Here is a 71,071-nt window from a genome sequence, read left to right as displayed (position 1 = left end):
TAGCCATCTCCTGCCCCCCCCCCCATTCGGCTCCTAGTGCCCCCACCATGACATGAAGCTTGGAACCACCCGCAGACACCCGCACCTCCCAGGTCTGGTTGGGAGCAGCCAGCTGGCCACCAAGGTGTTTTTCCCCATGGCCTGGGGTTGGGGGGGCCCTCCTGGCTGGGTGGTGACTCACAGCTGGCAGGCCTCTGGCCCCGCGTTATTTTGAGATCCGGCTCCACGATGGGCTGATGTGACAGCTTTGTCCTCTCAGACCCCTTTGATTTGTGAATCTCCCTTTGTGGCTTGTGGGGGACGTTCAGGCCCTGCTGTCTCTGGGCTCCGGCACCCCCCCGGTGCTGGGCAGGCTGGGCCAGCTGCAGAGGGGGTGGCGGACAGAGGCAAGACGGCAGAGCCCAGGGCTGAGCAGCCGCCGGTCTGGGCAGCTCGGCCATCATTTCCAGGCAGCGTGGGGCTGACTGGGTGGTCGCGGAAGAATGATAAGTGCCTGCTCAGAGCCAGTTTTGAAAGGCCAGATCACAAACCGCAGGGCTGGACAAGGGCTGCCCTGCTGTGCTTGGGACCAGGCCCAGAGCTCTCTATAGTGTCTGGGAGGCTCGGGGGCGGATCCACGAGAAGCTGCCCGGGGACTCGTGGGCCAGCCAGCCCTTGGGAAAGAGTACTTGGGGCCCGGGAGGGCTCTGCTCGCCAGGAAAGGCTCCAGGCCTGTCAGGCAAGGTCTGTGGGACCCCGTTTGTGGCACTTCACTTCAAGCCAATTACGGAGGAGAAAGAGCACCAGAGACAAGGACGACTGGGTTCAAATCCCAGCTCTGCTCTGAGCCGGTGCTAAGACCTTGCTCTGGTTGCTTAACCCCCAATCTCCCATATAAAATGGAATTATAAGACCCATCTCAATTGTAAAAGATCTAACTGGGTTATAACACATACAGATGAGCTCTGCATTGTATCTGCTTAGCAAATGTAGTAGCACATTCACGCATGCGCCCCTTGGCTGCCTACCTCCTCCTCCCTCTGTGGGGTGGGGGATGGGCCGGTTCTCGGGTGCTGCCTGGCCAAGTGTCCCCTCCATTCATGACTCTCTATGAATTCTTCCCAAAATAGATGTATTCTCAGGTCGCTGAAGGGCAGTTTCCAGCCACCTGACTGGTGGCAGCTGAATAGAGCACACACACCACTCCCTCCGCTCACTGCTAACTCTCGACTCCAACTCAGTAGACACTTGTCAACAGGGCCTTGTTTGGCTGCTGAAAATCACGTGGTTCCTTCCAGCTAGACCCTTAGCTGCCACTGGGTAAAGCTGCCTACAGAAGAGGGGAAATGAAGACTCCCAAATCAAGGCTTGCTGAATGAAAGAAGGAGGCAGCACGGAGAAGGTTTGCAGATCCAGCAAGAGGCAGCACTGGATTTCAGGGTCTCGCCCCAGTGCTTCTACCACCCGGAGGCGACAGCATAAGAGTCAATTCTTATGATGCAACTATGTGAGTGGGAAGAGGTCTTACGTGTCGCCCGCCTGAGCTCCGCGTGGTGATGCACATCCGCACTGAGAGCTGAAGAAGCTTCCAGGGGGCCCCACTGGAAGCAGGCGTTAGCCCGGCTTAGGCAGCTCACTGTCTCAGCAGGGCCTCGGTGGAGAGAAACCCTGCCTCAGGTAGCTCTCAGTAGTTGAATTCAATTTACTATCTGGGGCCACACAGCAAATATCAGCTCCTCGTGCCTCAACTCGTGCGTCCTCTGAGGCAGCTTCTGTGGGTTTTCTAATTCCCAGAAAACTCCACAAACCATCAACCCACCCTTCCTTTCAGGGAATGGCTTCAAAAGCCCCATTCTCTTGTGTGGTCACTTGCAAAGAACAAAGGCTCCAACTTCCCACTGGAATGAGAGGGCCTGGAGGGGGCCTCCGGGGAGCCAGGGCTGATAGCCTTCCCCCGGGGCCACCTCTCTTTGAGGGCCTCTTGAAAGGCCTAGCCCCCCACTTCTCCCCAGGGGTCAAGGTGCTCTCTCTTTGGTCCTACATGCGCTGGGGCCTGGTCAGGTTGTCTGGGAGCCTCACCTTCCATCCCCAGCTGTGGCAGCTTTGATCCTGTAACTCTCAGCTTTTCCATCGGAATTCAGAGGGCAATAATAGTAACTGTTTGCTTGTAAAATGCTTGGAGCTCAGAAGAGAAAAGGTGTCAGACAAGTGTGAAATGTTATTACTGGCACAGGCCAGAGACTGGGATGGAAAATCACCAGCAAAAAGTGGGAACTCAGAGGAAGCCAGTTGTCAGCTCCTCTGGACAAATGGATACGGGAAAAGGGGTGTCCCCTCTGCAGTCGGGCACACCCCAGGTCAGCCAGAGGAGCTGGAGGAGAGGCAGGTGAGTCTAGAGGAAGTTTCCTGCTTTCTGACTTCAACACTACTGAACTCATTCAGTAGCCATGTGTTCAGCCTGAACTACTGAACACATTCAGTAGCCATGTGTTCAGCCTGAACACGTACTTGCCCTTGCTCACTTGGGGAGGCTGCTGGCCTGGCCCAGGTGCCCAGATCCCTGAAGCAGCCAGTTCAACCAGAGAAGAAGCCTCCTGAGCAAGGGGCCACCATGCCCACATTGGATGAACCAACCTAGTTTTCATACAGGGATGCACCAGGGAAATAAAGCAGGTTAGCATCTACAACGTGAAGACTAAAGAGGCCGACAGTAGAATAGACACCATGGGCTTACAGATAATTCAGGGAACAAAACAGTCTTTAAAAAACTCTAATGAGTACTCTCAAAAATGCAGAAAGATGGTACATTTATAAAAAAAATACTCTGTGATAAATATTTATTTTATTTTATTTTATTTTATTTTTTAATAGTTTATTGTCAAATTGGTTTCCATATAACACCCAGTGCTTCTCCCCACAAAAAGAATACTCTGGAACAAAACATCTTCTTAGACCTTTTAAATGAGCTCCACCATGCCACATGCCCAAAATAATCATCACACAATGAACGAAAAGATAAAATCAAGGCAATCTGGCAGAACATAGAGCAGAAAGTCAAGGAAAAGGAACTTCATATTAAAACGACCCTTATTAGGATGAAGGAAAAACATATCAGATAACATTTTAAAACACAAAGGATAAAGAGGAAACAGAAACACCTAGAAATGAATAAAAATCAAACTGACATTTCAGATGAACAAAAATTGTTGGAAATGTGGCAGATCTTAACACATACCATGTTTCTAGATGGGAAGGCTTAATAAGGATATCGATCTTCCCCAATCAATTCAATTGTTAGATATTTCTCCCTGACCCCTGAAAGCTAAAACTTGTGTGTGGACAAGATTCCCTTTGAGAGCACTGTGTCTGAAAGCAAGCAGTGCTGCACAGAGTCAGGACAGCTCAGAATTCCCTCCAGCGGCGGTGGTGATGGAGATGGTGGTGGTGGGTGCTGGTAGCAGTGGGAGTGATGTGTTGGGGGTGGTATTGGTGTGAGAGCAGCATCCAGTAGCCAGGGTATGGTGTAGACAATGGCAACAGAATCAAGAGAACAGACTCTTGGCAGCAAGTGTCCAGGAATAAGCGCCCGCATGTCACCACACTGTCCCCATGGTATCATTTTGCTGTGTTCTTGGTTCTCTGACTTCTCTCTGCTCCTTTCCCCCTAAAACTTGCTTCCAAACACACCATCCTTTCACTAAGATGCGCAGCATCCTTCTAATAAATCTGTTTTCTGAGTTAAATAAAGTCGGTTGCCATTCCTCGCAACTAAGAACATGGACTGGCACAAAGAATTTTCTGATCTTGAGTAAAAGACAGGCTTTTGGAAGCCCGACATGAACAAGACATATTATTTTGAAAACAAAGGCTGGCTGAGTGAACCACCAAAACGTGAAACAATCTAATAACAAAAGGCAGGGCCATGCTATTAAGTAGCACTTCATAGAAGAAGGAAGATGTAGAAGATGCTCAATTTCCCTAAAATCAAATAACTTCACATTAAAACAACATAATGTCAGCTTTGCCCTTCAGGCTAGCAAAAAAATGTAAATGATACATAATCTCCAAGATGTAACAGGGTGGAAAGATAGGTTCTCTTAGAGTGCATTGGAAAACAAAGAAGTATGGCTTCGATTGGAAAGTGGGTGACATCTCCCAATACTTGAAGTGGAAATTTCTTCTACTCAAATATGTTAATACTAGGAGTGCTTAGGTAGGTCAGTCAGTTAAGCATCTGACTGTTGATCAGGTCATGATCTCATGGTTCATGAGCTCGAGCCCAGCATCAGGCTGTGTGCAACAGCCTGTTTGGGATTCTCTCTCTTCTCCCTCTCTCTCTGCCCCTCCCCTGCTCATGCTCTTCTTGCACACGCTCTCTCTTTCTCTTTCTCTCTCTCTCTCTCTGTCTCTCAAAATAAATAAACATTTAAAAATAGTTAATTCTAGGGGTGCTTGGGTGGCTCAGTCGGTTAAGTGGCCAACTTCCACTCAGGTCATGATCTCACATGGGTTGTGCTGACAACTCAGAGCCTGGAGCCTGCTTCAGATTCTGTGTCTCCCTCTCTGTATGCCCCTCTGCTTGTGTTCTTTCTCTCTCTCAAAATTAAGAGTTAAAATTTTTTTAAGTTAATTCTAAGTATGTATCCTATAGAAATACTTGAACAAAACACACAGATGTTAATAGATGGATTATTTATGAGAGTCAAAAATTATAGACAATTAAATATCACCACCAGGGAAATGGTTAAACAAAATATGGAAAACACAGAAGGAATTCTAATGAGTTGATAATCTCTACTGATATAGAAGATTCTTTTCAAAAATTTTGTAATGTTTTTCTTTATTTTTGAGAAAGAGAGAGAGAGAGAGAGAGAGAGAGAGAGAGAGAGAGAGAGACTGAGTACAAGAGGGGGAGAGGCAGAGAGAGAGAGGGAGACACAAAATCCGAGGCAGGTTCTAGGCTCTGAGCTGACAGCAGAGAGCTGTATGTGGGGCTTGAACTCATTAACCAAAATATCATGACCTGAGCTGAAGTCAGAAACTTCACTGACTGAGCCACCCATTCTAGAGGATTCTTTAGTTTATTGTTCAGTAAAAAAAAAGCAATTGCAAAACGTTCTATATGGTATGATTTGTTTTCTCATCAAAATAATGCTCATGTTTTACTCATACACCTCAGTAAACAAGTAATATTACAAAATAAGGGTGTTTTACTTTTGTAATTTTTCAGAAAAACTGAAAATAGAAAGGAATTGAAGTTGACAGGAATACCAACCTAAGGATAAGTCGCCAGGAGTACTTCGATGTCGTCATGTGTCATTGTGAACCTGCTCAGTATTATGTTGAGCATGGGTCAGACCTTCCACACTGTCTTATGCCTTCCTGCAGGGGTAAGTGGAGAAGGTTGAAGGGGTAACTGGTTTTATCCTCTGGCCTCTGGAAAATTGCTTTTGAGTCTAGGTCCAGCTAATGGGAGAAACATTGAAAAGAGTAATCGTTATCTTGCTTAAGAACTGCCTAGGTCCCTTAATGTGCTACCAGAGGAGTGAAATTAACTGGAAAGAAAGCCCCCACGCAGCACCCGAAGACAGATGAAAAGGTGTTTGTTTGACCCAGTAAGTACAATATACAGTGCCCACAGCACATCCTGATGGAATATTACTAGGGGGCTGCCTGTATTTTGCAGCCTGACATCTCTCTGATTTACGAAGCCAAAGTAAATGACAGGCAGGGCCAATAAAAATTCTTTAGAGATTTAGCCTCACTTTCCACTGCATTTTGTAGAGAAGATGAAAAGGCATGCATGCCTGGTAGGGGACCGAGTGAATGAAACTCATGAACCACGCACGATCTGGGTATCCATTCATCTGTGTCAGAGGGAGACTTCCATCCAGGGCGGGTGAGACAGGAGCACAGCTCCATCTGGGGGAGGCCTGAACTAGATAAACATTTTGTCCACTTCTGAGATCTACTGCCTGACTTGGGGACACCAGTGGAGCTAGTCTCTTGGAAAGTGATCCACAGCTCCTATTCCCAGTGGGTCATTTTGCCTTGCAGACAAATCTTGAGAAGGTATCTTAGAGAAGGTAGTGTTTTCACGAGGGATTGGTCTGACCCTTCCCTGAGTTGGACAGTCACACAAAGCCTGAGAGGAAATAACCACTAACGTTGAAGGATGGGGTGTGGCACCTTTGAGTAACTTTGGGTAAGTCACCTCTCTGAACCTTACTTTCATCTTGTGTTAAGTGGGCAAGGAACCATCTTTTTCACAGGACCAGCATACCTGTGAAATGACATGATTTGTTAGTTTGCCAGGGCTGCCATAAGACAGCCCACAAACTGGGGGCTTGACAAACAGAAATTCATTGTTTCACAGTTACACCAGAGGAGGCCTGAGCCAGATAGAGACCTGAGGTTTGAAATCTGAAGGCCGGTTCAAGAGCAAGGTGTCAGCACATTGGGTTCCTTCCAAAGTCTATAAGGAAGAATGTGTGGTGTACCAGTCCTGTGGTTTTTGGCGGTTTGCTTTCAGTCTCTTATATTTGTTGGCTTGTAGAAGTATAACCCCAGTTTCTGCCTTCATTTTCATGTGCTGTTCTCCCTATGTGTGTATAATGTCCCCAGATTTCCCCTTTTTTATAAGGACAGTCTATCGGATTAGGGGCCAATAACCTTGTCTTTACTAAGTCCATCTGCAGTGACTATTTCCAGGTATGGCACTAAGGGTTAGGACTCCAACATAGGAATTTTGGGAGGACACAATTCAACCCATAACAAGTGACCTATGGAAAATGGCTGGCATGTCATATATCCTCTTGCTATCATCTAAGCTTAAAGAGGTGATGATTCTGAGAACGAGACCCCCCTGTCTGAGGTGGCTTCTGCAGGTGGAGTGAGACCCACCCTACTCTTCTTCTGTCCTGTGCGCCCCCCCACATTGAGGCTGTCCTGGCGTTTTACCTGCTGGGCGGCCAGCACCATCTACCCTGAGCCCCAGGGGCTTCAGTCTGCTGTCATCTTCTGGTAGAACAACACCCTTGCTGACACAAGTTCTGTCTATGAGTGTGTCTGCCTTGGTCCTCATAATATCCCTGTGCTGTGACTGCTGAAAACTATGATCTGCCAAAGCATCACTATGTACCCCAAGTTGAGCCAGGCTCTGGCAGTTTGGGGTGAGGGATTAAAAGGTACAAGAATGGACCAGCAGCTTCAATAACAAGGTGAAACCAGTTCAAATGCCTGTTCCCCAGGCATCCCTCCCCAGAAGCTCCCCCAGTCACATACAAAGAAATCTTGTCTTTCTGGACACCATCACAGATGCCTACTGGCCAAGCCACCAAGCATTTGGCACAGATAATGATCCAACACCTGTTAAAGGTCTTCGCTGCTCAGAAAGGACACAGAGACAAGAGAATGGGGTCCAGGACAGCCCCAGTTTCCTTGGGCAATAGCCACAGGTCATCAACAAGTCTTCACAGAGCAGACTGTAGGAGAGAACCCTGTACTCAGAAGGCCAGAGGTTAAGCCCTGGTTCCCATTCTATTTACCCACTCAACTTCCAACGTATCACCAAACCTCCAAGTCTCCAGGTCTAACTTGCAAACACTAGTATAAGGATACTGCCCCTTGCTGTAAAGACTCAGTGGAGTGGGAAGGGCCAAGGGCTGTGAAGAATAGGGCTTAAATGCAAGTATTTACTTTTTTAGGGGCATTTCTGCAACATGCAGTTCTCACAATACACACCGATAGTTTCCGAGTTGTCCTCCAAGGTAACTGCAAGGACACTGAGAACTGAGAAATTGTCTCATCCTGCCTTTTATTCAGTGATGCTATGGACTGAAGGTTTGTATTTCCTTAGATTCATAAGCTGAAGCCCTAACCCCCAATATCATGGTATATGGAGACGGGACTTTGGGTCATAGTTAGGATTATATGAAGGCACAAGAGGAGAGCATCATGGTAGGGTAAGTGCCCTTATAAAAAGTGACATCAGAGCTAATTCTCTCTGTCCCCCTATCTGCCCGATATGTGAGGGCAGAGAGTAGGTCCCCATGTACAAGCCAAGATGGTTCTCACTGGAACCCATCCATCGCATCCCCTTGATCTCAGACTTCTGTCCACCAGTTCCGGGAGAAAACAGTGTCTGTTACTGAGGCTACCCAGTCTGTGGTGTTTTGTTATGACAGCCTGAGCCGACTGAGACAAGTAAGAAACCATTCCATTTTCACTCTTATTAGGAATTCATTGTCTACTTTGAAAAAAAAACTCAGTGTTTATTTATTTGTGGGAGGGAGGAAGGGCAGAGAGAAAGAGACACAGAATCTGAAACAGGCTCCAGGCTCTGAGCTGTCAGCACAGAGTCCAATGTGGAGTTCAAACCCACTAACCATGAGATCATGACCTGAGCTGAAGTCAATGCTTAACCAACTGAGCCACCCAGGAGCCCCATTCATTGTCTATTTCTTATAAAAAATTGCAAATATATTCAAAAGCATTAAGAAAAAAATGTAATTCTCTAGAAGGAATGGCTAAAGGATAAAAGGGAGCAGTAATTTTGTAGGTAATAGCTGAGCTTCTAGAACGGTAGCCACTCACCACGTGTGGTGATTGCACACTTTGAGGTACAGCTGCTGCGCCCAACTTGAGATGGGCAGTGAGTGGGAATTACACAGTGGGCATCAAAGAGATACTCAAAAAATAGAAGGTAAAATTAATAATTTTATATCGATTACCATGTTCAAGTACCAACATTTTGGATCTACGGAGTTTAAAAAAGAAATGTCACTGGAATGAGTCACCTGGTTTTCCTTTTTTTAATGTGGCTATGAGAAAATATAACATTACATATTTGGCCCATATTTGTGGCTCACATTCTATTTCTATTGGATGGCACCAGTGTAGGGTCTGAGGCTATGGACAAAGCATGGGCCTTTGAGTCAACAGCTCAGTGCTCCAATCCAAACTGTCATTACCAGCTTTGTCAACAAGGGTGAATGATTTAACCTCCATGACCTTCCATGTTCCCATATGTGGAGTGGAGATAAGAATGCGTTTCCCCATGTTGTGGTGGGGATCAGGAGGAATCTGGCACTCAGACCGCCTACCAGGAGGTTGCTACCTAGGAGAAACCCCACAAATGTCTGTTTCCAACCCCCCAGTCAGCAGGAAGGGAAAAACAGGCTGTCCTCGCTCTCCTAACTGGCACAAGTGCAGGGCTGGTCGCTTCGCAGAGATGGGCTTCTTGGGCAAGCACAGTGAGTGAGCAGAGGTGAAACCACATAAAGAAAGTCCTCGGTGTTGTTCAGTGTGAAAAGTTTCAAGTTTTGCGGGAAGTTTCTGTCTTATTTAATCTGCTTGTATTTCTTTAACATGTGCTCTGAAACGTGTAATTTGTCTTTGATGAGTAGAACGTTGTGATAGATCAATGCTATTGCTGTCGCTGTGCGTTGTAGAGTCGTGGCTGTGCAGAGCACGTTCCTCCATCCTGCACCCCACACACAGAGCTCAGGAGCCTTTGGGACTCTCACCTGCAGGCTCTCACCTCCTGGTCACAGGGGCCTCAAAGCAGCTCCAGGATTTACATGTGATGACACTCCTCAGGATCCTGAGATAAACAGTCTCATACAGCCAGTCTGCAAAATATAACTGAGATGAAACACTGTTGCAATACACTGAATATCTTGTTATTTCTTATCTTGGCTCCATTGCCTGGCTGTTCATATTAAGGGCAGTGACTTGAAGCTGGGTCTAAGACCACGCTGGGCTGTGGCTGCCCACACTCAATGTGGCAGATGGAGTCTGGAGGCATGGGGTGCCCAGAACATAGGCACCAACAGCTCCTGTGCATATGGGCTCCACTGAAGGACGGTTTCATTCTCCATACTATGTTCCAAGAGGGAAATTGAAATGCAGAGCTCATCCCAAGGAAGATAAACAGGTAGGAGCCATGCCTCAGGGAAACAATTGGAGGAATGGAGTGTTTCATTGGAAAGAGTCAATAAATGTTGGAGTCACAGCATGTGAAGAAAGTTCTAGCCTCACTCTGCTGGCTCCTTTGGATGGGAGAGTGACCAGTAGATGGGCTCTCTGAGAGAGAGGGGATTTGCTCCAATAAGGGGGAATGTACTTATTTACATATGCCCTCCTTATTCCTACAAAAATAGAAATTACATGAAAGGAACAGGGTGGTTGCCCAATGCAGCAAGCTGTTTTGTGAGGCTGTAGGTGGGCTCTGTGTCACTCTGTGTGCTCCAGAGTGCAGGCCTTTGTTCAGTGATGGCCTCCAGACCTCAGCTTGGAAGCGTAGACACAACTCCTGACAGCAGCTGGGGTGTCTCCATACAGCTCAGAGGGCCCATTTGCTATCTCCCCTCGGTATCCTAAGTATTTGGGGGCCCTTCGTCAGCTACACGTGCACATTTGTGAAGTGAGAGAGAGAGTTTATTTGGAAACTTCTCTCCTGACAAATGCATTTCCCTTTAGTAAAGTTCATTTTTTTTTGTACCTTCCCAGATCCCAGTGACCTCAGGGTCCTGGTCCCCCCCATCAGGCTGATAGAGACTCACAGACCAGCCTTTCTTCCAGGAAACTGGGGCCACGAGTGCCTGCCCTGGCCTGGATGCTGGTTTTGCCAGCCCTGCCTGGACCCAGGACTAAGTGAGCCCCAGGAATGGGCTTCTGTTTGGGTAGAGTAGGAGGTGCTTTCAGTGTTTTCAAACTGCACTTGCTTTGGGGGAATGGGGAAAACTGAATCAGACACAGTTCTTTGAATCCAGGATCCCTGGTCTGAGCTTTGAGGAGATAGGAAGGCATGCTGGTTGGTCACTCCGTTTCTGTGAGGCCACGCTGGGGGTCAATGCCTGCTCACATGTGTGAGCACTATAGGCCCTTCCACAGGCAGGTACCAGCATGCTCGGGAACAATGACTTCTGGTGGAATTGTCCAACACTAGCCAAGCACCCCAGCCCAGAATGCTCCTCAAGGCTGCTGAAGACCATGGTTACCCACAGTTATGGACAACAGAGGAGAATGGGAGGAATTGGGAGAGATCGTAGGGGGGATCATGGAGTCCTTTGTGGTCAGACTCAGGCCAATTGGCTGGTCTAGGACAAAGGGTCAAGAGTTTAGTCAACAGAGCACTCTCCCTGCTCCTTCTGGACACATGACAGGTGGAATCTGATGGTCAGCCTTTCCCATAGGAAATGAAGAACCTAAAAGTGTTCATACCCTTTGGTGGAATAGCTCAGCCCTAGAAACTGACCCTCAAGAAGTGATCCCAGGTTTAAAAATTAAAATACCCAGAGATGACCACTGCACTGTTATGTACAACAGCCAAAGCTTGAAATGGACTAATTAACCAACAATTAGGATGGACTAAACTTGTGATATTTAGGGAACATTTGTAAAAAGCATAACATTATGATATGAAAGTGTACAGTTGTCTAATAGTAGCTGCACAAAAGGACAGAAACGCAAGTAGGAAAAGTCAAGGATGGAATGGTCTCACAACGGTAGTCAACTCTGTGTGATGGGCATGATGATTAGAAATAGTTTTCTTTTGGGTATATTCCAAAGGGCCTCCAATGAGTGGATATGTCTGATAATTATTTTGATGTTTTACAAAGTAACTTCGGGGCTAAAGCAAATCAGCAGACCTTCTATGCCTCTGTAAGTGGGCCCATGGGTGGGAACAGAGAAGCTTTCCGATGCAGGAGGCTTCTGTGTGGACAGGGTTTGATGGAACCTGAAGACTTATAATCCATAAAAAGTAGCCTGAGGACAAAGGTGCTAGCTAGTTCCATTGGTCAGAGTTTCACCCTACCTTCCTGACAAGAGTCTCCACATGGCCCCCAGAGAAACCTGAGGATTCTCCAGGGGTGATGCTCAGCCCTATGCAGCTATAGGGGAGGTGACAGTTACCCTCCTGGGTGCCTCTGGACACAGCCTGTGGATGGACATACCCAGACAGTGGACTGACTGTGTGCTCTTAGTCCATTACATCTCACCTCTGTCCCCTCATATTGGTGGTCACACAATAAAAGATTTCCTCACTCTTCGCATGGGTCTGGCCCCAGGACAGAGAGACACAATTGCCACATGGGTCCCATTTACCAGCCCCAGAGGCCCTGACCATTGTGCCAGCAGAGTAGTGAGGTGACTCATATGTGACAGGGCTTAGTACGCCTCTTTGGTTTCTTCATCACCACTGGTATTTTCCTGTTATCCCCACCAAAGGAGGATGTTTTTGTCCTTCAGTTACATGTGCTTCCGGACCCTGCAGACTTGTGCAAAAATAATATTATAGTCCCCCAGAGAGCATCTGTCTCTTAAGGGATTAAGAGACATCAGCAAAGTGATTAGCTAGAAAATCTCCTACTGATCAACACAGAGACTCATGTCCAACTAGGACAGCTGGAGACTTTGGCAGAGGGTGGGGGCCCTCGGGCCAGAGATTATTAGAGTTGTGTCCTCGAGGTGTCTTCATGCTGTGCACATGCTTCTCTTACAGGTGGGGAAACCGAGGCTTGGGGAGATGGGGATTGGCTGAATCACATTCCTTATAGAACTAGGACAGGGTCTAAGGTGTATCCTACCGTTGGCATCCTGGTGAGCAAAGGGCCACTGTTCCCAGGAATGTAGTCAAGCAGGAAAATAACCCAAGAAAGAGATATCTGGAACTTCATGTATCACTTGTGGAATGTGGAGTCATTCTAGAATCACTGGGCTCTTCAGAGCTCAAAGAACTCTTACTTGCTCCCTGCAAGCTCTGTCATCAGTTGCCCGCTAGTGGGCCACTTAGTCCCTACCATCCTCTACATAAAGACACATAAAGGAAAGATGTTCCTTATTCCTCCATCCTGTTCTGATGCTCAGACCTATGCATTCCTGCATGGAAACTAGCCCACCTTCTGCCTGAAGATCCCAGAGTTCAGATGGTGGGTCTGGAATCTGCCTTTGCCCCTGAGGCTGGGAGAGACATCTCCAGAGGCAACCCCACCAGATTCTGCCCTGATGTGGACACTCAGTGCAATGGTCACAATCCCATGGGTTTCAGGAAATCTCATGTGCTCCTTCCTTCTCTCCCCATGGTCCAACTCAGTGGTCCTGGTGGCTGCAATTGTTTGAAAAGTCTACGAGGGTCAAGGGCATCCTTGCCTCTCATCTTACCCAGTTGCCTTTCCTGGGAAGACCATGCTTATTCCTTCTCTCTCTCTGCCTCCCTGTATCCTGAGACACGAAATACTTTTTATTCCTCTCCCTCTATGCCTGCTTCTCAGCCAGCCACCAATTCCTCCAGGAAGACCTACTAGATTTTACCCTGGCTCAGGTAGGTTGTCCAGTGATATATCTATGCTTCCTTCTTGCCCCATGCCACCTTTCTAGCCTCATCAGTGCCCCCTCTCACCATGCTTTTAGTTCCTAGAAGTTGCTGCAGGTGAAACAATCTGTAATAATAAAAATGAAATAAAGTCAACAACACAGGAAGAAAATAAATCTCAATATTTAACCCCTGCGGGGGGGAGGTTGTGACAAGCCTAGAAGCATCAATGATACATATAAAATATGTAAAACTTGGTACATTTAAAAAACTAATCTTAGTGATATCACCTATGGGGATAACAGTTTAAAATGTGTACAAAATCTGTATAATAGTTTACCCTTTGATCATATAATTCCACTACCATAAATCTGTTATTTGGCATTATTTAGCAGAGTATTTCCTAAAGCCACAATACATCTAAACATGGGGAATATTTGTAGCACAAAGATGTTCCTTTTGGTATTGTTTACAATAAGAAAACCTGGAATAGTCAATAAGGGAAGATTGGTTAGCTGAACCATGATACAGCTAAGCAGTGAAATATGCAGTCAGTTAATGCATGCTTTTGAAAAGTTTTTGGTGATATAAAGAAACACATACATTCCAATGTCTGGTAACAAAAGGAAAAGCCAAACATGTGAACACAGAATGATCTCAACTGTGTGAACAGGAAGAAGACATTCACAGAGTAAGGATGGAAGAGAATTGAACAGCCTGTCAGCAATGACTTTGGGTGGTTTGAAAATAGGGAATCCCTTTTATCTTTGCTTTTTATAGTCTCCATATGCTCTTCAATGAGTTTTAAGTATATGTATAATAAATAAGCAAATACCTTTTCTCAGCAAAACTAAAAGGATTCTGCCTATGTCAGCATTTCTACTTTACAGTCTGATGATGTGCTGAGTTGGAACCAATACAGCCATGGGCCCAGGGTCCCTGGTCACCAAGATGCCCCCAGGACTAGGGACAGACACCCCAATCTGCATCATGCACAAAAGCAAGAAAGAGTAAGCATTATACCACACAAAGGAACACATATTGAAAAACACTCCATCTGATGAGGTTTACCTGAAGTAGGCAAATGTAATAAATACTAGAGTTCTGGTATGCTCATAAAGCAGAAATCAGGAGAAAATTCTAAGAGATAATCGCTAATCTAATATGGGTTGATCTTCTCACATTCAAAATGTTATCTTGGTTAATATGAATTTTAGGCAAGGGCACCTCTGGGCAAACTGGCATTAGAATGGCCTGTGAATCCAGTTTACTTTGAAGGGAACTGACTTTACCTCTGCTAAACTCAGCCCTGGCAATAGACTTCCTGGTGTGACGTGCTGCATCCACAGCTCTCCGAAGGCACTGGGAACTTGAGAGGAGAGAAGGTTTACTGGGGTCTGAGTCCTTTCCGGGGAGCAGGTGTGGGGTGGAGAGTCCCTCATTATTCGGGGGCCTGCTAAGCCCAGGCTCTCCCCAGTCAGTCCTCCAAGCCCCTCCTGGTCAGCCCTTCCCTGTGGACAAGCCCCCCAGGGTTCCCACATCCACAGAAGCTGTAGCCTGGCACCTAGCTGCCTTCTTAGTCCAGCCCTTCCCACTCTGTTTCCCTCAGTGCTCCCCACATTGAGTGCATCAAACTATTTGCTCTTTTCTGAAAATAGCGAGGGGTCATAAAAGAGCCCAAATATGTATCATCATGAGCAGATGCCTAAGAAGCGGCATCTTGCATCCAGGGGAAGCAGGGAGAGCAGACAGAGCTTGGCTATGTAGATGGGTTACTCAATGCCCTGAGAGTACAGCGGGATGCTGGGGAGGACAGAGTGGTGGCAGGGAGGTGGCAGTTTCCATCAGAACATTCGCCCTGTCTCTAGCAGGCCGGCCTGAGTAAGCATCAGCATGAGCACAGGGGGAGCCCAGACTTAGGCTTGGTGGCAGTAAGGCATGGCCTCAGCCCTTCCAGCAGGACCCAGAGTGTCCTGAGATAGGCCAGGCTGGAAGGAAGGCTAAGGCAGAGTCCAGCACACAGAGGGCATCAGACTGGGACTGTGCCTGGGGTCTTAACACTGCAACCCAGGAGTCATGGGATGGCCTGAGGATGTCTTGAAGCTTGAGATAGAAGTGTATGAAGACATTGGTTCCCATGGAAGGGCCATGGTGGGAGAGGAAGAAACTAGAATTGATGGCCCTGTAGCATTTACTGCAGTGTTCATTTGTCCCAGACTGAGAGTTCCCTGGGTGGGACAGGACTTTCAGTGCTAAAACGGGGAAGGTCCCTGGCAAAGCAACATGGCACCCTAGTCCTGTGATGGGTCCAAAACAGTACATATTTTCTCAGTTGTTATCTCTTCACAACCACCCTATGAGGTAAGTTCACTATTATCTACACTTTACAGAAGAGGAAACAGAGCTTGCCAAGGTGCCACACCTGCTCCAGGATGAAGCCAGCAGCCAGACCCTGGTCCACAGATCCCAATATGGTCTCTTTCCAAAAGGTCATAGTGCTTTCCAGGGGCCCAGAATTTAAATAACACACACTGAGGTCTAAACTGGGGCAGGACGTGAGTGGGAGCCAAGGAAGGGAGAGCAGTCAGCCAGACCAGACAGACAGACCTAAGAGGAAACTGTGCACAGGTGGGCCAACCCCAGAGGTAAGCCGGGCATGAAGACCTTGGGCAGCCAGGGAAGGAGAGAGAGGAGAGGGTCTCCCCCTGGGTCTCTAAGGTGCCAAAGGGCTCAACAAACATCCTGAATCCACAACACTTCTTGCCTTGGCTCAGAAAGATGCCCAAATTTGTGTTGGGCTGCACTGGGTCCACTGGATGGGGACTGAGGGGCTCTACAACCAGGGGCAGATGCAGGAAGGTCACAGAGGCAGTTTTGGCCATTGTAGGGTCTGACTGGATATGAATCTGCTCATGCCTCCTAAAATCTGACCTATTAAAGGCAGGAAGTGAGACTGGGTGAAGGGCTGTGGGGAAAGGAGGAAATGTCAATAAGAAACCAAGTAGGTCCCAGGAGACCAAAATTATAAGTCCATCTGGATGGAAGAATACCAATTGGGAGAAACATACTACAGCCTGAAGTGCATTTACAAAGGTGAAAAGTGGTCAGGGGACCCAGTAAACCCTTAGCAAGAAAACACAGATGATGGAATATGATATGTGGAAAAATATCTGGGTTTTTTAAATCATGTCATAGTAATACTCAAGACTGCTTTCACAAAAGCTGAGCTATGTTCAAGGGATATGGAATGTACTGAACATTGATGGTTTTATATATCTTGAACAGCATTTTATATACCTCCATCTAAGAAATGGGACATTGCTCCACCACCAAGAAGCAGTCAGATTACCCTTCTACAGTTCTCTCTCAAGATTGCTCCAGAATTGGGCATCTGACTTGAGCCAGGCCAAAGTCCTCCACCAATATTTTCAAACTGGGCTGGTAGGGAGTCATGCCTTTCCTCATTGGCCATCAGCAATGGAGGAGAAAACAGAGAGTTGCTGAATCTATGACCCACCACCTCTACCCCCAATTATTCTGGCATAGGAGAGAATGAAGCTAATAGCTAAGGCAGAAAGAAAATGTCTACACCAGACAGTGGCAAAAGACAGCTTCTTGGCCCAATTCAGCCTATCACTAATTTTTGTAGACAAAGTTGTATTGGCACACAGCCATGCCCTTTCATTTATATATTGTCTACAATTGCTTTCATAGGCAGAGTTGAGATCATATGGCCCACAAAGCCTTAAATATGTATTAACCGGCCTTTTATAGAAAAAAAATGTGCCTACCCTTGGTCCAGATGGTAACCAGAAGGTTAATAGGGGTACCTTATGCATCATTCTGATTTTTTTTTTACAATAGCCAAGTAGTAATTGTATAACCAGTTAACATTAAAGCTGTTTTCATTTTCAGGCGGAAGGAAGGAAGGAAGCGGGGGCAGGGTGCTAGCAGTGTGGAGGTCTGGGGTTTGAGTTTTCCCAAAGGCTGGCTATACTGCTTGCTCTAGACGGTCTGGTTATCTGAGGCAGTCAGTGTCTCCTTCTTAGTCATGCTAGCTTAATTTTGGTTTCTATCAATCCTCAGTAAGTCACAGAGAACCAGCAACCTTCTAGAACCAGAGGAAACTACCAACATGCTCAGAGCTGATCATTTCTCTTCTTCCCTCTTGCCTTGTGTTCAAGGGCTCAAAGAGGAGGCAAGAGGGAAGCGGGGAGCTGTGAGTGACTGGAGAAGCATCACTCCCAGGACTCTGAGTCTCCCTCTCCCCTCCTGAAGCCCTGGCAGCCTTGTTTTCACTCCCTGAGCACCTCCACATGACGGACTCTCAGCAGCCACAGTCTTCCCAGGAGCCCCCAGTGTACAGGGATGGGCCATATGCAGGAAACCCTCTACACAGGCCTGTCTGGACCAAGTCCCATTTTGAAGGTGGAGAAAGAGCTTTGGAGGCTTGGGGGGCTGTATAGGGGGCTTCTGGGACAACACAGAGCTTGACCCTAAACCTTGAATTTGGGATAAGATTACAAGGGTGGGCCTAAGATAGAGGGGTGTTTTATGCTAAAGGAAGTCTTGCTTGGGAGAATGATGGGCATAAGCAAGAGGGACAGAGCAAGACCAGGGTGCCAAGAGGAAAAGGGACGGAGGAAAGTGGTGGGGGGGCAGGACTAGCCCAAGACGATCTGTTGCACCAGGGGTGGGAACAAGTAATGCTTTATAAATAGGAGAGCAATGAAGTCAACTCTGACATGAGAAAGATTACTGTGTTGTCCAGGAGAAGGGGAATAAGAGGAAAGGCCAGGATGGGGACAGGAAACAAGAGATGACAAAGACCTGGAGAAGGGGATGGCCATGTGCATGGTTTAGGTGTGTGGTTAAAGAGGGGAGAAGCCAGCAGTGAACCTGGAGCTTCAGGTCTGCGCACAACCATCACAGGAGAAACAGGTGTGGAGGGAAAAGTCTGAGATCCAAGAAAGTGGCTTGATATCCAGCAGCTGATGGGACACACTGGTTGAGATCCAGACGTAGGTCTGAGTAAACATTCAGGACTGGAGATGGTTGGAGGCATCCAGAAAGAGGAGTAGAGGAACAGCGGAGAAATGTGAGCTCAGAATCTAGCAAGAAACTGAGGCTCTGGGCCCAGTAGCCCATGAGGAATGGAGTCCTGACAAGAGCCTCATGAGGGACTGTTGAAGCAGATCCTGCCCTACTTGAACCTTAAGATGACTGTGGTCCCTAGATGACACTTTGACTGCACCTTGAGAAAGATTCTGATCTAAGCCACATTCAGATGACCAACCCATAGAAACTATGAAGTAAGTGTGTATTATTTCAAGCCACTGTAAGTTTGGGGGTGATTTCTTACATAGCCATAGATAACTACCCTCCCCTTCCCTCCTGTCTTAATCTCTGCCTGCTCCCTCTCCTCCTCCCTCAACTGGCACAGGTATCTTCTGTTAGAGATGGGCATCTCTGTGTTACAGAGAACATGGCAGGAACAGCCTTATGTCATTCCATCTGAGCAACCTCATGAATAGGGCTTATTTATCCCATCCAATCCACTTGGAAACATCCTATCAGTAATGACTGAGCCAGCTAGGGAGTCCTCCCTGGGATCCACTGTGACCAGGACAGCTATTGGACTGGCTCAATATGAACTGGACCCACTGACACAGACGGAGGGCAGCCTCTCATACAGGCAGCCCCACTGAGCCCATGTGTGGTTTGGGGGCCACTCTCCTGCACGAGAAGCAGAGTGCTATGTCAGAAAGAAAGAGAGAAGCCATGTGGCAGTCAAAACAAAAGCTGGTTGGAAACAGGGTAGATGGTGGAGGGTGGGACCATCCCAGAGAGGCCAGGCCACCCAGGGTGCTCAAACTGAAGGTCAAGGATGAAGGATCAGCTGGAGCAGTGAGGGAGAGGTGCTCTGTCCTCAGAGGGTCCATGAGGGAGAGGTGCTCTGTCCTCAGAGGGTCCATAAGAGCAGAGGCGGGCACATTCCACTCCTAGCCCAGACCTTATGGGGAGAGGGGCAGGCCAGGGGGACTGACTGGCAGCGCCAGCAGAAAGCATAGATGAGGTTCAGATGTCTTCCAGGGAATGACCCATGGAGTGGGCATACAGGCCAGCACCCAAAGGTGTGGTTAGGCCCCTTCCTAAATGATGGAGGGCAACGTTCGGGCCTGTTTGTCATCTGCACCAAGTGAGGAAAGGAGGCAATTCACAAGATACTGCAGACAGTAACCTTTGCTTCTCGCTTACCCAGTTCCCCTGGCGGAAAAACGCCACCAATCTGAAGACAGACTGGCGGCTGGCAAGCAGAGACTTGCCCAGCTCCTTTGCTCATTCAGCCACTGTTTGCCAAGGTTGCTTGCAATGCTGGTTTGCTATTGCTGCCTTTCCACAAATGCAGTGGCTTAAAGCAACACACATTTATTGTCACAGCTTCCACGGGTCCAGAGTTTGCATGGCTTAGCTGGGTCCCCCAGTCAGGCCCTCATAGGCAGCCACATAGGTGCTGGCCAGGCTGTGGTCCTTTCCAGAGCTTAAGGTCCTCTTTGTGTCCTCTTGTGGTTGGAGACTGAATTCCTGCTCTCTTGAGGGCTCTCAGCAAGGCTGTGCCTAGCACCTTGAGGCTCCCCTTGGTTCCTTCCCAGCACTTCTCAAAACATGGCATCTTGCTTCCTGAAGGCCAGCAGAAGGTGCTTTCTCTCCAGGAAGGACCCAGGCCTTTTTTCAAAGGGTTTTCACCTGATTAAGGCAGGCCCACTCAGGATAATCTCCCTCTCAATGATCTCAAAACCAAGGGATTTGGGGCCTTCACTACATATGCAACATCCTTTTACCTTTGACATACAACGAAAGCTAATTATAGGAGTTATGCTCATTATCCAAAGGCCCTAATCCCACTCAAAGGGTAAGATTATAAAAGACATGCACGCTGGAGATAAAATTCTGGGATGATCTTAGAATTCAGACCACCACACATACCCTGTGTCTTGGCCCACGCTGGGTGCTGGAGTTACAACAAGGAATAAGAGAAAGACCCGCGTTCAAGGCCCTCGTTGAACAGCTGCAGAATCAGAAATGGAGGTAGATCATTCCACATGGTCAGACACATGTTATGGAAGGGAATGGACATCTCTGCTTAATGCAAGGCCCGAGGACTTCACAAAGAATGGAGTCGTAGGGCTGGCTATTGTAGGGTGCTTACTCACTTGATGCAGAGGGGTGGCCCTCCACACAGAAGACATCGTAGGGGTGGGTGTTTCCCCTGTTCCCATCAATAAACTAACGTTCCCAGCTCTTGCCACAACTATCATCTACTTAGGATTTTTTTTCTTTAAGCCAACTCACTCTCTTTGACTCAAATATATGTTACACAGAACCCTTATATCTCAAATATCAATAGAAAATCAGCACTCCTTGTTATAAATAGAAGTTAGAGATAAAATATTTTAAAGATACTGGGGCTCTGAGTTCTCAGATCTGAACCTCTGGCCTGTTCTTCTTTGTTAAAAAGAGGAATTAGTAAGTAGGAGAGAGGTGTGAAGAAAGTAAGAGAAGAAAAGTGTTTTCCTCTGAGGGCTGGAAGGGAATCCAGAGTGAGCGATTGTTAGGCACAAGGACCCACCATATGGCTATGGGTGACTGAGGACGGCCGTCTCTCATCCAGCCACCCAGGAACCAGGCTTGAGATGGATTCTAGGGCAGCAGGTGTATGGGGAAGGCACGTGGAACATCACCCATGAGGGGAGAAGAGGCAGACTGGGCAGAGCAGGAGGGTGAGGGAGCAGTGTTTACAGTGGGGGCTGTGGCTGCTCCCACGGGGGCCTCTGGAGTGAGACGGCCCTCCAAAGGGTCCCAAATTAAGACAAGGGAACAGGCCTTTGTACCATCACATGCACCAGCCAAAGGACACAGGTGGCTCTGGAGGAGAAGAGCATGATGACCATGGGCAGTCGGCTGGGGCAATTCCCAGGAAGGGTCTCAGCAGTGAGTCATCTGCAGACAAATCTGCAGACATGGGAGGGATAAGGGGCTGGGTCCTCAAGGGGAAGCTGGATGGCACTACAGCACAGTCTGCCTTCTCCTTAGCTTGAGTCCATCTGCTTCCTATCATAATCCCACACTATCTGGGAACCATGATTCAAAGATTTTGCTTGGTCTCTTATCCTGGGAAAACATATAAGAGGAAGGTTAGGGGGATAAAGGTTAGCTGGGTTTAGGACCACCAATGCTCATCATCTTTCTCCGCTACGAAACATTCTAGATTCTTTTCCATCTGGGCTAGCACTTCTGCTGGGCTAAGGGGCTTGCCTGGTGAGGTGACCCAGACTGTCACCCTTGGAGGCCACCATGCCCTTCTCAAGCTCCTGCCAGTGTCAATTTGTTGTTGGAATTGGGCAGAGAGGACCAAGAAATGTCCCATTGTGCCACCTGGATGCTAACCATAGCCTCTCTGCCCCATTGTGTGACAGCACAGGACCAATTACCTGTGTAGGATGGTGACTCTTGTCCTTCCCCACTGGCCTCTAAGTGCAGGAGCTGGGAGGGATTGGCCAGTGCCTGTCACTGAACATGGAAAGGAAATCCTACTATGTGGCCCAGTAGAAGCCTTCCTCCCCTGGGTGCCAAAAGTTCAGGATTCAGGAGCACAGTTTGCCCTAGTGGGCCACTGACCGTGATGGTGACAGTGCCACCCCTACTTCTACAGCCGGGTTCCTGGACCATGAATTTTACCAGATGAGGGTGTGGAATAACATATTTGTCATTGATTCAGGCTATGTATTATGCTCTGAAGGATGGCACCCCATTTTCTGGGTATCATCTCAAGATGTGGTGCCTCAGCCATGTTTTCCAATGCTAGACCAGGCAGACAACTGATGAGTTGTGACAGAACCAAAAGACCCATGGTCCTGTATCCACTGGCATGCCCCTTTTGCTGTAAAATTAGTCTGTCAGTGCAATACAATGTTATGTGCACCAAACCCTCTGAAAATCTGGGGGTGTTGGCTGTGGCTCTGAAGAGTGGAGTGAATTCAACTAAATTATCCATCCACCAAGTAACTGAAGCTCACCCAGGGATGGTGGCATAGCACAGACTCAGCATTGGTGTCCCTTGCTGGGAGGCTGGACACTGAGAGTGGCAGCAGGTGGATTGGCTGTGGGCAGCGGCCACTAATTCTGTTGTGGTATGCATGGCTTCCACTGCTGCTCCTGCCAGCACTGGGGTGGCTGATGATAGAGGCTGGCTGATGTCAGCTGACCAAACCATTCTATCTCCTTGGGTGTTTAGTGCCTCTTCTGCAGTGAGTTTTCTCTGGTGGACACTGACATACAACACAAAGATCTTCTCACTCCCTGCCCACTTCCTGTATGTTATCCACATGTCTGCTCCATGGGCTTCTTTATCTCTGATATTTCAGTCTGTTTTCTTTGGGTCCCCAACTGACCAAGCAAGCCATTTGGCATTGCCCACAAATCTACCTATATTCTTACCTTAGGTCACTTCACTTTCTGCACAAGGGGATAACCAGGTATGCCCCATGAAGCTCTGTCCATAAGGAGGATCTCCTCTCGTGACTGGCTTTCAGGGCCATTTCTGAGTGAGGTTGCAATGCAATAGAAATCTATTTTCAGTTAGTGCCCACATACCGAGCCTACTCATCCACGAAGGAAACCCATACATTTTCCTTCTTCATCAGTTGATCATAGGGGATACTCCAAGTGGTCATAGGTGTAAGCAGGAAGAGAGAGACAGGTGCAATGGTCTCTCTCTCTCTCTCTTTGTGGTCATCTGTGGGTGGCATGGAGGTCTGAAACACCTGCTCATGCAGCTTCATTGCACCCTTGGCACTACTCAAGCCCAATCTCAGATGGACTGCTTCTATCTATGAAGAATTAACATAGCACCCACCCAAACACATGACTTGGTGGGTATAAGAGAACATTGCTCATGATGGACACTTCTAGTGATCACCTGATGTCCCACAGTTAGGCATTCTATGCCTACAAGTACCCATTTGATCTATTGTGACAGAGACAGTAGAGTTAACATGGCCCTAGGGAAAGGAATACACATACTAGTAAATGTATATGGGAACCTTCCCCGCATAAATGCAAACTGTTTCTAAGTCCTTCTTGAAAGAGAAGGAAAAGAGCAAACTCACCAAATCAAAGGTTGCACACCATGTGCCCAAGGCCATGTCAATCTATTCTACTGAGATACTGCTGAGGCGCCAATGCTGCAATTGGGGTGATTGACACTACACTTGACTGAGTTTGTGGTTGTCCACTGTCATTCTCCAGCATCTGTCTGGTTTCTGCAGGGACCAGTCTTGTGAAGCATCCTCTATGTTTTTAAGGATGGTGTTACTCTTTGCCATCCCCTTGGGACACAATACTGATGTTGATTTCTTAATATGGCTAGAGCAGGAGTGAAGGAATAATTTCAGAGGCTTCTACCTAGACTTTCCTACTGTAAGCTTCCACTTGCCTTCCCCACTGCCATGGCTTTTACCCTACAGGCTAAGAAACCATTGTGGAAATTCTGGTGGCTACCATTTGAGATTTAGGAAAGTGGCTACTGCATGAGACTGTGGGTCCAGTGAGCTGGGATGGACCAGCATCCATTTACTAACTAACCTCCAACCCCAAACTCTGCTTTAACAGAGGCCTAATTTTCTTTGGGCACCCAGTATCAATGTCAAGTTGGACCCTGTGTCTATCCATCCTTGACAGGTCTGGATGCTGCCTGACCACGTATATAGTTGCTCCATGCGCAAATGGCCGAGGTCCCTTTGGGGAAAGATGAGGATTCATCACCAATATCCTTGCTGTGCTGCTGCAGACTCCTTCCTCCCAGAGATCTAGCCTCTCTAGACAAGATGACCCAGGCCTAAAAACTGGTCTAGATCCAGAAATTGGGCAAGAGAGTGTGACTTTTATTAGGGTATCTTCCCTCAGCCTCATTCATTCATCCTTGATTTAGTTTTGATTGTACAAATTGATGGAATGAAGTAAGCAGTACTGTTGTTGGCTGCCTATCTATTGACCCCCTCGCCCCAGGTCTCCGTGTTCTAGTAATATCCTCCTTAGCTCTGTGTGAGTTAGGTACTCTGGCTATTCTCCAACCATGCCCTCTGTTTTGAAAGTCATGTTCGCTTTGATTTGAACAGTTCAGCACTCCATTATTTGGGGATCCTTTTGTCTCCCTTCTGCTGATGTCCCAATTCATCAATAACAACTGCTAACCTGAGCCCTAGCCCACAGAGAACAGCCATCATGGAGCTTTTCATGATTTGGTGCTCCTCTCACCACTGAATTCCTTGTCACTCTGGTAAATGGCGAGTGTTCTGAGACCTTCCAGGGAACACAGAGGCTTATGGTTTTCTGCCCTTAGATACTCTCTCCACTGCCACATGTCCACTTCTCTGAGCCTTTATTCTGTTCCTCCAGTGCTTACCATGGCAATTTGTCATTGATACTTCACTTAGTGAGTGCCATTGCTTTTCCCAAGCATCCAAGAGTCAACCCATAAGCATATTAGCCTCATCTACTGGGGTCTTGCCATGGTATAAGTCCTATAGTATTGAGAAACACTCCTTTATCCAACTCTATATCCTTGCCCCCCTTGCTCCAGCACCACCAGGATCCAGTCCCAATCATGTTCTGCTGGTGCATGTTGACTCTGTATTAAAACACTGCAGTCTAAATCAATAAGCATTGATTTAGCAAGGGGAGGCAAGGATATAGAGTTGGATAAAGGAGTGTTTCTCAATACAGAGCTCCGTCTCATGCTACAGGACTTATACCATGGCAAGGACCCCAGTAGATGAGGCTAACATGCTTATGGGTTGACTCTTGGATGCTTGGGAAAAGCAATGGCACTCACTAAGTGAAGTATCATGATGTGGTTTCATCTTAGCTTGGGCAAACCATGCAGTATTTAACACATAGTAGCAAAATATTTACTATTGAAGCTTGAAAAGATGTGAGTTCTTTGTGTGCAATCTTTCATTTATGCATGTGAGAGGGTTGTCTTTTTTTTCAATGTTTTTACATTGTAGTACTTGTTTTGCTTGTTGGTGGTGTTTGCTTATTTAATACATTCCGCTAAGGACAGAAATTACATGCTGTGTTTTTTGTTTGTTTGTTTGTTTGTTTGTTTGTTTTTCCCCTAGGAAGTGTGTCTTGGGTTTTTCCCTTATTATTTTCGTTACTTTTTTTTTCCTCTTCTTTTTTTGGTGGTGGGGGTGGTTATATTTAAATGAAGTTGCTTTTACAACACCAAAGACTTAATCATCCATTTCCTATATAAAAGGTAGCTACTTTTTTTGCATGGACCTCAAGTATATTGTAGTATAGAGGTGGAATTTAAGGAAAGGTATTAAGCAGGCTGTGTTTTAGCTTATGGGCAAGTAACAAATTGTATCATTTATCTTGAATGTATCATAGATAAGCTGCTATATAATGATTGCCACTTCAGATAGCTGTGAAATTAGGTGATTAACTAGTTGTTACTTAACCTTCTAATTTCTGTATAAGTCTAATTACATGAAATAGAAGTTGGGGTTTTGATTTTTTACTTTGCTTTTCTGTTTGGAGTGTAATTGTAACTACTGTAGTGTAAATGATGGAAAATAATTGCATATGTTAAAAAATAAATAAATAAACAGAAAAAAAGAAAAAGAAAAAAATTTTTACAAAAAACACTGCAGTCTATAGTACCTTTCCCTGTTGGTGGGCCCCGCCCTCTCCTGGTTGATTTATGTGGTGACATGACCCTGGTATATTCATCTGGCAGCCAGGAAGCGGGGGATGGGTAGATTACGAGAGAGACGTGTGTTATATCTGCATCATCTTCAAGCAAGGGGAGCGTGAGCTACTTCCTTGGGCCCTGAGCATGCAGGCAGGTAAAGAGTTTTCACGTTCTTGAGTGCATCAACCAAGATGCCCCCATCCCAAGTCTCAGGGTCCCACTCCTTTCCAACTAGGACCTTGACTTTGGCATAACGAACTTGCTGGGATTGAGAAATTCAACCATCACTTGAGCGCTGCTACGTTTGTATGGAAGGAAGTCCTGGGGCTGCACGAGCTGTTCCAGCTGCAGGAGTTCTTCATATGCTACTGGGAAGCCTCTCTGATTTGCACACTTTGGCTTAAATCAGTGACTAATCACCCTCAACCTTTCATTATCTATCTCCCAGGAATCCATCTCACTCAGCAGGACCCAACCTCTTCCATTGTCTTTATAATGATCGCTTTCCCTGAATCTTTAATATGTGAGACATTGACCACTACATATGCTTAGCTGCACCAGAGTCCTCTTCCCTTTCGGCAGTAGATGTAGCCCCCAGATCCCATCCTATAGCCCACTTCTCCACTTCTCTCCCAGCACCAACTATCATAGGCCAGGTGTCTCAGGAAACAGACTTCCGTGATGGAAACAGACATGCAGAGGTTTATGGGAACATGCTCATGGAAAACAGGATTCATTAGACCGAGAAGGTGATATGGCTGTGATGGGAGCCCCAGCAGAGTCCACAGCGAGTCCTGGAGCCAATGGCCCTTCAAAGCTGTCCTGCCTTGGGGTAAGGGGGTCAGACCTTTGCAAGCTTCAGCCTAATAGCTACATCTGGGCTGTCCCAGGGAAGTGGACAGCTTTGGGTAAGGCCATTCTTGGGGAGGTTCTCAGCTGAGAACCATCAGGAGACCGCCATCCTGGCTGCTGGGGGGACGAGCACCTGGGTTCTGAAAGGGGCGCTGGGTGGTGTGGCACAGCATGATTCTAGAAAAGCGCTGCTGGAGGAGGCTGGCAGCAGTACTGAGAGAATGCGAGGCCTTCTGAATCCAGGGCTCGAGAGAACAAGCAGGACTGCAGAGAGGCTCACTAAGACAGACAGGGGACAGTCAGGCCAGACATTAAGGGCTCAAATGCCAGGCCAAGGATGTAAGGCTTTGTCCTTCCTGCAAAGGTTCTAAGAAGGATTATTTGGGGGTTGTAAGGAGCCCATGCAGCTCCGAAGGGGGGGTCCTAATTCCCAAGTGTCTCTTTGGCTGCCTCCCCCGCAGAAGTCTCCTAACTGCCTTGCTCTGGCCAACTCACACACACCCCCGTCCGTTCCCTCCCCCAAATCGGCCCCCTTCAGATTGTCACTCCCCACAGTGCCGCATTCATGCGTCAGTTCTAAATAGTCCCACTGTTCAGCTTTAACGAGAAGTAATACCAATTCCCATGTTTGCTCAGAGAGCACCATATTTCATCAAACCAGAGCCCATGCCGGCTCAGATTACTGACCGAGACAATGTTCTGTAATCCTGGTTTATTCACATGTCACGGGTATTTTAGCAAAACAGAAATGAATGGCCCAAGCCACCCTAGGAAGTAACGGGAGGGTTGGGTTCCCGCCCAGGGGAAGTCATGCTTTCTCCTGCCACAGTTCTCTGAGGAGGTGACTTTGATTCTCAGAGGTTTTCCCGACTTTAAGAAAGAGAATCTGGGCTGAGGAGGAGTCACAAAGTGGGTAGCTGTTTCCCTATAAAATGTTAACTCCACGGATGGATTTTGCTGGAGCAAAAATAAAATCTGTCATTGATTATAAAGTCCCTTGTGCCTGTTACTTCACAGATTTACTGCACTCGGGCCCGGCAGCCTGGGGAGGCCCTGGGATTCTTGTCTCCAGCGCCCCTGCAAACTAGCCGGCTGCTTTTTCACAGCTCCAACCCAAAATGGGAAAAGGGACTCGCTTACATCTCTTTTGTCCATGAGGGCCCAGAGTTTTGGAAGTCTAGAAGAAGGGCTGTCGGTCACCTCCCCCACCACAATCTCTGGACAGGGACCCACAGATACCGCCGGTAGAGGTCTATGACTTCCTAATCACGGTAACATTCTCCTTCTTTTCCCTTTCTTTATGCTCTTGGCACCGAGCACTAAGAAATGCATTTCCTCTAAAGAGCAAGGCTAAGCGGAACCTCTCACCAAATCTCTTCCAGTCTGCCTCCTCTTTACATAGGCTACAATCTCTTTCGAACACACAAGAAAGAAAAAGAGTGGTAACAAGGATCAAGGCTATTTAGTTCTATCTCATGCTGAAAACCTTACTAATGATCCTCAGAATACCTTGCTCCTGTCCTCATTTTAGAGTTGAAGAAACTGAGGCCCAGAAAGCTCAAACAACTTGCTGGAGGCCATACAGCTGGGTAGTGGGGAAAACAGGCACACAAACCTAGTCCCAGTTGACTCTCAGGGTCACACTGGCTCTTTCACTTCCATGGATGGGTTGACTTTGAGGCCTCATGCATACAGTGTTGGAGCTGAAACAGAGCTCAGGGGTCAGCCTTCTCATGTAAATGGGATGTTACTGGGGTTCCAAGGGGCAATGGGCCCAGTGGCAGAGCTAGTGAGAGCCAAAAACGGACCCTCCCACAAGTTAACTGGACAAGATCATGGAAACCGTTGCTCGGGAACTTTCCCCAGGTGTTTATTTGGGGAAGGGTTCTGGAGGAAACCAAATGAGCCCGCCTCTCAGAACTGTCCCTTTGGCTTCTCCTTTACTCAGACACAGAGCGTCTTAACTATTTGAGCTTCTTCACTTCTTCCACAGGGTTTTCTGAGCCTAAGGAAACCAGAGTATGTGGCAGAGAGAGCTGGAAGACTGAGGGCCCCCAAACAACTTCTCACCTCTCTGAAGAGAGTCCTCCACCCCATCCTAGTCATCAAGTCCAAGACCCTGGGGCTCCCGGTAAGACCAGTGTATGATGACGCTCCCAGGACCCTGATTCTTTTAGGAGGAAGCTGTCAGAAATCACAGCTCTCGGGACTTGAATCCACAGTCTGCCATCTCAACTCTTATTTTGAGCTACAGCCTGAGCTATTAAAAACAAAACCTTCTCATTGGCAAGCTCCACAATTAGCCTTATTTCCACGCTAGGAACACTGTTCTGCATGAGCTGAAATTGCACAGCGATTGTTTCCCGTCTTAGCGATGCTGTTTGCAGGCCGTGCTGGGAGCCAGCGAGGATGTGACCCGGTGGTAATCTGAATTGCTTCACCAAACACATTTTTATCCCATCATCTCGGCTACATGAAAGGGGGCCATAGTGCTCCAGTGTTCAAGACTTTACAGTCCCGCTGTTCAGCAATAAAATGAGGCAAGAAATATTAGCCGTCCCTGGCTGATGCCTTAATTCTTTCCCAACAATTCAGAGAATCTGTACCCTACAGGTTTTAGTGCTGGCTAAAGCCTGACCCTCGGGCTGGCTTGAATGCAGGGGGAATGAGTTAAGGAGAGCAAGAAGGCTTTAATGGACACAAATCCCGAATAGCCCAGCTTGTCCCGGCCTCCTGCAGACTAACCCTCCTTTTCACAGGCCTCGATTGTGTATGGCTCCAGCAGAGACAAAACTACCCATGAGCAGAGGTTACCCCCAGCCGGTACAGGTCAGAGGCATTCTGGGGGAGAAGAGGAGAGGAGGGGAGAGGGGAAGTGAGGGGCACATGGAGAAGGAGGAAAGATGGGGTGGGGGTGGGGGGAAAGGAGCTATAAAAGTCTGTGTGGATCATTTATAAGGACAGATTCATCAAGTCTAAGGCTGTGACTTGATCATCTTACCTCCAGCCAAGCAGTTTTGAAAGCTATTTCACAGAACAAGTGGGAGCTACATTAACGCAAAGTTGAATGTGATCTGAGATAATTATCAAAATAAATAAAATGCTCCTCTATAGTCTTCCAAAAGCTACAGGCCTAAGGGTCAAAGGCTTTCAATGGGATAGCCTCTAATCGGACACTGCAAGATTTAAAAGAATTACAAATAGGTTGTGTTTTACACACCAACAGAAGCTTTTTCCAGCAATTTTTCAATTATTGCATTGTGAGCCCTCCAAGAAAAGTAACGAATCTGGCTCACGGAACCCAAAGTTACCAAGTAAAGGGAACAGGGTGTTCGCAAGTTTGCAAGCAGTCCTTTGATGTACCATAGGCAGCATCCTAGATAGTTCTGGAAGAACATGGGTTTGAAGAGGTCCTTTCCTTTCTTCACAAAAATTTGTAAACTTTCTGTAAGGGCCTTGGACCACCTTCTCAGTCTGATGAAACCTGTGGACCCTTTTTCGAAAGGGTTTTTTTTTTATATATACAAGGAAGCAAATTACATTAAAATATAGTTATCCAAATATTTTTAAAAACAACTTTTCAACATAGTAATATAACTCCCTTTTTATTAATTAATGGAAGTCACAGGTTTGTCTAATGCCACTGTGATTGGTTGCCTACATTTGCAATATCAGGAAACGCTAAACTTCACTTACAGATTATTGAAAATAAAAATGTAAATTTTCCCCATCCAAGTTCACAGAACCTATGAAATTCTATCCATAAACAAGAAACCACACTAAAGGCAGTATGAAGTTCAGGACCTTCTGACCCCGGGGCTAAGCTGAGGGGCAGTGGGACCGAGATTCTCTACATCCTCACGTTATTGTGGAACCTTGGAAAAGCTACTGCTCTCTCTCCTCCTATCCTGACGCCGTGGAAACGTTTTGTAAAGCAATTTGAAACCACATCCTTTTCCAAGACAATCCTGATGGCTACATGTCCAAAGATTAATAAAGACCTTTGATGTACTTCTTCAACAACTAGAATCATTGTTACCAAACACAGAGTCAGTTAATGGACTAATTCTGAATTTTAATGAGGATCTGGTTCAGTTGCCCTGGGTTGGTTCGAGCTTCGGAGTTAGGATGTCTCTTTTCAGAGGCTGCCCAGGGAGGGTACGTGTTCCCCTCACTCTTACATTTTGGATACACACTGACTCAGAAGTGACCTGGCGCGCGCACACACACACACACACACACACACACACACGCATCCCATTTCGGGTCCTCATGGGGGAGCTGTCATCTTGCAACCACATAGTCATCACATGCCATTACAGGGGCAACCCGGCAGGCGGGCCCCTCTCCCAAGGCCGCCCAGCCCCCCGCGCAACCCTGGCCAGACTGTGGCGCCGACACACAGGAGCCGACCTGGTCCTGGTCTCCGTCTCTCTGCAGGGGAGCAGGGAGCGAGCTCGCCCACGCCCACACCCACGCCCACGCCCCCCACACTCCCGGGCGCACACTCGGGCGCACACCCCTGCGCGCGCACGCAGCCACACACGAGCGCACGCACACCGCAGCCGGGCCAGGGACAGCCGTGTCGGCGGCAGCCCCGCGTGGTCCCGGGCTTAAAGCCGGTCCCCCAGAGGGTGCTGCCGGCCGCCCCGCCCCGCCCCCCGAACCCGCGAAGCAGGGCGCCCAGTGGGCTGCAAAGTTTCGCCGCGCGAGTCCGCTGGGGCATCGCGTCGGCTCAGGTTTGCCTCGGCTCCACGGGGCTCCGGACGGCCGTGACCGCCGGCCCGCTGCTCGGGCGGCGCAGACGGAACCTGCGCGCTCGCCTCCGGTGCCGCTCTACCCAGCGCCCGCGCGGATCTCCGCACCCAGCGCCCCGCTCGTCCTCCCTCCACAGGGTCGGTCCGGAGTCGCCGGTGCGCCCGCGAGTTCTCTCCTCCTACCCGGCTTCGACCCTCCTTCGCCACCGCCACCCACCATGGCCCGTGGCCCTGCTGGGACAAGCCCGGGACGGCTGCCCCAACTGCTGCCGCTGCTGCCTCTGCTGCTGCTGCTGCTCCGGGATGCAGGCGGCAGCCACCGGGCCCCCGCCCTGCTCGCCTCTCCTGTAGCCTCGGATGGCCTGGCTGGGATCAAAGACCCCTGGCGGTTCCTGGGGGACGCGGCCACCACTCTGGGCCCGGGCGCCCAAGACATGGTCGCTGTCCACATGCTCCGGCTTTATGAGAAATACAGTCGGAGGGGCGCGAGGCCAGGAGGCGGCAACACGGTTCGCAGCTTCCGGGCCCGGCTGGGTAAGTAGAGGGGGCCCCAGACACCCCCTCTTCTTATACTCCTCCTTCCTCACTTATTCATGCTGCCCTGCCACTGCACCCGCTTTGCCTCTTCCTTCTAGTATTAGACTCATTCATTCATTCATTCACTATTCAGCAGGCACTCTATGCCAGGCCCTGAGTCTCCAATGGAGGCACTACAGTGGCAGTGACACAGAGCTTCTGCCTTTAGGGTGCCGCTAAGGCTGGGAGGGTGTAACACTTGTATAGACATAGGCCATCCCATACACAGAGCTTTAAGCATAGGATGGGCTGGGGAAGCTCATGGAGGGTTGGATCCATGTCATAGGGGTGAGTCGAGTTGGCTTTTGACAGATGAGAAGGCTTTTGACACTGAGTGGGTCTGGTCAGGTGGGCATAAGGCAGTCCTGATACTGTCAGACACTGGGCTCAGGCAGAGGACGTGAAGCTCTAGCTGGGGCACATGGTGGCTCCGGTGGCTGGGCAAACAGAGTACACTGAGAATCAGGGCCTTAGGTGCCTTGTCTTGGGTACACACAACTGAAGCCTGCATGAAATGCAGCCTAACATAAAATGTTCAGACCACAGGGCTTTGAGGAAGGGTCTAGAAGCTTGGGCAGCGGGGGCATCCTACTGCCCTCCCACCCTTGCCCCATGTGGGCAGATCCTTTCTCCTCTCCTCCTGCCTTGGATGGAGCTGGACAGAGGCCACTTACAGAGCCCTCCCTGCCCTGCGCTGTGAGCGTTTCCGGGCTTTGGCCTCAGCTGTCTGCCATCGTGGGATGGGCTACCACTCCAGGCCCTGGGCAAGCTGAGAGGGGGTGCAGCCCCGGGACAGGGGTGGCGGGAAAACCCTGGTTGTCATGGAGACCACTCATGGTCACAGAATGCCATTCCAGAAAACGTGGGTAAGGGTACCTGCAACCCTTGTCGAGGAGAAGACCATTTATCAGGAGAAAGACTGTTGGTCTCTAGGGTCCCCTCCTGAGGTGGAGGGGAGGAAGCCCAGCACTGGGGCCAGACAGTCTGGATCAGGTCGGCCACCTGTTGATTGCTGGTTATGTGACTCAAGGTAACACCTGTGGGTTCAAAGCAGACCTGGGAAGCTCAGCCTTGTGTGTAACTGTGTACTGGGGAGTACCTGCCAAAGAGAGCCCTGTCCCCTCATCCTCCACTAAGCAGACCGCTTGGTCAGTGTTGCTGGGCTCATGCCAATGGGATCTAACTCCATCCTCCCCCGCACTTTGTATTCATCACATGGAGTCCATTTCTGGAACATCATTATTAAATTAAGCCACTTAAGAATTAGCCAGCATAAACATAACCTCGGGCGAATCACTAAAGCTCTGTGGGCTTTAGTGTACTCATCTACAAAATGGGCAGGTCATGCCAGTATCTTTCCCATGGGGTTGCCCAGAACCCAGCACAGGCCAGATGAGGGATTGGCGCGCGTTCTTTTCATGGGAATACAAAGCATTTGTGTTCATGTAGGTGAAGACTTGACCTTGCATCCAATGACTCAGTCCTCAAAGCCTTGTAGGTGAGGAGAGCAAGGCCAGCAAGGTCACTGCTGCAACAGGGGTGAGGGGGTCCCCTGAGCACACCCACTGCGGCAGCTCGGGCAGTACATGGTCTTGTCTTTCCTCTTTCACAGAAAGGGGGCAGTAGAAGTAACAGTGAAGCATTGGATGTTAGCACAGAGCAGGACCTGGAGATAGTACTTCAAATCCAGCCCTCCCATTTTACAGATAAGGAAACTGAGGCTGAGGTAGGGGGCTGTTCACAGTGGCACCTCCCATCTGCTATCCCCACTGCTAGCACCCTCTTCCCAACTTCAGCAGATCTAAACCCAGGAGTTGGGAGACAGACAACTCTCTGGGAGATCAGAATTATTCTGGACCAGTGTGCGACTGTCTGACAAATCCAGCACGCTTATTCGGAACCATGTGACAGCCATGAATATACCAGCCCCCGCCAGCTCCACCAGCCTTACCTCTCCGGGCACACAGTTGGGGAGCTGAAGATTCTGTGGGACGAGATGGGTGTGTGCCTGACCTAGCAGTTTGGTTTCTCATCCCCCTCCCTCGATTCACACCCAGCCCCTCGCCAGCCCTCAGAGATGGCTGCTTTGTGACCCAGCCATCCAGCTGTGAGCCTGGGCAGGGGCCCTCATCTTTGGGTGGGGCACAAATATGGGAGCTTTAGCTCCAGCCCTGGAACATACCAGTTCCAGTGGCCTGACAGTGGCCTCTGCAACCCCAGTGGTCTAGTCCCTCCAGGCATATTCCTCGTTGCAATGGAACCACGTCCCTTGTTTGCCCCGAGGCCACACAGCTCAGGTTCTGAGTGTGGGCTGAGCCAGACTGATAAGGTCTAAATCCTGAGTCTGTGACCAGGGTAAGGGACTAAACTTATCCACAATTCGGGTTTTGTTTTTCATTTCTAAAATGGGGCTAGTAATGCTCCCTTCCTTATAGGGTTTTTAAAAATGAACTCAGGTATGCCAAGTGCTTAAGACAGTGCCTGGCATGTGGTCAGTAATTTATTAGATGCTATATTATTACTTCAGCCACCCCTTCCTCCCTCCCGTCCGTGGCTCCCCGAAGTGTGTTTTGTTCCCTATTAAGTTTACAGCAGTGGAGAGTGTTTCTGAGCCTGATGCTAAGGGTCAAGGTTAGCTGTTCCCCACCTCCACCGCCCCAAACAACTTGTGTTTAAATCTGAGCTTTTCCACTGACCTGTGTGAAATTGGGCAAGTTACCTAACCTCTCCGAGCTTGATTCTTCATCTTTAAATGAGAGGAATAATACATACCTATCCACCAACAATGTCAAAAGTCACATTCATTTCAGTTCTCCTAAGCACTTCATTAAGTGGCAGATGCTGTAAGTTCAGAGGATACAAAGATGCAGACACTCTTGGTCCTGCCCAGAAAAATACAGCAGCTGGTGGGTCAGGGCGAAGTCAGGGCTGTGCAGTGAGAAGGGGCTGTGGGCATGTTTTGGGGGCCAAGAGACCTGACCACACTGACCCAGCAGGGAGAGGGCCAGTGAGGAGGGGTCAGGGAAGACAAGGGAAGAGGGGGGAAGAGGGAAGGAGAGATGCACGTCAGGGGAGAAGAGAGAGAGAGAGCATGAAATAAATTTGTACTTACCTGGAAATCATAGAAAAATCACAGTAAAGAAAAGAATTTATTCCTAATCACAAACCAGAGTTAATATTTTAGTGGAATATATATAAAATATATATATTATAATACACACACACACACACACACACAGTTTTTACCTTAATAGGATCATATCTTTAACATGCAGGTAAAAGATGCTATATCCTCATTTGAAGTTACTGTTTTCCCATTACTGGTCATCCCGAATTGTTTTTCATGCCTATTGGCCATTTATAATTTTTCCAATGGAAATAGCTTCCTCCTTGGTGGGGTTCTTGACTTTTGCTTACTGCCTTGTAGAAGCTTTTTTGTGTCATAACAATATTGACTCTTCATCTATAATAGATGATTTCCTTGCAAAGCAATGAGCGTGACACAAGGGATGACAGCGATCTGGGAGCAACAGAAGCAGTTGAGGAGGGGCCACTGGTAAGGACAGAGGTGGAGGGCTGCAGAGTTCAGGATGGATGTGGAGAAACAGGACACAAAGCCAGTAGGAACTGCAGTTGGTTAGACACAGGAGGAGAGAGGCTGTGAGCCTCTCTGGCTGCTTCTAGAGGTGTGGACAGGAGGACGGTGTGGGGGGGTAGGGGGGTGGAACAAGGACATGGTGCTCTGAGCATAGCAGTAGTTGGTGACACAGCATGGCCAGTATGTTCTGAGCGTGTGGGGGGCAGGCACCATGCCATGTGCTCTACAGAGAGGATCTTACAACTTTGGGAATTGCCTACAAATACTCTGCCCAACTTACAGGTGTTGAAGCTGAGGCACAGAGAGGCTCCATGTTTTGCCTAAGACTCCACAGCCAGTAAGTGAGGCAAGCAGGATTTCCTCTGAGCCTGCCCGAAAAGAGATGCTTGCTACATGTTCCTTCTTTTCCCTCTGTGCCATGCCTCTAGCTGGCCCATGGCTCCCTTCCCCAGCTTCCATTGGTGCTTCGGCCCCACGTTCTCACTCTGGTTTCCCCAATGGCTATTTCCAGGACAGTGGATGAAGGGACAGATCTCCATGTGGCTTGGCTTCTCTTCTTATAGGGCAGAGCAGTCTGAAGTTCCTCTTGTCCTGGAGGTTGGGCAGCAGGGTGCCTGGGGGAACCCTTGGGCTAGAACCACCTCTTCCCCCCACTCCAGTCCCATCCCCAGTACCCTCAGGAAGGAGGCTGAGCACCCACAAAGTGCACCCAGTTAGGGTTCTGAGATTTCAGAAACTCCAAGGAGAGGTTGGCTTGTCTAAATAAAGTCAGCCTTTTCTTTCTCAGAGAGGCAGAACTCCAAAACACCCAAGTAATGACTTGTGTTTGCAAAACATTTTGCAGTTCACAGCACATGGTGTTTGTTACATTTGCTGTTAGGTAGATCACCATTCTATCTAGAGTGCACAGCGAGGCATGGCCTTGGGGTCAGACAGCCTCAGGTGCGTGCCCCGGCTCTGCCCCTTACCAGCTGTGTGACTTTAGGCAAGTGACATACCCTTTCTGAAGCTCCATCATCTTCCAGAGAGAGAGTGACCCATCTGCTTTCCTCTTTGTGAAAATGTGGAATCAAAGAGACATACATGCTTGGAGCTGGGACCTCCGTAACTGGTAAACATGATTATTCTTATTTCAAAGATGAAAAAACTGAGGCTCAAGCAGAAGTAACTGGACAAAGATCCTGCTGCATCAGATCTGTCTTCCCAGAGAATGAGGTTTTCTGGACTTCTTTCAGGATGTGTTTGCTGAACCCCAGGGCAACAGGCAAGGAATCACCATTTGTTAGCATAAGCAGACAGATCTAGCAAAGACCCCACTCTCCCCTTGTCGTTCAGCATGTACTTCTGATCAGAAGTTTGAGCGGAGACCAAAAGGGGAGAGGGGGCGGTGCCTGATGCAGGAGCCGTGATAGCCAAAGCCACAGTTGAGGCAAAGCCCGGAGAGGGGAAGCTTCATGTTGGAAGGGTCAGAAGCCAGCATGACTGGGGCAGAGATGGGGGTGGGTAGGGACGCAGGCCAGGTCAAGCAGGGCCTCTACAAGGGGTTCAGTGTTTCTTTAGGGGCAATGCAGGGCTCTGAGCAGGACAGTGACCTGTGAGTGAATGCCTGGGGCCTCCCCTGGACAGTACTCTGAAAAGCTGTGACAGGGCAACAGATGGCATCATCACAGTGGCCTATCTCATCCCTAGGCTTAGACCTTCTGACCACCTTTTCCAGGACCCCGCCAACCCAGAGTAGGAGTTTCCCAAATGTTTACTGAGAAAGGGAGGGAGACAGGAAGGGAAGGAAGAAAGAGAAAGGAAAAGAAGGACATTAAAAAAAAAAGAGAGGCAGGAAAGAGGAAGGGAGGGGGAAGGGAGGAACTTTCCTTTCTGACCATGAGATATGGCACCAACGAGGGTCACAGAAACAGGAAGTTCTCTTGGGGGGTTCGCCCTTGAGGCCCGGGCTCATCCAAGCTGGGAGGCGTCACATAGGTTCCCCTTCTCTGAGCCACAGCCCAGAGCCCGCCACACTACATGCACCCAGGCACGGAGACCAGAGCCAGCCTGCAGCCCTTCACAGGCACCCTGTCCCCACCCCACGGTTCCCAGCAGAGCAGGTCTTCAGGCAGCAGGCTGCCTCATGAGGGACAGGCTCCCAGTGGCCAAAGGTGCTCAAGCCAAATGGAGGAACAACTCCTGTCCTGAGTGGGATTGGTCAGGCTGTGTGACCTCAAAGGTCCCTCCCACTCTCTGTGGTTCTGGGCCCTACGAGAGGGGCAGCATTTGCTGTCCCTCTCCTGCATCCTGGGCAGAAATACCAACCCTCCTCTGAGGCACTTCTTGCTCCTTGGGGACAGGCCTCCCAGCACCTTCCATGAGCCACACCTGTCACAGGCCAACTGGCCCTGCCGCAGTGGTCAGAGTAGACCTTCTTCATAGACCCTGCAGTCCTTTAGCTCACCTCTGGGAGGGAGGCTGAGGTGCTGTTCTCTGGGGGAGGCCAATCTCTGTTCTCGAAGTCTGCTATGTTCTTCCTCCCCAAAGGTTGTACATTCCTAGGCCAGAGATGCTCACTTTCTGCTGTGACGGACAGACTCCTTGGAAAGAGTCCGAAATGTCTGTCCTTGAACCTCTTCAGTGTTTTCTAGCAAAAAAATCTGTGGCAGAACAAGATTCAAATTGGATAAAAGAAAAATGCTTTCTCTGCCTTGTGAGCTGGGTTACAACTCAGATAATTTGGATCATTGAGGGGATGCTGAGTTGGTGTAGGAGGAGCTGATTTGCTCTGCCAGCCTTGCTGTTTAGATGGAAGTGGGAGGGGACCATATTTAGGGGCTCCTCCTTCGTGCCTGCCATGCTGCATATGCTCTTTATTTAATCACGCAGAGAATTATGTGAGATAGAGATCCCGCTGTCTGTCTGAGGCAGATGAGCTTGGGGTGGTCCTGACGCAGCCTGGGGGCCTGGTTCCTGTGGCCCTTTCAAGGCTGGGGGGCAGGGGGAGCTGCATTGTTGGTGAGCTTGCTCCCCACCCACACATCAATCCTAGAGTCACAAACTTGCCCGATGGTTAGAATCCCCGGGGATGCGGGTTATAGCAAAGATTCCTTGGCCCCGCTTTCCCGCACCCTCTGCATCAGCATCTGCAGGGGAGGAAAGCAGAGATCAGGAAGTCGGGGAAATGCAGAACTTGAGCCCCTAACACTCACAGCTGCAGTGTCTGGAGAAGCCGAGTTTAAATGGCCATCAAGGACCCCTGCACAGCTCCTTATGTGTGGAGCATGTTGAAAGGCTGCCGCTCTTCTGTAGGTTTGCTCTGAGGGACTGATAAGGCAGGGCCTTTAGAGTGTCATCTAAATCTTAATTGACATCTGTCAGGCCCTCCATGGATATGCTTTCCCCTTTCTTCCTCTTTCTCTCATCGTCCCTTAAGAGTGTGTGACAATTCCCAATCAACTTATACCTTCTTCCTAGTAGAAGGGAATAACCTTAGACTGAAGATTTGGATTAAAAAAAATCCAAGCTGATCCTGTGGGTGCAGGTGTTAGAGAAGCTAAGGACCTGACACATGCCCTTTGGGCCCAGTGTCCTTGCACACAGACACACTCCCATGCTTGGGAGCTCTGTCCTTCCAGAAACTTTACCCAGAAGTCTTAACAAGCAGACAGGAATCCAACATCAGGAAGTAGAGCAGTTGCAGGGAGGCAGCCAACCCGGCAGCTCTGGTGTCCCGCCAGCCTGCAGTATCACAGGGAGGCCTTGGGAACGACACCCCCCTCCTACCCGAACCTTCCAGAGGACGTGGCCCTTCAGAGGACTCATGCTTGGGATAGCTTCCTGGAGCCACCAATGAGGATGTTCTGTCCCGTTGCCCTAGGGTACACCTAGTAGAACCAAGTGAGAAGGAAGAGGTGCCTGACAGCCTCAGGGGTGCAGGGGCCAGAACATTCTCAAGCTGCAAATGCAACGTTTGAGGAATCCCAGTCCTTATCAGGATCTGGGCCTCTGGAGAGCAACCTTGTCTTTGGGGATTCTGTTCAGTGATTTTTGCAATTCTGATATTGCCCTTTCTTTGTAAAAGCCTTGGGCAAAACAAATAGAAGACGCCCAAACAACCGTACCCTTGAGCCCAGTTCTCCTCAGAAAGCACTCAGAAATGCAAGGAAAGGAAAGTAAGAAGTGCTCTATTTCGTTCACCTCGTTTGGAAGAATGGCTGCAGTTTATATCTGTGAAATAGAGGCAGGCGGCCTGGGCAGATACAGGAGGGCAACCGTCAGCCGGGCTTGGATCCAGCCCAACTCGTCCCAGACAACTGATTCCACCTTACGTCCTGCACGAGATGTCAGTGACATTTGTTCATTTGTTCATTGAGTGGTGCTGGAGTGCAGGGTGAGGAGGCATGTACTTTAGGGCCCCGAAGGCCTGAGCCCCTATCCTGTCTGCCACCTTTTCCTTTGAGTAATGGGATATTGACAGTCCTCAATCACTCTGACCTCAATTCTTCGTCTGTTCATTGAGTAAGTAAGGGTACCCTTTTCAGTTTACTGTGAGGTTTACATGAGATGGGGAAAGCCTGGCTGGCCAGGAGGTGCTCCCTCAGTGGGCATTCCTCCTCCATCCTGGCCCTGGGAGGGAGACCCAGTGAGCACTGGGACCTATCTTAGAAAGAACCTAACCTGCTGTGGTCTGTCCTTCCCTCACAGAAGTGGTCGACCAGAAGGCTGTGTATTTCTTCAACCTGACTTCTATGCAGGATTCAGAAATGATCCTCATGGCCACATTCCACTTCTACTCAGAACCTCGGTGGCCCCGGGCACAAGAGGCCCCGTGCAAGCAGCAGGCCAAGAATGTGTCCTGCCGCCTGCGGCCCCTGGGCCTGCCGTCTCGTCAGCACCTGCTCTTCCGCAGCCTCTCGCAGAACACGGCCACGCAGGGGCTGCTCCGCGGGGCCATGGCCCTGGCGCCCCCACCACGGGCCCTGTGGCAGGCCAAGGACATCTCCCCCATAGTTAAGGCAGCCCGCCAAGATGGTGAGCTGATCCTCTCTGCCCAGCTGGATCCCAGGGAGAAGGCCCCAGGGGTGTCCAGGCCCAGCCCCCACGCGCCCTACATCCTCATCTACGCTGATGATCTGGCCATCTTGGAGCCCAACAGCGTGGCAGTGACACTGCAGAGATATGACCCCTTCCAGGCTGGGGACCCAGAGCCCGGCGCCGCCCCCAACAGCTCGGCGGACCCCCGCGTGCGCCGGGCCACACAGGCCACCGGACCCCTCCAGGACAACGAGCTGCCAGGGCTGGATGAGAGGCCGGGGCACGCCTCCCACGCCCAGCACTACCACAAGCACGAACTGTGGCCAGGCCCCTTCCAGGCACTGAAGCCGCGGCCAGGACGCAAGGACCGCAGGAAGAAGGGCCCGGATGTGTTCATGGCCTCCTCGAGGGTGCTGGACTTCGACGAGCAGACGATGCAGAAAGCGCGGAGGAAGCAGTGGGCTGAGCCGAGGGTGTGCTCCCGCAGGTATCTGAAGGTGGACTTTGCAGACATAGGGTGGAATGAATGGATCATCTTGCCCAAATCCTTTGATGCCTACTACTGCGCCGGCGTGTGCGAGTTCCCCATGCCCAAGGTAGGCTGCGTCTCAGTAACACCGCTGCGTCCGGCCCCGTGTCTGGCCGTGACTCTTGGCACCGGCCCTGCCAGCGAGCCCCTCTGCCCTGTGACCTGCTTCCTATCTGTAAAATGGGGATTGGAACACCTCCCAACTATTCCAGGTAGGGAACAGGTAGACAGAGGTCCCAGAGCTCAGCCAGTCAGGTGAACAGCCCACAGATGGACGTGGTCTGGCTGTGCCTTTGAAAGTGCCTACTTAGTTGAGTTTGCATTTTTTTTAATTTAATGTTCATTTATTTTTGAGAAAGAGAGAAAGACAGCATGCTAGAGGAAGAGGAGCAGAGAGAGAGAGGGAGACAGAATCCAAAACAGGTTCCAGGCTCTGAGCTGGCAGCACAGAGCCCTACTCAGGGCTCCAACTCAGGAACGGTGAGATCGTGACCTGAGCTGAAGTTGGAAGCTTAACTGACTGAGCCACTCAGGCACCCCTGAGTTTGAAGTTTACATCAGAACATTTCTTCTTTTGAAAAGGAGAACCCATCTCCTTAGGTATGTGTTTCCACATAGCAACTGCCTTACAAGAATTGAGTACGTGCTGTTCCCCTGGAGACAGGACAGGCCTCGGAAGCCCCTGCCTCACCAAGATTCTCATTTCTATGCCTGGCACAGAAGTCAGGGTGCTGGCATCTGTGACCAACAGAGTTGGCCTCAGTGGCTTCCTGTGTGGACTGCCTGCTCCTTGCCTCCCACTCAGGGCAGGGACCCACGGAGCAACTAGCTTTCACTGGGGACAAGTCTGCAAGAAACGCACATGAGGCTGTTTTAGCCATTCTGCCAGCCCTGGGGTTCCAGAATCTCACCTTTCCCCCAGTCTGGGTTGTGGCTTGGTCCACCCGGCTCCCCACAGCCAGAGCTGTGGTGGGCTGGTTGCCAGCCGATGTCACCCCAGAGAGTGCACACTTTCCTCCAGCTTAGCTCCTCTGCTGAGTTCCAGGTCATTCCTTCCCCTTCCAGAAAGGAAGTCAGTGCATAAATCCAATTTGAATATAAATCAATCAGTCAGCTGGGAAATCCCAGCTGCAGACACAGGGCAGCATGAACCTATTTGGGGAATTGAGGGGCTTTTCCTTAAAGCCATGCATGTGCAGGAGAGAGGAAGGGAGGTGCCCAGCAGAGAGCCAGGTATTGGCGGGAAGAGCCCAGCACAGGCCTGGGCAGAGGCAGGATTAGCAGTCAGCAGGCTTCAGCTGGCTGACCCACTTACGTGTCAATCTGGCTGACTGCCTGCCGCCTTCCCCCTGGCAGCAGCCTGAACCCACAAATCAAATGGCCCTCCCTGTACCCCCACACCCCATGCAAGGGACCCTTCTCATCAACACATTCCTTTGGCCCACAGTGAGCTGAAACTCCGATGGCTTGGTTTTGTTTCTCGCGTTGGAGGTGCCTGAGAACAGCGTTCTCTGTGTTTGTGGCTGGGACCCAGGCTCTTCAGGGTGTGTGAGTCCGCCTGGGGAGGGAAGGAAACCTCGGGATGCTCCTCTAATATTCTTTGACTCCTGGCTGCTTCCTAACTGAGGGGTCTTGATCAGGTTAGGCAAACACCAAGCTTCTGCTTCCTCGCTAGTAGCATTAAGGTAGTCCCACCCCATACGACTGATATATGGCAAGATGGGGTGGTGAGGTGAAGCAGCCTCTGACCCCCATCCCCTTCAGTCACACCCTTCTGGGAAATGTCCGTTTCCAGCCTCATGGTGCTGGCGCACACACGCCTGAAGGCCTTCCCTCCAGTGCTGAGAACATGCTCCCACCGAAAGCATGTCTGAACTCCTCGGACTGTGAAATCTGGGCAGCTGTGGCCCAGGCAGGACAGCTGGGCATCGCCCTCTGGAGAACTCCTGCCCAGTTCCAGGAGCTCTTGGGGATGAGCGATCCGCAGGTGCCCCCAAGTGGCCAGTGCCATGAAGGGATGTGTCTTCCCTCTGGGAGACCCAAGGGGCAGGCAGGCCTGAGGCTCTCGCACATCTTCCTAGGACTCGGTCTGTGGCTACCCTCAGAGGAAATGTGTGCCCAGCCCCGGAAAGTCAACCTTTCTCCTAGATCGACACAGCTTTCCTGTGGCTTCGGCCAAGGACGCCCAGGTGGCACAGTGGGTGGGTGAGGGCAGAGTGCCTAGGTAACCGTGCCCTTTCCTGCCTTGCAGATGGTCCGCCCATCCAACCACGCCACCATCCAGAGCATCGTCAGGGCTGTGGGCATTGTCCCAGGCATCCCAGAGCCTTGCTGTGTTCCTGACAAGATGAACTCTCTTGGGGTCCTCTTCCTGGACGAGAACCGGAACATGGTTCTGAAGGTGTACCCCAACATGTCTGTGGAGACCTGTGCTTGCCGGTAAGACCAGCAACTCCAGGTGGAAGGAAATCTCTGCCCCACCCCCCACCCAGCAGGGTAGCATCCTCAGGGCTTTCTGGGGTGAAGGCTTGATGAGGGGTGCAGCTGTATATGGGGGGCAGAGCTCAGAGGCACCCTGGCTGCATCCCAGAAAGATCAATCCCCTGAGGCACATTTTGGGGTCTCTCACTGCTGATGACTTAGCCCCATACATGCCATTTCGAATCCCCTGGAGGAATCTGGGAATTGGCCTGAAGGCTGCCCGTCGCCCATCCCCTGTTCTGAAGACCTGAAAGCTAAATGTGTCCACCATGTTGGCTTTGGTGACCGTCATCTCAAAACCTTGGGAGAAGACTACAAACCTGAAGGCATCTGCTCTCTTCACCAGAAAGAGTGTCTGTTTAAACAATCCATTTACAACACTCTGGGCCACATGTTGATACTGGAAACTGGGCCTAAATAATGGTATAAACTTTTGATCTCCACTGCAGAAGCTATCACACAAGCCCTGTGCACATATAACCAATGTTGGTCTCTTTTTCTTAATATATATTTTATTTTAAAACAAAGAGGAGGGAGTGGACACCGTTCTCCACGGAAGTAATCGTGCTGGTGAAGTGTGCATTGTTTAAACATGTTTATTGAAATAACACATACGATAATATGTTGGAATACTAAAAAATAACCAAGATTTTTATATTTTTGTAAATTATACTTTCTATACTGTAGATTGTGTATGTTATGTGGTTTTATGGGATGCTAATAAATTAAAGGTACAGTGGTATCTTGAAAAACTGAATGTCACCCATTCTGACCTATGGAAGGATCCCCATCTGTACATAAGACATCTTGGGGGCTGCTAGGAACACAGCCTCCTTTGGGAGCAGAGCCCCACCCCCACCCCCACCCCAGGCCTCTTCACACCTTCTTGTCTCTCTCCTGAGCTCTGGAAACCAGCTACTCCTATGCCTTCCAGCCCACTCACTTTGCCCCACTGGTGGCACCCTGGGCTCATCCAGGCAGGACAGGGCCCCAGGCAGGCACAGTGGCCTCCCAGAGCTTCCTCAGTCCTTAGCTTCAGAAGGGACACTGAGTCATTGAAAGATGTCCGAGATGTTTAAAGGAATGTCTGTGGTCGCCTGGGTGGAGGTCTCTTTCTTGGGGTGGTTTGAGCAAGAGATTCAGTGGGAAGCAGTCGGGGTGTCTCCTGAGGTCCAGGGGCTCCCGGGGAACTAGAATATTTGCTTCTCCCTGTGCATGTTTGCAGAACTGCCGCCCTGCTTCCTGTCACCAGCCCCATCCCCAAATAGCTTCCTCTGAATGGTTCCCTCATCCCGGAGCTAACACCACCTTATGACTCTAGTGACTGAAGCTGATTGACCAGCATTTCTGAAGAAGAATCTAGGTCAGGTTGGGACAGGTGTATATCCTGTCCTGTGGCTGGGACCTGAGAGGATGACATGGCCCTGAGTCTTATTTGGAGGAGATTAAGATGCCATCAGGTAACCTCTGAGAAGGGACTTGGGAGGAAAAAAGAAACCCAAAGCATCTGGCTTAAGTCGGGGTCCTGAGCCCGGTGTGCCTGGGCAGGCAACTGGGCGGGATGAGGAAGTGCTCCCAGGAGAAACAGGTAAGGAAGGGGTAAAGCTGGTCAGGAGGCCAGGAAGCCAAGCATCCCAGATCCTGGATCTGGTGGGGAGCTCTGGAACTTAATTACACCTCAGGGTTAGCCCAGCCTTGAGGCAAAGGAGCTGGACACTCAGACCTCCTCTCCAGGCTGCTCCCAGTGTGGCAGAGATGGAAACTCACCTTTCTCTGGCCCACTGCACAGGCCTTCTGCAGAAGGCCACGGTGTCTACAGCGGGAGGCAGAGCAACAGATGCTGGAGGGAGTGCCCAGAGCAGGTAGGTGAGGTGGTGTCTCAGGGCATCCAGAGGACCTAACACAGTCTGCCCTGCCTCTCCTCCAAGTGGTCTCGGGACGTGCATGGGAACAGCAGCCCTGGGCATGCGACCCTGCCTCGGCAGAGATTAGGTGAGGTGAGGGTGGTCCTTAGCGCATACCATGCTTATTCCCACAGGGACTGCCCGCACCCAAACGATCCGATCACTGGATGCTGAGGTGTCTCAGACTGATCTGCAAACTTGGCACCTGGTTGGCTACATCTAATCCTTTTCAGAACATTTTACAGGATATAAATTAACAACAACATGAGTAAAAACATTGGGGCTTGATAAGGCTCAATATTAGATTCCTCATTTTTCCTCCTCCTGCTCCTCAATCTTTTCTCATACCCTGCTCCTTTTCCATTTCTTGATAAAGCTGGGGTGTCTTATAAGCATTCTGTCTTATTCTTTCTGGTACTTGCCTTGTCTGGAAGATCTGAGTCTCTGGGCCTTTATTTCTGGTTTACAAGGTTGGGTGGCAGGCTGGGAGGATCATCACTGTGTCCAGCCATGCAGGGGCTCTGTTCTTGTGTCAGGAGGGATGTCACGCAGTGGTGGTGACTTTGGAGTGTGTTGGAAGGACCTGGTGTCATTAGTAATGGCTCACGTTTATAAAGCACCATGAGGTTTAGATACGTCATCTTGTTTAGCCTCACAGCAGACTTGAAATTTCATTACCCAATTGGTGCCACAGAAAAGCAGGCTCAGGATGGGGTAATAATATGTCCCCCAATGTCTTACCAAGACCACAGGTCATGTCAGCTTTGACACTCAAGGGTGCCTGATGCAAGGCCTCTGTGACTCATGCAGACCCCTAGCTTCCCGGACAGTGATTCCCCACTAAAAGCCACTTAGGGTTTTCCCAATGGCACTGAGTGACCTGAGAGTAGAGCGAGATAGCAAACAAAATGTATGAATGAAACTACTTGTTTTTCCTCTCAAAAGCCAAATATCAACATCACGTTGTCACAAAAGCATGAGCCTCCAGCACCCAGCCTAGATGTGGTCACTCACACCTGAGGTCACCCACCCGCATCTGTATCAGCTTGGAGGAGGCAGTGCAGTGGCCTGCGAAGCCCTATTGCCAAATGTTTTCATCCTCTGAAAGGGGAGGGCCTCACAGATTAATTCATGTGACAAACACAGACGGTAAAATGGAGAGCTAGAGACTTGAAGGCAGGGGGAAACTTCTGATGTTATCTTTTTTTCTTTTCACTTAACAAGTGGGGAAACTGAGTCCAGGGGCTACCAAGGGTCTTGCCCGAGGCCTTTCAATAGGTCCCTCTGTATGTTGAGGTCACTTGTAAAATGCCACACAGCTGTAACCTACAAGTGCTCCTTCTGTGGCCAGGATGGACGTAGGTGGTGCTGGAGGAGAGGTTGTGGGGGGGGTCCAGGGGGAAAGGAATGCAGTGGCACCACCTGGATGGAAGAGCGGATTGGCCAGTGGCATAAAGACATTGCAGGTACCAGCTTGTACAAAATGCATTTAGGGCCCGGACCAGACTCTGGTGGGAAGACCCAGGCCCAGCTTGCCAGTCCTGGCTGTTGAAGCCTCTGTCCTGTTACCAGTAGTTGCAAACATGAAGTCTTTCACTGATAAACTGACGCCCCAGAGATTTTTATTCCCTCTCTCTGTTCTACTCCCAGAGAGAATGATGCTCATTCGAGCTTTGCAGTACTTTTCCCACCCCTTTTAATTCTAATCCCATTCTGACTTCCTCAGGATCCCCCAGCAGTCCTGTCTGTATGAGTAGGGGGTGAGCAGAAGAATGCACCTCTTTATTCAATTATTTAGCACCTACTGTATGCCAAATACTGTACAAGTACGTATAAAGTATTTGGCATACTTTATCTCTTGGAAGGCTCATATGAATTTTCCTCTTTTACCAAAACCAACGTGCAGACCTGAATGCGCATTAGGATCACACAGAGGGCTTGACCAGGTTGCTGGGCCTTGCATCTACAGCTGCAGACTCAGGCTGAATTTTTGCATTTCTAACCAGTTTTCAGGTGCTGCTGCTGCTGCAGGGCCAGGAGCCACCCCTTGAGAACCACCGTTCTAATAAATGTGCTGGCCAGCTGGACGCGGTCCTGAGACGTTGCTCCCATTGGCAGTACTTAACCATGTGCCAAATGGGAGCAGGGCGTCACAGCAGCGAGGCCCAGAGTTGGGAAGGGACCCAGCCCTTGCTCTGCCTGGCTCATTCTCTCTCCTTGCAGCCTTGAGGTGGGTCTAGTTTTCATTCCCGTGAGCCATGTGTGGGTAAGTGTCGGAGCTGGAGAAGCTTCCAGAGAGACAGGTGTCCTCATGGCCTGCTTCCTGGGACAAAGAGGTTCCTGACCTTCTGGAGGCAGCTGTATCATGGAAGTTTAGGCAGATCCTCTCCTACCTCCGTAAATGAAGGCAGAAGTCTGTCTGCTGGCGGGATGAACTTGGAATAAATGAATGAGTCAGATGTGCCTCTCTTATCCATTACATTGTGCTTCTCCTGTAGCAACTGCATGGTATTACTCCATTTCTGTAATTCCGAAGTCCCATGAGAAATGGTGCTACAAAAGCTTTGGTTAAAAATCACCATCACATAGGGACCCTTGGGTGACTCAGTGGATTGAGCATCTGACTTTAGCTCAGGTCACGATCTCACAGTTGGTGAGTTCGAGCCCCGTGTCAGGCTCTGTGCTGAAAGCTCAGAGCGTGGGGCCTGCTTGGGATTCTGTGTCTCCCTCTCTCGCTGTCCCTCCCCCACTCACACTCTGTCTCTCTCAAAAATAAAATAAAAACATTAAAAAATAAATTAACAATTTAAAAAAACTCCATAGTATAGTAAGGACAAACTATCTGGGCATCAAGTCCAGATTGAAGGACAAGGCTGGGTCAGCAGCCACCAAGGCAGAGCCAGCCTGAGCAGCCCACTGGCTGGAGTACCCAGGGGTGCTCACGGACATGTGCAGAATGAACTAGAGGCCTGGGCAGGGAGGGCCTCAGATCCACCGTGAACACAGGGCCGGCTCTCTGGGTACGTCGCATTACAGGAAGGATATGTTAGCTGAAGCCAACAGCATCAGCGGCCCTCAGGCCCTTCATAGTGGTTGTCGGATGAATCCAGATGTCTGAATGGTGTCGCTCAGAACTCAGAAGCTGTGTGAGGGAGGGGTCCTGGCCAGGCGCTGAAAGGCAGCAGGAACCGGGCCCAGGTGGAGGGCAGTGGGGGGAAAGTATGAGGCATTTCGAACCAAAAGCACATGTAAAACAGGAGCTCTGCAAAAAGTAGGGGCAGAGCTGCTCCAGGGGTAATAGAAGCAGTGATAGAAAGATCAGACCTTGTACAGACATGAGCAATAATGACTCTCTGTGGAGCACTTACCGTGTGCCAGGCTCTGTGCTAAAGGTGCTCAGTGCTCCTGAGGAGCACTCAGGCATCAGCAGATCCTTCCAGCCCTCTCCCTGGACACACAGCATGGTACCAAGTAGGATTCCTGAGCAAGGCCCTGGACCACATATGGGTAAGAGGCGGCTACCTCTGTACCTTCCAGAAGGCTAAAGTCCAGACCCTGCAGAGTGGCTCATCAAAATATAGAGAAAATATAGTCCAGCTCAGCTAGCAAAGCAAATAAACATTTTGTTGTTGTTGTTCATCAAGTTACTAAAGACTAAAAGTAACTACCGCTAAAGGGTGGTAACGCAGGTACTCCTAGGCTCTGCTAATGCAAGTAAATATTTAAAAAGCATTTCTGGAAAACAACTTGCAATGTTTACCCAGACCTTTAAGATGTTTGCATACATTTTGATTTAGACATTCCTCTTCTGATGAACTGTCTAAAGAAAATAATATAAAATATAGACTATAACAATGTGCCTTGCAACATTATCGTAAGAAATAGCCCAGTTGCCCTACAGTTGGAGAATGTTGGATACATTAGGATATGTCCATAGCATTGAATATTGTTCAAGTCATTAAAAAATGAAGCATATGGAGATGCCTGGGTGGCTCAGTCAGGTAAGGGTCTGACTTGTGATTTCAGCTCAAGTCATGATTTCAGGGTTGGTGGGACTGACAGCAGAGAGTCTACTTGGAATTCTCTCTCTGCCCCTCCCCCATCTCTCAAAATAAACATTTTTTAAAAATGAATTTTTGAGGGGCGCCTGGGTGGCTCAGTCGGTTAAGCCTCCGACTTCGGCTCAGGTCGGATCTCACGTTCGTGGGTTCGAGCCCCGCATCGGGCTGTGTGCTGACAGCTAGCTCAAAGCCTGGAGCCTGTTTCGGATTCTGTGTCTCCTTCTCTCTCTGCCCCTCCCTCTCTCATGCTCTGTCTCTCTCTGTATCAAAAATAAATAAAACACTAAAAAAAAAATGAGTTTTTGAAAAATTTTCATGGCATGGGAACATACTTGTGCCATCCTTTAGTAGTGGCTTCTGGTGACCAGATCTAGACCCCCTAGGGGAATCTGTCTTTCATTCTTTGCTGCCAGCAACATCACCCTCACCTAAGCCAATCAGGGCATCACATTCCCCTCGTTCACAATGATTGGCTAGGGCATGGGCAGATGACCCAATCAGGACCAAGAAGACACCATGAAACTAACTGGGTCTTTCTGAAGAAAAGGCTTTTTCCCCCCTCCCCTCCATTCCTCCTCCATCCCAGGATGCAGACCTGCTGCTGTCCTCTTGCCAAAACAGAGAAGCTGAGGGTCAAGACCACACAGTGGAAGGCAGCTCTGAGAGTGGAGAAAAGCAAGATTATGACTTTGCCTGGACTCTAGACCAGGCTGTGCTAAAGCCAAACTTTCCCTGGACTTTGCCGCATTCGTGAGTTAGCCATAATCCATCTGGTTTAAACCTGTTTGGATTCTGCCCGTCTGCAATCTATAACAAAAGGAACTCTAAATGATATACTTTTTTTTTAATATACGTTTTTTAATTCCTTTTTCAGATTGTGGTGAAATATACCTATCTTCAAATTTACCATTGGCAGCTCCATTGTATTTTGTACCTTCACATTATTATGTAACCTTCACACCACCATCCCTCTTCATCTTGCAAAACTAAAACTCTGTACCAATAGTCAATCACATCCCAGTCCCAATCCACCCAGCCTCTGACAGCCACCATACTATTTTCTGTCTCTATGCATTTGGCTATAAGCGCAGTCAGGCAATGTTTGCCCTTTTGTGACTGGCTTACTTCATTTGGCATCTCTTCCTTTTTAAGGCTGAAGAATATCCCATCGTATGTATATACCACATTTTGTTTATCCATTCGTCCACCAGTGGACACTAGGACTGCTTCAACCCTTTTGGCTATTGTGACCAGTGCTGCTATAAATACATACATGTACACATAGGTGTACAAATATCTTTTCAAGACCTTGCTTTCAATTCTTCTGAGTATACACACAGAAGTGGAATTGCTGTGCCACATGGTACTCTATTTGCAGGAGGGGAGAACTGGAAGATGAAGGGCGAATAAGATGGTTTGTGGCTCAGTTAAGATAGCCTGAGGCCTGGCAATGGAGAACTGGTAGCAGAAAAGGGAGAGAGAAGGGGTCCTTCTGCAAAAGACTTCTGTACCTGTTGGGAAAGACAGAATGAAAACCTTGTTCCCTAAGACACAGAGTTAAGGGGAGCTGTGAAGCTAGACCAAGGCTCATTTGTACAAAGGTAACAAGGTCTCTGAAATCACACTACTTTGAGGAAAGTGGGAGTCGGAGCTCATGACCCAGGCTCTGTACAAGAACCTAGAGATTTGTGTGAGAGCAGAATGGGATCGGAAGGCGGCCGTGGACGGCTTCTTCTCTCTGCCCTCTGCAGAATGGCAAGCCTGTGAGTGTGCCTGAGTAATCTGTTATCTTAGCGCCGAAGGAGGACACCACGGAGACCTGGGAAGAAACTTGAACCAGTCAGGGCCTCTCAGTCAGGGATGTGTGTGACCCATCCCCAACCGCAAAACCAGGTGCCATTGAGAAGCCACAGCAGGTGGCACCTACTAGGAGCCCTCTCTCCCTCGCCACTTCTAGCATTAAGAGGCTGGACTGATAGCATCCACCTCCTCCACATCCACCTCCACCTCCTAAAAAGCCTATATGTACTTGGACAATGTAGGCAATGGATCAGACTTCCTGATAATATGGATCAGGAGACCTGATACAACAAGTAAAAAATAACAAAGGACATGTGAATATATTGATACCCTGAGTCTGTTGGGCAGAGAATTCCAGAAATACATAGCCATGTTTCTTTGCACTGCTCTGGGGGCACCATCCACATTATAGTCTATGCAGCCAGCACCTCTGGGCAGGGCTCATGTGCAGCCTCCATGGGTAGATGTGGTGATCCCATGTGTAAACAGATCCAGAGTCCTTTATTTGAGGTCCCAAATCCAAAACTATCAGAAAACCTGAAGTTCCTTTTAACTCCTTTTAGGGCAAAACTTGATCTGAATGGCTATTTGTGTTTCTATTTGTGTCCCTGCAGAAATGTTAAGGTATTTGGCTATAAGTTATTAGCCCCAACCCCATTAGGATATTACAGTGTATGTGCCGTGCTGAACTTTCAAAATCTGAAAATTTCAAAATCTCAAAACACTCCTGGACAAAAGGGTTGTAGATAGAGGATTGTGGAGCTGTCTATACTATATTAGAAAATATTAACCATGGGCATCACGGGTCAGTGAGACTGTTGGTTATTTTTATTTCCTTCTTCAGGTTTTGCATTCCCCCAATTATCTACACTATGTACTACTGTAATAATTAGAAAATAAAATCTACCAGGCTTTTCAGAAAACATCAGCCCCTTACGCTCCTCTGACCCACATTCAGGCCATACCCATGTGTCCCTTGGGTCCGCTTCTTGAATGCGACCCGATTCTGGGCTACCTCCAGGAACTGGAGCACCATGAGGGGCACCTGCCTGCCTGACTCCCCAGCTCCTCCCAGGCCCTCTTCGCTGCAGCTCCACTTCCAGGCTCTTCACCCCGTCATCTCTTCCCCACCCCAGGGAGTTCTTGCACTAAGCTGGCTCAACGCCCAGCATGCTTCCTGCCCCCTCTCTAAGCAGCACTTCTGAAGCTGCACCCATTCCCGTCCACCCTCCCTTGCTGGTGTCCCCAGAGGATGAGGACAGAAAGTTCTGTCCAGGCCCAGCAATTCTGAGGCTCCTGGTTTCACCCTGCCCCCACTAGGGGTGGGAGGAACACTGGGCACGCACTGGGATCTCCGACCTCCCGCTGGGGCCCCTCCTATCTTCCTTAAGCTGCTGAGCTCAGTGTTACCTCTCCCCAGGAGTCCTGCCAGCATGGAAAAACTTCATGTTCAAACCCCCCTCAGGACAGACCCCCCCAAGAGAACAATTACTATCCCCATTTCTTACCTAGGTCAATCCCACATGTAACAGAAATGAACAGAGTCTACGCATGGGCACAAAGGTCTTACAATTACACAGACCCCGAGATTTTGGCCTCCTGGGACCAGGGGGACATCTCCAGGGCATGTGTTGATCTCAGGGCTTCCCTGCCCCCGCCCCTCCCCAGACTGCACACTTCTGGCTGACGAGTGTGGCCCAGCTGACATGAGCAAGGAGCCCCCCAAGCCCAGGGGCAGAGCTCTTTCCGGGCTTGGGAGGCAGGTCTCAGGGTGGTTGTGGTGTCCCCAGAGAGCAGGCTGGGGAAGCACAGGGAAATAGCAGCCAGAATGTGGATCACCCAATTGATGGGGTTTGTGGTGACTGTCATATCTAGCACATAATCATCACAGATTGCTCACAACTCTTTCCTGAACTCCAGGCTCATAGAGGTGACGTGACTCTAGTGGGGGGCACATGAGGGAGCCAGGATTTGAACCGTCCTCTCAGAGGTCCAAAGCCTCCATCACCTCACTAAACCACAGGTGCTGCATTCCTCCCTGATCCTTAAAGTTCAAGACTCACTTGATAGATGAGACTGGGGGCACCAGGCTCTCCAGACATGCACATAGGCACACGTGCTCCCATAGGGAGCAAGCTTCCTGCTCACCCTGGGGAACCCTGCTTCGCCACCCACCCCACCTTCCACTTCGCCTCTGAAAGCCTTCTGGGAGTCTTGTGTTGTTCCTATATTTGGAGGACTTTTTGGTCTTGTCCGTTTCCTGGATTCTTTGTTTCTGTGGCCCCGTGGATAGAACCTGGGTCACCCGTCTTGAGATTCTTCTGAACGGAGCTGGCAAGGAAATGAGAGAGGATCCTAATTAGGGGGCGATAACCCCACGGAGAAGTTCAGATTCTCTGCAGCAGGCCTCGGACTTCCCACAAGCCCTGTGTGTGTTTGTCAGATGTTTATAGAACATTCATTAACGGAGAGCTCCCTTAGATAAGAGGTGGGAGCGCAGCATCGAGGCCTGATAAGAGCGTGTCCGCGGAGGCCACTCCAGGGACTGCGGGTGACAGCCTGTGAACTGGCAGGGGGTTCCTTTCAGAGCAGTTAGCCGGCAGGAAAATGCGGGTCCGCTCCTTCCCGGCTCCTCCCCGCGCCGGCTAACACACCCGCGGCCGCCCGCAGTCTCCTGTCCCGGGCGACAGCGCCGTCCCAAGATGTGCTTCGGGGCGCTTAGGGCGGCCCTCCCTGTGCTCCTCCTGCTGGCCTGCTCCGCGCAGGGGAAGCCACTGGAGAGCCGGGGGCGCTTGTTGGCGGGGGGAGACCCCCACCACTGGCTAGGGGGGCCCGGAGGTGAGCCGGAGGGGGGCACCTTCGACCTGAGGATGTTTCTGGAGAACATGAAGGTGGATTTCCTGCGCAGCCTCAACCTGAGTGGGGTCCCTTCCCAGGACAAAACCCGAGCCGAGCCACCGCAGTACATGATCGACCTGTACAACAGATACACCACCGACAAGTCGACCACCCCCGCGTCCAACATCGTGCGCAGCTTCAGCGTGGAAGGTAGAGTCGGCTCCGCCAGGGCACCCCGGGGGGGGGACTCAGGGGTCATGGCTGCACTGCCCAGTACGGTGGCCACTGGACATACGAGTCTCTTTACGTTTCTGTTTAAATAAATTAAAATGAAATAAAATTAATAACTTAGCTACTGGTTTCAAGTGCTCAATGGTCACATGTGTCTTATGGCTACCTTATAGGATGGTGCAGACTATAAAACACGTCCAGTCCACCCTTGCAGAAAGTCCTACTGGTAAGCCCTGCTATAGAAAGTTCTCCTTCCCTGGGTCCAGTGCCACATTTAACACATTAGGTGCCCCCGAACCCGGCTGCCTTCCTTCCACCCCTACCCTTCTTTTCCTTCCTTTATGGCCCCCTTCCGACTTTGAAACAGACAATGTATTTAGCTTCCAATCAAGTGATTCTTAACTTGGAAAGAATGTCTATTTCTCTCCCGCCAAAAAGTATCCACAAGTCTGATCAATTTTTCTGAGAGAGAAACATCAGAGGACAATTTTCTTATTTTCTAAATATAAAATGATTTGCCTGCTTTAATAGGACTGGTAGATAACAAACATGGACTTAGGGTTCATGTCCACTAATTCATGTGACATAGGCGAAACGCTCTTGTGAGCATGGACGTCAAGGCTTGCAGATACTGAGGGAACTTGCCCAGGTCACACACAGTGCTTTGGCAGCTGGTCCAAAGCACCCACCTGCCTACAAAGTTCAGGCTTTTCCTGCCTCTGCTGTCTCTCCGAACAGCCGGGCACACAAGGCCTCTCTCCTCCAGCACTTGACCTGCAGACCCCTAACAAGCCTTGCCCAGTACTATGGCCAGACCCGCCCAGCCAGCAGAGCTCATGACCCATCTAAAGGACACAGTAGTCATGATACGTGACTAGCAGTGCTGAATTTTCTGATTGCCCTAAAGAAGATGACAAATCTAGATTTTATGTGAACTTGCCTGATTTTTAAACTATTGGCTTAATGAAAAAAAAAATAGAATCTGCAGGTCACCCAATGCTCTCAGCATCGCACCATGCCTCTGGGGCATGTCTGTAACCTGCGCTTTAGGAGAAGACTAAGCTTCTTTGGCTGGAGCTAATTACCAAATCCCATAGTCTAGGAGTCCAGGCTTTGGAGCCATCTCGATTACTTGCCCCTCTCCAGCTCCCAGCATTGTCCATGTCCCCAAAACAAGTTTTCGTACTGGATCCCAGCACTCCTGTGGAAGTCAGTTGTGCTTCCTTCCCTTTAGAGATGGTCCACGTGCAGCTCAGGTAGGGAAGGTATTTGTTTTCTAGATGTGTGATGTGTTCCTACAGCCATTTTCTTTTTTCTTCTTTTAATTTTTTTAATGTTTTATTACTGAGAGACAGAAAATGAGCATGGAGAGGGCAAAGAGAGGGGGAGACACAGAATCTGAAGGAGGATCCAGGCTCTGAACTGTCGGCACAGAGCCCAGTGCAGGGCTCAAACTCACAAACCGTGAAATCATGATGTGAGCCGAAGTCAGATGCTTAACTGACTGAGCCACCCAGGACCCCCCCAACCCCGCCACAGCCATTTTCGAAGCATGCCATGGGAAGGGCACAGTAGGCATTGATGCTCATAGACCCCATTCACTATTCACATACATTCTGCAGGAGCCGGAATGGCACACACACGTTGGGTGTGGGGCCACATGCTTTGAGGGGGGACTGCATGTTGGGGAGGAGAGTCTGGGAAGGACACAGAAAGATTGGCTGAGCATCAGCTGTGAGGCAGAGATCATATTAGTAAGTTCCATGTGCCATCTGTGGTAGCCTCGCACCAACCTTGGAAGGCAGGTAGGATGAGCCCCATTCTACAGATGAGGAAACGGAGGCACGAAGAGACGCAGGACTTTTCCAAGGTCACAAGCCTAAGAAAGGGCAGGGTCTGGATTAGCCCCTTGGTCTGTCAAACACTGCTGGATATCACAAGCAGCATACAGACTCAGCTCGTGTTGTGATCTTGTGTTTGTGACCAAGCCATGGCCTAATAGATATGTCCTGATGGCTGTGTGTCAGATAAGAGAGGTTGGAAACAGAGACTGTTGTGTAGCTAAAAGGCAAGTTCTGTTTTTGCCTACATGACAAAGCAGTTGAGGCTAATATGTTCTATTTTTTTCCTCAAACATTAAGAAAAATCCACTTCCACTTTGCTCAGAAATTACAATGCTGAATAATTCCTATACTATTTAAATGCTAAGATTTTTAACATTGTCTTGATGTGGGAAATTCATCATCCTCTCCCAAGGTGTGTCCTTTACCATCATATACTTGGGATCTGCACTTTGAGGCTGACAATATACTTCGCTGTGTTGTTTATTTGGTTCTCTTTTTTTTAGTGAAGAGCTTTACAGGATGTGTGTGTTTGACAGTTAAACACTCTAAATACAATCTCCACATCTGTAAAACTGGAATAATAATTAGATCCTTGCAGGGTTAGTGTGAAGAGCAAAGTGAAATACAGAATGCAAAGCTCATAGCATAAGGCTGGACACTGAGTAGATGCTTACTAAGGAATTGGATCCATGAACTCCAATGCAAGGCATCTCTTGCCTCTGGTTTTCTTTGGAAGATCTTAAATGTACCTTTGAAAATTCTCTTCTATCTTTGGAAGATCTTAAATGTACCTTTGAAAATTCTCTTCTACATTAAGGGCTTAAGTGAAACCCCAATAAAAATTTGATAGAATTGGTCAATGTTGGGGTGCCTGGGTGGCTCAGTCAGTTGAGCGTCTGGCTTTGGCTCAGGTCATGATCTCTTGGTTTGTGGGTTTGAGCCCCACATCAGGCTCTGTGCTGACAGCTAACTCAGAGCCTTGAGCCTGTCTTCAGATTCTGTGTCTCTGTCTCCCTCTCTCTCTGATCCTCCCCTACTCACACTGTTTCTCTCTCTCTCATAAATAAAGCATTAAAAAAGTTTAAAAATTTTGAAATTAAAAAAAGAATAGGTCAATGTCATCCTGGGTGCCCTTTGACATGAGCCATGAGTCTGTTTTGGTGTAACAGAAGAGGACCATCACTGACTGTGTACTTGCATTTCAGATGCCATCTCCATCTCAGCCACAGAAAACTTTCCCTTCCAGAAGCACATCTTGCTCTTCAACATCTCCATTCCCAGGCATGAGCAGATCACCAGGGCTGAGCTCCGACTCTATGTCTCCTGTCAAAATCACGTAGACTCTTCTCATGAGCTGAAAGGCAACATGGCCATTTATGATGTTCTGGATGGAGCAGATGCCTGGGATGCTTCTACAGGAACTAAGACATTCTTGGTGTCCCAGGACATTCGGGACGAGGGCTGGGAGACCTTTGAGGTCTCCAGTGCTGTGAAGCGGTGGGTCAGAGCTGACTCCACCAAGAGCAAAAATAAACTGGAAGTGACTGTGGAGAGTCACAGGAAGGGCTGTGACCAACTGGATATCAGTGTTCCCCCAGGCTCCAAAAACCTGCCCTTCTTTGTGGTCTTCTCTAATGACCGCAGCAATGGGACCAAAGAGACCAGGCTGGAGCTCAGGGAGATGATCGGCCATGAACAGGAGAGTATGTTCAAGAAGTTGTCCAAGAATGGTCCAAGAGAAGCAGGTGGCAACAAGGATGAGGACGGGGAAGGTCACACAGCCCCAGGGTCATCTTTAACCAGACGGAAGAGGAGTGCCGCGGCCAACAACCACTGTCAGAAGACCTCCCTGAGGGTGAACTTTGAGGACATTGGCTGGGACAGCTGGATCATTGCACCCAAGGAGTATGATGCCTACGAATGTAAAGGTGGCTGCTTCTTCCCCCTGGCTGATGATGTGACCCCCACGAAGCATGCCATTGTGCAGACCCTGGTGCATCTCAAGTTCCCCATGAAAGTGGGTAAGGCCTGCTGCGTGCCCACCAAACTGAGCCCCATCTCCATCCTCTACAAGGATGACATGGGGGTCCCCACCCTCAAGTACCACTATGAAGGGATGAGCGTGGCAGAGTGTGGGTGCAGGTAGTGCTGGCCTGGGGGTGGGGGAAACAGGGTGGAGGGGTCCTGCTGAGTGGTCCTGTGTCCCTCTGGGTATGACAGGGACTAAGTCTGTCTGCATGCCAGCCTGAAGAATGAAAGAGAGCTGCCATGTCCTAGCAGTACAAGTCTGCCCACCCATACACCACTGGGTCCAGCTTCGGGGAAGACAATGGCAAGGGCCTGTGGGTGAGGGCTTAGGAGAAGAGGAAAGCCTAGAAGGATTGTTGGGGTTTAAGGGGAGACAACAAAAAGGGGATAAGAGAAAAATAATCCAGAGCCAGCAGAAAAGAGCAGAAGGGAGGCAGAGGAATACGAACAGATGAGGCAGAGATTTATAGAGATGAGAAGGATAGGACACATTCCAGTAACTTCAGGGAGTGAAGGGGACAGAGACAGCTGTGTTCTCTATACCCATCATTGCATAGATTCCCACAATCCAGTGAGATGGGTGTTATGAGTCTCAACTTACACATGCAGAAACCAAAATGCAGACAGCACAAGTAACACCAGTCAAAGGCATGATTCCAACCCACAGGTCTCCATAGGTCCGTCACCCACAAAAGCCCAGGGGCTTCTCAAACACCATCATAGTTTATCAGGTCACCTTGCAGCTGAAGAACAATTAGACACTGAGAGGCAGGCACTGTGGGGCGAGCTGGGCTCAGCCCTGGCCAGTACTCACCGAGATGACTGGGTGGCTTAGAGCATCCAGGGCACATTCTGACTGCTTGGTGCCTCTGCTTCTTCAGTGGCCCAGTGCTTTTTTAAGTGACCCTTGAGCCACTAAACCCTATCCCCAAAACCATCTCCAGGATGGAGAGAGTGTATGACAGAAGCCCTTGGGTAGCAGTATGTACCGTGGCTGCAGGTGCTTGGACCCGCCAGCATGATACTCATATAGCCAGCCGTTTACGTGGGGTCACATGGGGTCACAGCTGCCCGTGGACAGACTCTGAGATGGTTTGGGAGGAGTAGGCACAATTTACCCCAAGGGATGGGGCACCTTCCGGCCAGACTCTCTGCAGTGAATTTACTCAGCATAAGCAGCTCACCAGAACACATCTGTGGGCTGCCCCTCCCTCAAGGACTCTGTGGGAGACAGAACCTGGATTTGCATTTGTTGGAATAAATGCGCTCTTGCTTTGGTATTTGCAATGTCCCTATTTTTACTCCTCGGTGACAGGCTCTCAAGTGGTGATGTCCAGCCTTCCCAGGGGAGGGTTCCCATCCACTAAAGAACTCAGGTCCTTAGGGCCATAGTCAGCTCTGCCTGCACCTGCTGGTGTGTGTTCAGCTCTGTCCTGGGATTGGGCCTCACGACTGACCTCAGCCCCCACTGACCACAAGAGAGGACAGAGTGCCATTGCCTCTGAATTTCATTCTCTTCTGTCCCTCAAGAGGCCACACATGGAATGGGATAGAGTGAGGAAGAGCCTAGAGGTGGTGAAGATTCCACTCTGCAGCCAGAGCAGAGTCTGTAAGAGGCCTAGAGAGACCCGGGGCCATTCCCACTGGTTGAAGCTCTCAGTGTATTTTTTTTAATGGTTTGTGCCAAATGTTTACATGGAATGAATGAAGAGCTTTAACATAATTAATACAAATTAATTAATTTAAATACAATTAATTACTGGAGTTCTAGAAAGTACCGATTCCTGGTACGACACTGTTGCTCAATCATAAAGATGAATGAGGGATCTCTTTTAGTCCTGGTGGTATATTCTGTGCCTGAATCAAAGTTTCACTTGGAAATAAAGTCAAATGTCTAACCTGTGGACTTTCCTGAATGTGAGACCTGGGTCTGATGACCCCTCAATGCCGTACCCTGCCCATGCCTCCCCACAGGCCCTTCTTTCCCAAAATAGAGACAGAGGAAAGGGCCATGGAGAGAGTTGCCATGGCAGTGGGTGGACAGGTGTGGGCAGCGTCTCTGTATGCAGGGAGGGTGGACGTGTCCATATAAGGCCGTGTGTGCAGGCATGTGAGAGAGCAGATGTTTGTAAGTGGGCAGCAGTTACCCCATGCCGTCCCTGACTTCCCCCATGCCAGGGGAGTCACCCCTGCCCAGCGGCCTGGGCCCTGCACGATTCCAGCACCGGCTCCCAGTATGTGCCCCCTCAGATGCCAAGCCCCAGCTGCACACCCTCAAGGCCACTCCCTCAGCCCTCGAGTGATGCCCTCAGATGGCTGCCCGGCCACCTCCTCCTGCATAGCACAAGTCACGTCCGTGAAGACCTGACTCCAGTGGCACCGGTTTATCCCCTCTCTCGCTGCTCTGGCCCTGCTCTTCCTGCCCGAGGAGCACTACACTACAGTGCTGTCTCGTGGCTGTTATGGGCTTGGTGTGGGGGCCTCTTATCTTAAGCCACCTGTGCCACCAAGTCCTCACCTGGGTCACTCTCAGAGGGCTGCCATGGGCTGTGGCTCAGGACACACTGACTTGGAAGAATGTGCTGGGAAAAGAACTTGCAAGGAGCATCCCCAAGAAATGCTCCCTGGCTTCCATCTCACCGGGTTATTCTTCCTACCAGATTCCCCAAAGCTTTTTTCACCCCCAGCCAGAGAACAAAATGCAGCAGTGCCATCCTCTGGACACTCCGTTATGCAGAAAGTTAGCCCTCTGCCTAATGACCAGCACCCTTAATACTGTGTAACGTGTCCTAAAGTGTGTTAATTCTTGTCATATCAAGGTGGTGATATTAACACTACCACACGTATGAAGAATCTGAAGCCTGGCGAAATGACCAGTTGGCATTGCTGACAAGTTGTGCCCTGTTCCTCGTGTGACCCACCCTCCAAGCAAGGAACAGGAGGAGAGAGAGAGAGGTTCAGGGATGCCGAGCAGAAAGCCACAGGCAGACACAGAGAGATAGAGAGATGGGGTGGCATGGAGAGACCACGAGAAGAGCCAGGGAGGAAGGCTGGGGGACTCCTGGAGGACCAGGTGGGGTTGGGGACTTGTATTCAGTGGCTCAAGCAATACCCACAGAATAAGACATTTTTATCCTGACTTTTGCATATGAAGGGGAGATGGAAGCACTTGGGGGCCTCACACTTTGCTCAGTGCCACTAACCAGGAACTTCTAAAGCCAAGATTTGAACCCTGGTTGTGACACCAAGCCCAAATTCTCTCTGCTGCACTGACCTCTGTCCTGATGACCTTCTCCACAATGAAGGTCATGGTCACATTAGCAGGAGGAATCAAAGATGAAGCCTGTGCTCTCCTGGGCAACTGCCACCCTCTGTGCTTTCCTTGGTCACTTCCTCTTTTGTACCACTTGGGTGGGATGCTCTGGTCAGCCAGACACCCATGCACTGGAGGAGGATGCCCTTCTTCCCCTGTGATTAACGTTCTGGCGGTGAGGTCACGAAATGGTAGAGTAGGCAGTTAGTTAGACAGGAACCAGGACAGTGATAAATGAATTACACATTAGAAGCCTGGGAGCACAGTATGCTGATTTCGTGGCCTCCAAGACCCCTCAACATTCTGACCTCTTGGCTCCAGCATTCTGGGGCTAACAGACCAAGAGCCGCAGGTGCAGCACATGTGTTCTCCTTTTCCACCTCTGGCCCGGGGTAACCCCTAGAGTCATTATAATGCATTTACAATGCGGCTTTAGCCTCCTTCCATGGGGGAAGGCTGCCATGTTGGTTCAGGCACAAACCTTGGAGGGGTAAAAACTCCCCCTCCCAACCTGTGGCAGGAGTTTCCCAAAAGATTGGAAGCAGCCTCCATCAGAGACCACCCTGTCCGTGACCTGAGACCCAGCTCACAAAAGCCTCAGGGCAGTGGGCGCCTCTAGGCCTGCCTGCTCTGCATCTTGAGAGTGTACTTTCACTTTCATAAACTGCTTTGTGCTCCTTCCCTTCTGTCTTTATTCCAGGGTGGATCCCCACGATTTGTGGGGAATCCAAGAATCAATAATTTCTTGCAACCTTCTCTTTCCAAGCCCAACTGAATTCCCATAAGAACAGGGCCAACACAGGCGGGTGTGAGAGGTCATCCCTCTGAACTCAGAAACTCTTTCCCCCATGTACCAGGCTATCATTCTATATATCGTTCATCTGACCAGCTCCCTCTGTCCTGGACTTCAGTTCCTCGGCAGGGCATGGTGAGGAATCCAGGGTGAGCCCACCACTGTGGGTGCAGCCTGCAGGAGACTCCAGGCATTGGCTCTGATGGCACTAAGCAACGTGAAGAGAGGCCCCTGCCAGCCTCTTCCCTACAGGGAACCTGCACCATCCCCACCCCCCTGCTCTATAATGCACACAGGCATCCCTGGTGGTCTGGGCAGAAACATGGGACCTGCTTGATTTAATGTTCTGCTGTTACCATCTTGAAACCAACCATAATTTTTGAACAAGGGGCCTGTGTTTGCATTCTGCTTTTGGCCTCACACACTGGTGTAGCCGATCCTGAATGCATGTGTGCGATCAGCATCTTGGTTTCCCAAGTCCAGGAACTCCCTGGAGGCTGCTTCAGACCTTAGCGTTGATGTGATCCTGATGTGCTAGGGAGTCTGAGTGTTGTCACTGAAAACTTGCCCCAGGGTCTGGTGAAGGGACCCATGCTGCCCCCTTCTCCCTGGTGCCCGCTGAGGAGGCCCACGGGCGTCTCCAGTTTGTGACCAAACGCTCTCAAAGGCAAGCCTATTATATCCATATGGCAGCTCCTTGGGAATCAAGGTTGCTGAGAAAGTTTGGAGCAGCCTGACATGAAAGGGTCTGGCTTTTCCCACATTTGCCTTAACGTGAAGACAGGAGACTACACGCAAAGCAGGCAGTCCTGCTCACAGGTGGCTTACTTTGGATCAGACTGATAAAACTGCCAGAAATTCTTTATTTTTTGAATCAGACAAATCTAACACCATGGGCTTCAGCTTCCCAGGAAACTTCCCGCTTAGATGACTGCCCCTCTTCCAAGAAGCCTGTTTCATGGGGGGGCAGCTCTGTTTATCAGAAAGCTATGCCTGTGCAGGGGTCCAAGTCTGCCTCTCTGTAGCTCCCTCCCATGAGTGTTTGTTCTTTCTCACAGGTCCCTGCAGGCCAGGAGAGCCCTGACATACCAGCCGCCTGCATGGGGCTGAGGGACTCTGTCACAGCAGGTATGGCCAGCATGGGCCTCGGAGGGGTCAGCGGCCTTCTCCAATCTGGATCGAGGGAACTGACTAAGGGCAAACAAGTATTGTTCACAATAGCCAAATGCAGTTCGAATACCTCCCACTTTTTTTGAGATGATGGAGATTGTAGATAACAGGGTTTTCTTTTTATAATGTCTACATACTTGGCAAAATAAAATACTGACAAGTCTGTGCTATTCAAAATGACTTTAAACCATTACAGTTTTATGAAATCCCAAGTCCCCAGCTTCTCCTCAGTTTGGTCCCCACATACAGACCTGAGAGTTCTCGACAGAAGCCCCTCAGCCAGGCATGCCCTGTTGGTGCCATGACATCCGTGAAGGGAGCCAAACTTGCCAACCTCTACCTGGGACCTGTCAGCCTTGGGCCCAGCTGTGGCTCTGGTGCCCAGAATCTGGCCAGACCACCAACCCCTCCCATCGTGTCTCTCCCGGTCCTTCTCTTTTCTGCTTTGCAGACTCTTGGTTTTGCACACCAGCTCCGAGCACCTGCTCTTCACAGACCCACACATGATGCCCATATTCTCATTCCTCTCTGATTTTGACATTGGTCCTCACCCTCAGATATGACTTGGAGCAAGTTCTATGTCTGCCTTCTGCCTGCTTGTGGGACCCGTACCAGCTAACTCCCTGCCAGGAAAGCACCTCCCATCAACGAGATGCAGAAGCCAGGGCCAGCCAAGCAAATACCAAATACCAGGTATACGCACATGCCCACCCTGGCAGAAATGCAGCCTGAGAAGCACTGGAGTGTCACCTCCAGAAGGAACCCAACAAATGGCAGTGCTCCTGAGTCCCCAACCTCGGGTCTCTGGGCCTCCGCATGCAGGTCTGTCTTAGGCAACTGCAGTGCCAAAATGGACCCCAGATCACACAAATGTCCACTATCTTTCTCCTTTCCTCGCACTTTTAAGGAGGAAGAGCCTTTGAGGCCTGTCTGGATTATTCTGTGTTGATGCAGGTAGTAGGTAGAGCCAAAAAAACAAAAAAACAAAAAACAAAAAAAAAGGAAAGAGCCGGGAAAGCCTGGTTGGTTTCCATCGTCAAGGGCATAAAGTTGCCCCGTGAAGAAAGAACGAACCAGAAAAGGAAGGGTTGAGAGGGCAGGGGGGTGGAGTGGGGGAAAGGGAGCAGGAGCTAGAGCATGAGCAGGAGTCTCGTGCCTAGTGCTCTGAGGCCCCAGTGAAAGGCAGCCATTACTATTAATCAGAGAATTCAGATCAGAACTAGAAGGCTCTGTTAAAGGGCCTCACAATGCTCATACTCTGTTATAGCAATCCTGACTCTGAGTCTACACCTTAAAAAATAGTAAATATGGAGAAATCTTAATGTTTGCTGAACACTGCTTTTCAGAGGGAAAAACAGGACACTATCTAAAATGAACAATGGTAGAAGAGCAATGTAATGAACTGTGGTTAGTTCCCTTCCTCTTTCTTCCTGGGCTTGGTTCATGGTGAGAATAGACAGCATCAGATTTTTATCAAGAAGTCCCTGAAGCAACAGCTGAGAGCCAGCTGGAGGACATTTGCCTGCCCGTTGAGCTTGGAGAGAAAGACATTGCAGGCTGTATAGTCTCAGGTCACCCCTGGGGGCCAGCCTCTGGTTATAATTAAAATGACTCAGGTATGAATTCAAGAAGGGCCAGACCAGGAGTGACAGCCACCTCACTCACACCTGCCCGGGGCCCACAAATGGATACCCTATGCACATGCATGTGCACACACCCCCCCCACATAACATACCACACACCTGTACACAGCACACAGTCATGCACACACCCCCCATTCATAACACACTACGCACATGTACACATCACACAGGTCAGGCACACACACATACACACACGTATACATGCCTTTGACCCAAAGATCAGCAAAATCTCCAGAACTTTCTGACACATTAAGTGACTTCTGAAACTGCAAGAGGGCTCAGGAGGGCCCCTATTCCTGGGAAAACTAAAAAAGGCAAGAGGTGAGAAAGGGAGGAGGCAGGAGGGAAGGAAAGTCTAGCTTATATTCAGAGCCAAAGTAGGATATCGAAGAGAAAATTAACCGCCTATAGTTTTTTGTGTTCAGCCTCATTTATAGTCCTGGAAAAGCAATGGTAAATGACCATGAGATTCCATCCTATACCCATTAGATTTGCAAAAATGAAGCCATGTGACACTATGGGTCACGGACATCGGTGAGAGGGAAGCAAGGACTGTCAGAACTGGCAGGAGGGACTGTGGTTTTGGTTACCCTGAAAGACAATTCAGCGACATCCATTAGAGTAGAGAGATCCAGAAACTTCTTTTTTTCCCTTTTTTTTTTTTTTTTTTAATATCTGCTCTGGAGACAGCTTTGCACATGAGCAGAAAGGCACACTCAAAGGTAAGTGTTGCACATTGTAACTGTGAGACACTAGTGATGGCCCTGTGGTGGGTGTCGGGTGCCCACCCAGATGTCCCTTCAGGACTGTCAGCTGACAGCTCACCTCTTCCCAGGAGTTGTTCTTGGCTGCCTGCAGGGAATAACTTGCCCAGGTTATGTTCCCTCATGGGATAACCCCCAGCCAACGACTGATGGTGTGGGTTATGAATGCCTGGCCCCTGGCTTCAACTTGGGTTAACTCTTAAAGGCCCATCCCCACTCCAGAGCCTCCCCTCGAAGTTGGCTGAGGTCCCTTGACAGCTGTATCACACGCAGCTTCTCTCTCCGTCCAGTCCAATGTCCTCCCCTCCCTGACAGGTGCAGCTCAAGGTCCAGCCCATTCTGTTTCTCTGGGAACCTGGCCTGTGACAGACCAAATGTTTGTCAGGGGAGAATAGTTGACTAAAAGGTGGCATGTGCATATGGCAAAATGATGTAGAACAGTTCAAAAGCCAACTAGTTGATGTGCACCAGGATGGCTGGCCACTGAGTATACAATGCTGAATGGAAAGAGCAAGGTGCAGAGTGAAATGTGGAGCATGATGCTAGTTACATCAATAAAAACCCACAAAAGGACGTGCTTACACACGAGGAAGTCATATACTAAAGGACTAGGAAGACACACAGCAAATAGCAGGAAAGTGAGGAACCTCAAAATGATGTTTTGCTTTTATCTATAAAAGTCTTTTTTTTTCTTCCTTCTGTGATTTTTTTAATGTTTATTTAATTTTTAGCGAGAGAAAGAGTGTGAACAGGGGAAGGGCAGAGAGAGAGGGAGACACAGAATCTGATGCAGGCTCCAGGCTCTGAGCTGTCAGCACAGCTGACAATGTGGGACTTGAATCCACGAACCATGAGATCATGACCTGACCTGAAGTTGGCTGCTTAATCGACTGAGCCACCCAGGCGCCCCATCCTTCTATGATTTTTTTTAAAGTTATGTAAACAGGAACAAGAATGGCAGTGAATAAGCTGGTATTGACAGTTTGGTTTGGGGTGGTTAAAATATAGGTGGTTGTTTGGTTTGGTTTGGTTTGGGGGATAATTTTTCATAGTTTTTAAATTAAGAAAAAATACTCTATGGCCATGGCTTCCAAATAGGCAAAGGACTCATAAGTCAACCTCTGGATTGAGCCATTCTTTTTTTTTTATGGACTTTTATTTATTTATTTTTTTATACAATTTATTTTTTTAACGTATGCAATTATTTTCCATCATTTACAATACAGTAGTTTCAATGATACTCCAAACAGAAAAGCAAAGTAAAAAATCAAACCACCCACTTCTATTTCATGTAATTAGACTTATACAGAAATTAGAAGGTTAAGTAACAACTAGTTAATCACCTAATTTCACAGCTATCTGAAGTGGCAATCGTTATATAGCAGCTTATCTATGATACATTCAAGATACATGATATAATTTATTACTTGCCCATAAGCTAAAACACAGCCTGCTTAATACCTTTCCTTAAATTCCACCTCTATACTACAGTATACTTGAGGTCCATGCAAAAAAAGTAGCTACTTTTTATATAGAAAATGGATGATTGAGCCATTCTTGAGTGTAGACCTATTTGGTGGACTCACACAGGCTTGATTTCTCCTTCTTTAAGATATCTAATTTCAGGGGCCTCCAGGGTTCCCATAGCAAATGCTTACATGGGCTTGCCCAAGCTCTGAAGACTAGGCCCTGACAAGGCCTTCATTTCTCTACTGTGCATATCAGTTAGAAATGGAAACCTGAGTCTGTTGCTAGGAGATTTGCTTTTCTCACACAACATGGTTCTGAAAGTGGCAGCTACCTAGCATTGGTCTAGAACTAGATGATGTGAGAGTCAATGTCTGAGCAACGCTCTGGCTTCTATCTCAAGCTGGCTCATGCTCTAGCTCATGGTCACATTATGGCTGCCTTGGCACCAAGCATCACATCACATTCCCAGCAGGAAGAAGGGAAGGACAAGTATCCACAGAGAATACTTGTCCAGAGGTCCCTAACAGGCCTCTTCTTATATCTCATGAGCAAGACTGTGGCCCACTAGCCAACCCTAACTGCAAGAGGGTTAAAACAGTTAAAGTCCACTTTCCCACCCTCTGTTTTAGTGGGAACCAGGGCAGAAGGAGATGGGCATGGTCACTAAGGTCTCCAGCCAAGACTAGCTGTCACACCACACACACCTTGTCCAAGGCTCTCCTCCAGGCCTATAGGTCTGTCAATCCTCACCCTGCCCCTTCTGTCCTCTCCTGGAAGCAAGTGTCCATTGGACTCTCCCCAGAGTTTTCAATGTAGTTAGCAGTGCCTTCCATAATTGTCCTTGCAGATATTTCTTGAATGCGTGTCCTCCCCTGGTGAGCTTGGTCTGTCTCTGGGTCCCCAGCACTGAGCGCAGGGCCTGGACCCAACATATAGCCAGATAAGTGTTCATTCCTTTCTCCCTTCTCTTTATCCTCCTTTTGGAAAATGAGGGCTACCAACTGCATGGGCCACACTGGACCATGCACCTCTGACTCCCAGTAGTGGCATAGAAGGGAAGGCATGCTCAAAAGAGCATGAAATTGCAAACATTTTTTGAATCCCCGATGACATCTGAGGTACAACCTCCATGGGCCAGCCAGAGAGCATTCTGGGGCCTACAGAGCTGGACAGTGAGCGTGTGAGCTCTGTGACCTGCTCAGGACCCCAATGTCATGCTCACATTCTGGAGGCCATGCCTGGCCCCACCTTCCAGAGCCTTTGGGGTCTTCCATGTCAATGCTGGACTTTCCTTTCCTTTGCTGGACAAGGCTCCCCATCAGGCAGAAGCTCACAGGGCTGGCATGTGGGTACAGGAGGTCTGCCCCGGAGCCCATGACAGAGCAGTGCAGTGTCCCGGTGCCGCTGGGAGAAGCTGTCACCTATGAAGAACAGCAGATTGACCTCCTTCCGCAGCTTGGTCCTTTGAAGAAGGGTTGAAAAAACATGGCAAAACTCTAACAACAAATTTGACCAGACGTCCTCTCTTGGAAATTGTGAACTAGCCTCAGCAAACTGTGTTTTGTGTGGGGACCTACTGACAGATACGTGCCATACAAATAACAGAAAGCTGTGGAAGCTGAGAATAAACTGAAACAAACGTATGTCCCAAGTTACTGGCTAAATCCCAAACACATGTCCAGCAACAACAGCACAGCTGGCCCTAAGGGTGGGGCCCTGGGGCCACCCAACAACCCAGGATCCCAAATGGGAAGGGTCTGTGAGAGTCCCTACTCTACACAGCCTGTCTAGGGGCAATCCTGGGGACCTCCTAATATGCAGGATGGATTACATACAGCATCTTGGCTACTCCGGAAAAAATGTATGGGTCTGAAAATGCCGACACAGGCAGACCAGTCATCTCCCAGCCCCACAAGGGGGTTCCCACATTAGAAGTTTCTAGTCTTCCAGACCACCCAGGGAATGCAAGTCCATAACACTGGTAGACCATTTCCATGAAGATCCATCAAGCATTCTTTCTTCAGACTATGAATTTGCTCATCTGGTCTACAAAATACCCTCCAGCTACAGACCACAATGACCATTGTTCTTATTAATTGTGCTGCCATTAAGGCAGAATGTGAGCCACTTTTGAAGTCTTCACTTCCTATGCTCTGCCTCTGACCATTTTCATCTTACCCTCTCTCAGTGTTTGCAATAAACGCCATTTGTTTGGAGAAGTTGACATTAAAGGTAAAAAGACATGGGATTTGGAGAAGGCAAATGGCATCACCAAGGAGACAGCAGCAACTAGGGCCGATGGAGGAGGAAATGGCAGAAGGGTCCTTTGGAGAGACAGATCTCACACTTCAGTGAGGCACTTGCCCAGGACCCAGAGGACACAAAGCATAAGGGCTGTGGCATCACTTAATAGGATCTCAAGCCTGGCTTAGCCTTGTGGTGGGCTGGACATGGACCCCAGGACCTAGGAGTATGACCATATATGGCACAGAGGGACTATCACTTTAATGGCAAAAGATATGATGAAGGACTTTGAGAAGAGGACCATACTCTGGGTTATCGAGGTGGGCCCTAAATGCAGTCACATGTATCCCTAATGAGATAGGGAAGAGGGCAGACAGAGGAGGAGGATCACAGAGATGGAGACTGGAATGGTGCAGTCACCAGAAGTGGGAAATGGTGAAGAACACATTGTCCCATAGAGGTCCCAGAGGGAGTGTGGCCCTCTCGACACCTTGATCTCAGCCTTCTGACCTCCAGAACTGAGAGGGAGTAAATTTCGGTTGTTTGAAACCACTCAGTGTATGGTCATTTGCTACAGGAGCCACAGAAAACCAATGCAGTCCTGGCCCTGCCCTGGTAGCTTTGTGGGCTGGACTTGTGTGGACCAGCTTCCTGCTTGTTCTTAGGCCATGCAGTCAGTCTATGGAGCAGACCAAGCAAGGAGGATAAGCTCAAGAGTACAGTGTGATCTCAAATGCACACAAATGTGAGCACATACGAATCTGTGTGCACACACCTGCATACCCACTTACACACACATACATGCACAAAACCCAGCAGAGATGGGCCATCCTTACTAGTTAGCCTAGGCCATGCTCTGGGCTGAACCCCTGAATTGCCAAGTCCTGGGGAGAGAGGGTGGCACAGTACATTGTTAAGAGCTGAGGACAGAAGATGATGAAGCAAACTTTCACAGGATGGCCAAAGAGGAGAGGCCATTCTAATGCAAGTGCGGTTGGCCTTGGCAGAGCAGATGGAAGAATGAGCCCAAGCCATCCTGGAAATCTGGAGAAGGTGGGCTGAGGAAATCTAGGTCTGACTTCTTTTGGTGAGAAGTAGG

General features: G+C 49.3%; 2 protein-coding genes across 2 annotated transcripts; both read left to right on the top strand.

Annotated features, from left to right (window-relative positions):
- Positions 1 to 31,495: 31,495 nt before the first annotated feature.
- GDF10 (growth differentiation factor 10) lies at positions 31,496 to 44,555 on the top strand. The gene is made up of 3 exons (XM_029915812.1): positions 31,496 to 32,200; positions 40,530 to 41,455; positions 43,640 to 44,555. The coding sequence occupies exons 1-3, from the start codon at positions 31,885 to 31,887 to the stop codon at positions 43,829 to 43,831; spliced, it is 1,434 nt and encodes a 477-aa protein (XP_029771672.1). The 5' UTR covers positions 31,496 to 31,884; the 3' UTR covers positions 43,832 to 44,555.
- Positions 44,556 to 54,336: 9,781 nt separating this feature from the next.
- GDF2 (growth differentiation factor 2) lies at positions 54,337 to 58,693 on the top strand. The gene is made up of 2 exons (XM_029915811.1): positions 54,337 to 54,682; positions 57,753 to 58,693. The coding sequence occupies exons 1-2, from the start codon at positions 54,337 to 54,339 to the stop codon at positions 58,691 to 58,693; spliced, it is 1,287 nt and encodes a 428-aa protein (XP_029771671.1).
- The last annotated feature ends 12,378 nt before the right edge of the window (positions 58,694 to 71,071 follow it).

This window comes from Suricata suricatta, chromosome 2 (assembly GCF_006229205.1).
Source record: "Suricata suricatta isolate VVHF042 chromosome 2, meerkat_22Aug2017_6uvM2_HiC, whole genome shotgun sequence".
NCBI lineage: Eukaryota > Metazoa > Chordata > Mammalia > Carnivora > Herpestidae > Suricata > Suricata suricatta.
Note: the sequence above shows the minus strand (reverse complement) of the source record. Positions and strands in the feature narration are given on the sequence as shown.

Coding starts and splice junctions, on each gene's coding strand:
- GDF10 (XM_029915812.1), top strand. CDS start 31,885: ATGGCCCGTGGCCCTGCTGGGACAAGCCCGGGACGGCTGCCCCAACTG. Junction 32,201..40,529: donor CAGCTTCCGGGCCCGGCTGG/GTAAGTAGAGGG, acceptor CTTCCCTCACAG/AAGTGGTCGACCAGAAGGCT. Junction 41,456..43,639: donor GCGAGTTCCCCATGCCCAAG/GTAGGCTGCGTC, acceptor CCTGCCTTGCAG/ATGGTCCGCCCATCCAACCA.
- GDF2 (XM_029915811.1), top strand. CDS start 54,337: ATGTGCTTCGGGGCGCTTAGGGCGGCCCTCCCTGTGCTCCTCCTGCTG. Junction 54,683..57,752: donor GCGCAGCTTCAGCGTGGAAG/GTAGAGTCGGCT, acceptor CTTGCATTTCAG/ATGCCATCTCCATCTCAGCC.